Source organism: Vigna angularis, chromosome 3, assembly GCF_016808095.1.
Source record: "Vigna angularis cultivar LongXiaoDou No.4 chromosome 3, ASM1680809v1, whole genome shotgun sequence".
Classification (NCBI taxonomy): domain Eukaryota; kingdom Viridiplantae; phylum Streptophyta; class Magnoliopsida; order Fabales; family Fabaceae; genus Vigna; species Vigna angularis.
This window is the reverse complement of record NC_068972.1, coordinates 40,017,580-40,089,668: the sequence shown is the minus strand read 5'-3', so window position 1 is coordinate 40,089,668 and position 72,089 is coordinate 40,017,580. Positions and strand designations below refer to the sequence as shown.

The 72,089-nt window shown below is 31.7% G+C and overlaps 1 protein-coding gene and 1 non-coding gene across 2 annotated transcripts; one reads left to right on the top strand and one right to left on the bottom strand.

Moving 5' to 3' along the window:
- Window positions 1-26,248: 26,248 nt before the first annotated feature.
- LOC108324403 (probable glutamate carboxypeptidase AMP1) lies at window positions 26,249-42,402 on the top strand. Its single transcript, XM_017557352.2, has 10 exons — window positions 26,249-27,453; window positions 28,331-28,573; window positions 28,895-29,047; window positions 34,183-34,254; window positions 34,450-34,537; window positions 34,655-34,738; window positions 40,652-40,740; window positions 41,581-41,694; window positions 41,808-41,942; window positions 42,056-42,402. The coding sequence occupies exons 1-10, from the start codon at window positions 26,515-26,517 to the stop codon at window positions 42,236-42,238; spliced, it is 2,100 nt and encodes a 699-aa protein (XP_017412841.2). The 5' UTR covers window positions 26,249-26,514; the 3' UTR covers window positions 42,239-42,402.
- Window positions 42,403-44,142: 1,740 nt separating this feature from the next.
- TRNAR-CCU (transfer RNA arginine (anticodon CCU)) lies at window positions 44,143-44,215 on the bottom strand. The gene has a single exon. It is a non-coding gene; the product is annotated as a tRNA-Arg (tRNA).
- Between the last annotated feature and the right edge of the window lie 27,874 nt (window positions 44,216-72,089).

Genomic DNA, 72,089 nt, shown 5'->3' with positions numbered 1-72,089 from the left:
GATACCATTCCTTTAATAGAAGAAAATCATAAACCTTTCTGTGTATATATTTATTGTACACTAATATCTCAAATAATATATGAAAATTATTCTTTAAACATTTTTTTTATATCATGTAAGCACACGTACCTTCTTGTTGTCATGATTACATTCACCTACTTCACCATGTTTTTCCATTTAAAAAAAAGAAAAGAAAAGACAAAACTATTGAACTACAAAAACCCAATAAAAGAAAGAAACAACTCCATAAACAGATTGAAAATAACAAACCAATGACAGAAGCATCGAACAAGAAACCTTACAATGCACAATCATGAAAAAAAGAAAACAAGCTTATATAAGAATCCAGAACAAAAAAGAGCAAAAACTTAATCTTATGGACAAAAGGTTTTGAAAAATTCAACATAGTGTATAACTCCAACACCGTCCACATTGTGAAAAAGAGATAAAAAACCTAAACCAGAAAATAAAGATGAATACCTACAACAAAGGAACAACAAAACTCGTCATGAACTACGGTGGTTCGACTAATAGAACCAATTACCTTGTAATACATGCAAATGTCAAAATATTATAAAAAAATGTAAATATATCATTTCCCTTTTCCTTATAACTTAAATGGGAATACAAAATGGAGAATATCATGATTACCGTAACTGCGTAGCAAGATTCGAACAGAAAAAGAAAAGTCATAGATAGAAAATTAAAGTTACGGATAAAAGAAAGAAAACACTTTTTTTCCCCATTGTAGACAATTTTTAAAGTTTATTGACGTTAGATTATCAACTTTTTTTAAACAAGATTTTTTACTGTTTAAATACAATTTATTTTTGTAAAGAACTAATATTTTATAGTATATGTTTTATTAATTTTACAAGTTGTTTGTTATTGAAATTTTGTTTTTTGATAAATGAATTTTTACCAACATCTTTTTTCTAGTTATAAACTTATATATTTATTAAATTACTTTATTCAAAATTTATAATTTTTTATAAACTCATGTAAATAATAATTTAAAAAATATATTTAATTTAATATTTATAAATTAAATAGGAATAAAAAATTTGAAGAGTGATTATAATAAATAAGATAATTTAATGATATTGTAATTATGGTAATAAATAAATTATCACAATAAAATATGGCATATAGGGTTTCTTTTTTTGTAAAATTAATTTTGATAAATATTTATTAATTTGGTTAAAATAATTTATTTAACAATTTTGTGTGTAATAAGTTAAAAAAATAAAATTAAACAATAATTTGATTGTAGTTGAAAATATTTGAAAAGAAATTTAATGTAAAGTTAAAAATTAATGATATGAATGTAAAAAAATTGAGTTTATTTATAGAAAAATTAATTAAAGAAAATATTAAAAAATTATAAATTTGTTTAAAAAATATTATTTAGAAAAAATCTATAAATTTAAAATATAGCAAAATATAAAAATTCTTAATAGATTTTATAAAAAATTTAAAATACAAAAAGGTATAAAATTCAAAAACTCGAATTTAAAAATTCAAATTATTCAAAATTTTTATTACATAAATTATTTAAACCAAATAAATATACATTTATAAAAATTAACTTTACAAAAAATAACAATAATTACAATATTTTGTTATGATAATTTTTCTATTACCATAATTACAATATACTTTAACTATCTTATTTATTATAATTATTTTTCAAAATTCTTATTCCTAAATAATTTATAAAAATTAAATTAAGTATATTTTTTAAATTTATATTCACATGAGTGTATTAAATGTTATAAATTTTAATAAAATATTTTATTATAAATAAATATACAAATCGATAAAATTAGAAAAAAATGTTGTTAAGAATTTATTCCTCAAAAATTAGAATTCTAACAACAAATAACATGCAAAAATAGAGAAAAACATTATGATAATTTAATCTTTCTTAACAAAAGATTGTATTTAAACATTAAAAGGATCTAGTTTAAGAAAAAAAATTCAGATAATATACTTATATTAATAAAATTTGAAAATTGTCTATAAAAGGAAAAAGGTACAAGGAAAAGGCAAAAGTTGTAAATAGAAAAAAATATTTATGAAAAGTGTAAAACAAGGATCCATAAGAATGTACAACATTTTATATTTTATAAATGATAAATGTAACTGGGCATTGTTGGAATTTATCTTAATTTTAATAAAATGTATTTATCAAATATATATAATATTTCAGTTCTTAAATTGGATATATATATATATATATATATATATATATATATATATATATATATATATATATATATATATATATATATATATATATATATATATATATATATATATATATATTTCCCAATATTCGTTCAAATACCTATATATGTCATTATATTATTTTCTGCTTAAAAATTAGTAAAATACATTAGATAATTTTTATTTTTATTTTTAAATATTTGAATTTTAATCAAATATTATTTGAAATTTTTATTTTATATTTATATAATTATAATTTTTTTAAATTTAACATTGAGTAAAAAAATGTATTATTTTGATATTATATATCTAATAATATTAGATTTTTCTATTATGATATTTCTTTGAATTTTTAAGACTTAATACTACTGTTGGTTCTTATTTTTGTCAATTTTATTCCATGTGAAACTCATTTTTTTCGAATGTTCAATAGTCTCTAATTTCATAATTTATTTTAATTTGGTCTTTTTTCCGCAACATTTAAATCGTTAACGACAAAATGTCTATAGCACCAACCAGTGAATTACATGGCAGTTATTGGCTGACGTGGTTAGGAACAGAGTTGACTAAGGATGGTCGCACCAATGAGGACTTGACATGTGACAACCCCTTTCTTCACCCAAAATTAGGGTTTCAGATTTGCATTTGCAGATTGGGGAAAAACTTGCTCTAGTGCCGTCATGCAAGAATATGGTTTCTCCTTCACGATGGATATGGTAAATTTCATGATAGTTGGTTTGCTTCTAGGTTTTTCTCCTGTAGGTGATGAGAAGGCGTGGTGGAGACATAAAGAGGCGTTGGTGCGCTAGTTGAAGATGATTGCGTGATTCGGCTTTACGTTTCTGCGATTTGGGTTTTGCTCGCGAGAGGTTGGTGATGATGTTGGTGGCTCTTCACCATTGCGGCACAAATCGTGCTTATGGTTTGAAGGAGATTTCTGGTTCTCTGGTTTTTGATCTTCTATGTTTTCAGGTTGATGGTGGCTAGTAGAGAATGAAGAAGCTTCACGACAACGTTGCTCAAAGGCGCGAGGAACTCACGATTCGGTTTCGTGATCCTTGTGGGGTAGCGTTTGGAATAGCGGCGCGACCAGTGCGTGATATGTTCGCAAAAGGTTTTTAGTTAGGGTTTCGAAATGTCTGATGATGGAGGTGCGAAGATGGTAGTTGTCTGTGAGCGTGGCGGTAGCGACTAGGGTTAGGTGGTGGCTAGGGTTTCTGGGAGAAATTAGGGTTTCTGAAAGTAGGAGTTGATGATGATGACGTGTCAAGGGTGATGTGTCCACGTCAGCCAATAACTGGCATGCAATTCACTGATTGGTGCTGTGGACATTTTGCCGTTAACGATTTTAACGTCATTAGCCAAAATTGAACATAAATTACGATATAAGAGACTACATTGAATATTCGAAAAAAATGAATCCCACATCGAAAAAAGTTGACGAAAATAAAGACGAACAATGACATTAAGCCAATTTTAAATTACTTAATCAAAATTTTAAATAGTAAATGGATGAATACACGAATACTCATTCTTTCATATTACATATGAAAATGTGGATGTAAATGAATTTTTATTTTGGAATGTAGACAAGGATATAGTTTTACTTTGACAATATGAAACAATCAAATTTGCACTCCTAACTTCTGGTCCTTATTAACATAAATCATATATACTAGATACCAAACTTGATTCAAGATGACTCAACTCACCCTGAATTGACTTGGACTCGTGCCGAATCAATTTAATTTGGATTTGGTTAACATAACTTTATATAGATTCAGGTCAACTAGGCTCAACTTGAACTAGGTTGACTCGACTACATCATGGATTGGTTTGGTATGGTATTGATCGAATTAAGACCAACTTGGGCCTAATCCAATTCAACTGAAAGTAGGTTAGCCCTAACTTGGATGAACATTAACACACTTTGACTTGGCTCGATTTGGGTTCAAACTTGGATCGGACAAACTCAACTTAACCTGGGTTTTAGTAGACTCGACTTGGCCCGACTTAAGTTGGTCTAGATTAAGCTTGACCATACGTAGTCTTAATTGGACTATGATCTATTTAGGTCTACCTCAACTCAAATATGAATTCACTTGCTCGAAAATATGTAGGATGCTTCTCCGTACAATATATCTTTATATATTAAAAACTCTAAAACTCCAAACAACAAAATGGAAGAATGGGTGAAGATGAAAGGTATGGTTGGAAGTAAAAAGCATATTCTTAATGAAGAAAGAAAGGAGTAATGGTGTTGTGGGGATCTCCTCCTTTACAGAATAGAGAGAAGGAAAATCAAATCCCTGAAGAATCTCTCCTACTTGTGCAATTCTTGTTTCCTTATTGGTTCTTTTGGTAGCATAGACCTTAGCCTTTAGAACCTAGATTGACACAAACAGAATCCTAATCTTGTCGTACCCACATCATGGGTCAATATCTCCATTCCATTAGTCAACATGTTGATGTGCCTTTCCCTCATACAATGATAGTTCAATTGCCATGCACCACAGGCTTGAACAAGGGTTAGAACTTTGTGTTGTCGCATATACCCCAAGATCCTTTTCCTTTCTTTTTCAATGAATTATCTAGGAAAAGTGAAAAGAACATCTCAGTGTTGATATTGGACCGACAAGGAAGGAGATAACGATGACGATGGAATCCAGTGAATGTTGGTGAGCATGATATTCTCCGAAAAAGGTCAAATTAGTTAGTAGGTGTATCTGAGTAGGAATGTCCAAATCCCCAAAGAATATTCATCTCTATGGGGTGACTAAGGAATGGGGTCACCCATTCATCATTTCCAATAATTTCCATCACTAAATAATAATGAATCATTTTTTTTTCATTCTAATGCTTTGTTTTAGACTATAATCTCATTCTGGTTGGAACTCTGATTAAAACCTCATCAAAGTTTGTTTTCATGGAGGAATGACTTTAAATAGTGTTCAAACATTCCACTTTGATTCAACACATTCAATAATTTTTGTTCATACATGTTCTGAGGCAAAATTTGTATGAACATTTAAGTACAAGAGTGTCTTGTACCAGTTTATCAGAAGAATATATTATAGGTTGTCTTGCAGCAAGTTCATCATACAATTACAGACCACTTTTACCTTTGCACCATTTTAACTTAAATGGTCTGAACGATGAAGATTTTCTAGAACAAATGATGTTGTGCACTACACTTTCACATGCCACAAAAGGTAATTTTCTGACATGTTTTCATTTTTATAGAATGCTTAATTTTCTTATTTATATTCAACCTGGGATTTACAACTCACATTTAAGTTTAACGATAATGAGATCACTTAATCATTTTAGATATGACTTTAAATGTATATTAGAAACAAATCATGGTTAAACCTCCAACAATGATTTGGTGGAATAAAATCTCACTCGAACTTAGTAAATAAAAACAAAAAACTTAGGAAAGAGGCTGAGTTAGATTCTATTATTAGATTTTGTTTCGACTCATGTCTTTTGAGATAGTACTGTTAAGGTAAATAAGTGTGTTTGAGTTGATGTGCCTTTTAGAAAAATAATATCCACTTTTGAGTTTTGTTATACTTTTTCTTTAAAACAAGTGTTATAGTGTTAAATAAAAAGAATGTATTTATATTATCATTAATCTTTAACTTTTATTTTATTATGTGAAACTATAAAAGTTATCGGAATCGGAACGTTTAATTATGAAAAATTGAGATTTAGTTATTGCTAAAGTTGATAAAAACTACTTAATAACGATAAATAATGATAAAAAAAATTATAACCTCAAACTTGTTAGTTTGTTTATTTTCAATTGAGTTCAATACTTTTTACAAAATCTTTATTTTAATTTTTTTTAAAATTTAAAATTTTCTAATTTTATTTGATAAATAACTATTAAAAGGATAAATTAGAGGGATTTATCGTCTCACAGGTTAGCTATGCTTGTTAAGAATATTTAATTACAGAATATGAGCACGTTAAGAAATCTCTAATACAATTTTTTTTATAAATGGAGCAATTTGTAATGTTTTAGGTGATTTTAAGTATCTATAGAAACTCTTGTATACCTTATAATATCTATCCTCATGGTTATACAATTTTACTAACATTGTTTATTTTTATTCGCTTTTGACTATTATCTTTATTCTACTTTCTATATTTTTAATGATTTCTATTTCTGGTATAATCCTTTTTTTAATAATATTTTATTGTTTATAACTCTTGCACCGATTTACTATATATTAAATATGTAATTGTATTAAAATATATTATTAGAAAAGTGTAGTTATAAAAGGTCAAAATGTGACAAGTCAAGCTATATTTGAGGTTAGCAAACTATATTTTTATTATAGCTAAAATTTATACAAATTTTATTAAATAAAAAATCAGGTTTATAATTGTATGATTTTAAATAAATTTTAATTGATAATCAAAGTGTGTTTGAGGTTAATGTATACATTTTTTTAGCACTTCTCACATGGAGAGTCTCAATGACACCTACCATTTTCTGGGTTTGGGCTCTTGGTGGACTGTTATTTAGAGCTATCACTAGTACATTAAGAGGATACTGCACTGGTTACTTTTGCTTTTAGGCACCGGTTCTACAACCGAGTCATATACCGGCGAGGTAAAAAGATTAAACTTTATGCCTCGGTTATAGACCGGGATAAAATGAGACAAGAATATGCCTCGGTTCTTAGATAACCGAGGCAGTAGAGTGTATTTTTTTTTATTTTTCGTACTGACTCTCATTCACGGTTCATTCATTTCTCAGTTCATTCATTTCTCAGTCATTCTCTCATGCCAAACAAATCTAAGAATTCTCCCAAAATTTCTTCCAATTTCAGCTCCCAAAATTTCTTCCAATTTCAGCTCAAAAATTTAAAACAAAGAAGAAAATTGTAACAGGAATCAATCAGTCCATACTCAATCAGCAACACAATGTCATCAATGTCCAAAACCAGAGAAGCAAAATGCGTGTCACAATGCAAAGGGCATACCCAAATCAATGTCCAAAGCCTTCTTCCCTTCCTTTTCCTTTCTCAGTTCTAATCAATCTATTTCCCTCTCCTCTCTCAGATCCCACTCGCAGTCCAACAATCACCCCTGTAATCCACCTGCGCCGCCGCAAGACCCTCCGCATGTTCCTCGCCCGACGCCGATTCCATCCCCCGCCGCAAGATCCCCCGCCCCTCCCCAAGGCCCGCGTCCGCCACAAGCTCAAAGACCTCTTCGTCTCCTCACCTCCGCCACCCCTTAACGAAGACAAAACAATCTTCCATCAGCAACAACAGCAAAGAAAAGAAGAAGAAGAAGAAGAAGAAAACAAAGATCAACCTGTCGAACTCATCCCTAACCGCCCTGAGCCTCCGCCTTCGCACCGGATCTCCCTTCCGGGGCGCTCCGCCGCAGCTCTCCGCCCGGTATCATCCGTCTTCCGCTACCGGTTGCTGAGAAGAGCGTGGCGCCGCAAGATCCCCCGCCCCTCCCCTCGCCGCAGCCACGTCCTTGCCGCAGCCTCGTCCTCGCCGCCGCGCGTCCTCGCTGCGTCCACCGTCGTCGACGTTGTAGGAGAAGAGGAAGAGAAGAAGAGGTGGTCGCAGCAGGAGAAGAGAAGAGGGGAAGAGGAGGAGAATTTTGGGGAAAAGTTTTCATAAATCTCGATTTAAGGCCCGCAGTCGAAGCCAATATGCCTCGGTTCTATTTTCCAACCGAGGCCGTATCTTTGGTATGTGAGGATTAGGCCTCGGTTCATTCTGGAAACCGAATCAGTATCTTTTTTAGACACCGGTTATCTAATAACCGAGGCATATAATGCTTTTAAAATTACCAGAATGCCACCGCGTTTTGATAGACTTCGGTTTCATAAAAACCGAGGCATAATGTCCGAGTTTAAAACGTCATTTTTTACTAGTGTATGGACATAACAATAAGCAACTCTCACATAATCTTTGCTATTCCCACCCTAACAACTTTGATGTAGATACAGCTTGTTCAACATTATGCATAATTATTTTTTTTAGCTGTATATACTTTAAAACAAGAACATGTTTCCCTTGAATGCAAAATAAACACATGACACAATGAAAATGTTATTTTATCAATGAAAATGTTATTTTATAGTTTGCAACACATAATGAAAACATAATTTCATTGAATTATGTGTCATACATAACATAGTAAATGCAGTGAAAATATCATCTAACCATAGCTTTTGAGAGATTGTTTAAGAAAGGTTTGATCTTGATCATCTTTGTAAATGGGAATTAGAAACTCTTCTTATACCTTTATTTATTATTTATACATGTTTTCATTAATATAAAAAAAGCATTTATTAATTCATTAAGGGGTGAACAAGGCACACATTTGAATTAATGTATATGTAATCTTGATTTAGTGAGTGCAATCTCAACCATTCTTCTAACTTTTAATCATCCCCTAACGAGTGAAGAGATTAAGTCTTGGTCTATCTTTTGCTAACTATCATACTTTATAGAATGTAATACAAAATTTCTACATGTAATTTTGGATAACTTGTATTTCCTTTCATTAATTTTTATATTTTGGTTGTTATATTATATAATAGTCACTGGTATTATATAATAATGATTAAAGATATATGTGATTAGTTTAAAAATAAGATAAGTTTATAATATATAAGTTATAATATATAAGTGAAGAGAAACTTTTTTTCTTTTCTTTTTAAATAGTAAAATTGAGTTAAATTTAAATTTTATTATCTTAATATGATATTATATTTATTCATAAAATATTATTAGAATAATTAAAAGTTAATTCTAGGTTGATATTTGGATTTAATGTATCATTTATTTTTAGATCCTAAATCTTGATATTTTTGGGATGAAAAATATCGTAAAAATGTTAATGTCAAATAAAAATAAGATAAACTTATAATATAATTGAGAATATTTTTTCTTAATAAAATTGAATTAGATTTAAATTTTTACTATTTTAGATTTGTTTCACTCAAAAAATATTTATTTTTTATTTTAATATACTTCTAAATATGGAACTTTTGACACCACAAGAAAGAGCCATTGAAAGACCTATTTTACCTTATCCATCGTTGTTTTATGCCTCGACATATCCGAATCCCTACAATAGGATTTCCTCGTACGATTCACACGGATTTAGGAGCTCAAGTAAGTTTAAAGGATTTATCAATTCAATATCTGAACAATTTTCGCGTTTTTTTACTATAAAAAATATTTTTTCCACGGACAAAATCCCCGTATGTAATGTATAAAATTTATAAATAATTAGATATTACATATGTATATAAACTAGACATAAATAAACTTTTATACAGAAAGAATTTTATAAGTAACTTAGATACAAATTTTTTCATACATAACACAATGCATAAAAAATTACCTATAAATTATTTCATATGTAATTTTCAGTGAATTACATATGAAATCATTTGAATATGACTTACATGCGAAATAATCTGCAGGTAATTCACCTAAAATACATACATGTATATTACATACGAAAAAAATATGTAAGTAATGTTGGATGTATTACATACAAAATTATCTATAGGTAATGTTGGATGAATTTCATACAGATTATTCTGTAGGTAAATTTATATGTAATAATATACTTTTCAAAAGTTGTCTAAATAATTACTTTACAGTTTCAAATAGTAGTCTAGTATAGTTCTTAGTTTTAGTACTTTTACCTCATTTTAGTTACTTAGTTTTAGGTCTTAGGAAGTTTTAGGTAAATTTAGCAGGTTGAGTTGTTTCTTAGTTAAATTTTACCATTTTAAACTTTTAGGACAATTGATTTACTTCCTTCTAGGACATTTTAACGCATTTTTATGTTTTTAGGCTAATTTAGTAGATTATTAGTTTTAGGTACTGAATTCTTTAAATTTTCTTAGAAATCAATTTTTGGTTATTCGTAACCATTTCAAACTTGAATAGGTTATTTCAATATGATTTCTTCAATTGTTTTATTACAATCCTTAGCTTTAGCATGATTTAGTAGCTCTTAAGAAGTGAAATTTTGATTATTATTTTTTTGTTATTTTTGAATTGTAACTTGGTTTTTATATTCCTTTAAAAACTTTTTTAGGTAAATACTTTACAGTTTCGAATAGTAGTCTAGTACAAATTTTAGTTTTAACACTTTTAGTCCATTTTAGTTATTAGTTTTTTTTGTCATATTTTATGTTTTAGGTAAATTTAGTAAGCCAAAAAAAAAAGTGGAGGTTTAAGGGGAACTAACATTTATTTATTTAATGACTATCCTGCAGTGAATAAGGTAATATAATGTGATTACACTAAGATTATTAGAAATTAACTCATCATGGAAGCAAGGGAAACTCAGGGAATTCAGCATTAATCAGAATAGTTAGATGGTAGCTTACGGGACATATATACCCAACTACATTACATGGATTTCTGCATTATGGGTCATATATCCAACACAATCATGGATTTCTTAAGACTCCACAATGACGAGCTGAGTGGAAACACACCTCCTAGTTTTGGCTATCTCGTTTCTCTTCAAAGAGTTTCATCATCAAACAACAAATTAAGTTTTAGTGCAAGTTCCTCTAAAAATTTCTTAAATGCTAATATTTAAATGTTTAATAGCATGTGAAATTGGAAGAAAAAAATAAAGTTAGATTTTCATTCAAAGTGTTTCGATTGGTGGGTCGAGGATAGGTCTTCTCACACGGTTTATCTTCTAGTTCCAAGCTTAGGTCTCAGTTTTGTTCTTAGTTTTCCTTACACCATTTGGCCAAATCGAACGTCATCTGCATAAGACACTCTGACACTCAAATCAATATCTGTTTAGTCAACTTTAACAATAAATGTGTAGTAAAACATAACCAACTACATGAATATCAAATCTGTATTTATAAACTTTTAAAATGGGTCTTTGATAGCTAATCTGGTTTAGTTATACCGATAGACTTTCCCAATCGCTTTGGTATTCGACCCATAACTGATCGAATGATCATATAATAAACAAAGTATTAGATTGAATCTCTAAAATTATATCATATTATATTTTATATATATATATATATATACACACGATGGATAATGATTAATCAAAAACCATTAATGTATTATCTGAAGAAAAAGAAAAAGAAAATAATAAAAACTAATAAAAAACGTTAACACCGTGTCGATGTGTATCACATATAATTTATTATATTACTTAGTCAAATCGTCTATGAGTCTATGAGTGAACTTTAGTTTCTGATTAAGTATATCCCTTATCGAACTATTTTTAAGGTGTCTATAGTTAAGAATTCATTGAAAGACTCTTCATATAAATTTTAGTAAAAGTATTTGACCATTGTGAAGAATAGTTTATTCTATATCTCTTATAAAAGTAAATATTTAACTTTTATTGACTAGAAGAGGAGCTTTTCTATAACCCCACTCCCATGTAGACGTATTCACAAAGTTGACATCAAACAAATAATTGCAATCTTTTATATCTATGCATTTCCCACATTCATATGCGTATAGCCACATTTTTGGTACAATTTATTATATAAGTACACCCTCTACAACAATTTGGACACAACCACACTCTTCTAATTAGATTCATACAAACATGTCTCTCACATCTATTTATTATAGTCACAACTTTTGTTGAATCGTTGGTACCATTTTCTATAATAACACATATCTCATATACATATCTTTGTAGTCAAATCTTTTGTATATTTTTTCTACAAGTGCATCCTTTAACACTTCTTCTCACACACATATTTAAGGACAAAGTTTTATGTTAATGCATGTCTTTCAATTTTGTGGATAGAAACTCCACCTCTCTGGTTAAACCTTTTTTGAGTTCTTAAGAAATTGACTACACAATAATCTTCTCTTTATTAAATATGCAAGATATTCAAATTATTTCATATGTGGGTATTTGTCTATATTTGTCACATAAAAAAGCTATAAAAGATGAACTACAAAACCTTATACTCATATAAATGATAAAATGCAGATAAGATAACTAACTTCACATTGATAAGATAAATCACAACTTGAGTTTAAAAAGTAATTGAACTTATTCATTTTGATGCAAATGCTTTTGACCTTGTGTTTCTACTTTTTGATCTTGGTTAAGCAGTGAAAGGTGCGCACTATTTAATGAATTAGACAATACAAAATTTACTCTAAGCTATTGTTGGTTGAGAACTAAAGAGTGTATACGTTTAAATTAATTAGACAATACAAAATTTGCACCAATATCTCTTTTAGTTAAGTATTAAAAAGTGGACACTATTTAATTAATTAGACAATTAAAGGTTTGCATTGAGTTAATGTTGTTGAATACTTTTGTACACCAACCTCTACCAATCTATACACTAACTATTGTTATTAAACATTCCCATAACAATTAACAATCTTTACTTAAAACATAATAGCTCTCAAGTCAAACACCATCTATATTATGCTTTGATTTTTCACTAACTCATTAAAAGACACTTTATGTTCCAGTAATATATATATATATATATATATATATATATATATATATATATACATATATATATTGAAAAAAGAAATTTATTGTTAAAAAATATTTAAAACAGATATTATGTCATATAAATTGTTTTTTAAAAAACATGTTGTTTTACTCTTTTCCCTTTTCTCAAATATTATCACTTAAATTAACTTAATTTCAACTTCAGTTTGAATTAAATTTTAATGAAATATTATACCAAAATGAAGAAATATTATTTTTTTGTCCTTTTAAGAATTAATAATGTGAATTAAGAATTAATAACGTGAATTAAGAATTTGGGATAAACTCAAATAATTACATTTATTCCTAGTTTAAACAAAATAGAATTTTTATTATTAATAACTAGTAAAATAATAACGCACTGCACTATTATGTTTTAATATATAACTATAATAAAAATCAGTTTCTAATATGTTTTTATTACTCAATAACACGTTATTTGAAAAAAAAAATACTAATATATATAGCACATCTTGATTAACTTTATAAAAATAATTTAAAGTATATACACATAAATCCATATTTTATTTGAAAAAATAAAATACTCACTAATGTGTTCATTATTTATGGGATAACACTTCTAAACTCATTCTTACCTTGTAAATATGACAAGTTTGAACATAAAATTGTTCATATAATACATAAAGTTTTTCTTAAGATTGGTTCCACCAATTGGATACAAGAGCTTTATAGATCTTGCACACAACTGAACCAGAAAATGTTCTTTATAACAATTACTCAAGCCTTTTAGTTTTCATGTAGAATCTTAACAAGATTCCATTATGCAAAACTCATACAATCAAAATTTAAAATCATATATTAAGTATATAATATAAACTTGAAACTTAAAAATTTGATATATATATATATATATATATATATATATATATATATATATATATATATATATATATATATATATATATATATATATAAACAAATATGTATTAGAAAGTTACTAAATTTGAAATTAATATACACATTAATATTTAAAATGCTAAACATTACAGTAATAATTAAATTTTAACTCAATAAAAAATATAATATAATATAATAAGTAATCATGTTTATTATCAGTTACACTTCTTAATAATTCTTTGGAAAAATATTGCTCAATTTAGTCTCTATTAACAAAATATAAAATACACTTATTCCTTCTATCAGTTTTAGCAACATATAATACTTTTTTTTTACTGTACTTCTTTTTAATACTAGCATGAAATATTAATTATTCTACTTATATATATATATATATATATATATATATATATATATATATATATATATATATATATATATATATATATATATATATATATATATATATATATATATATATATATATATATATATATATATATATAACAGGGAAAGTAAACCTAAGATATCTGTGTCAGCAGAATTGGGTGTATGATAAAAATTTAGTAATTGAGGATCACTACAAATTTTGGCCATAAAGAGTACATGATTGTGGTCCATTGGCCACAGCAAAAACAGTGAATTGAATGAACCTGCAATATTTTGATATGGGGTTGTCGTGGATGATAGTGTTTTCATTCGACCATGAAAACGTTGGTTCTGTCTGGTATAGATGCATGCTTGTGGAAGAGGTAGAGACACGTGGCGCACAACCATGGTTGCATGTCACTTCCAACAATCTCATCTAGCTAGGACCTAACACGAGTTTGCTTAAGAAAAAAGTTTTTTAACTAATCTTTTACAATCGCCTACTTAATAATTTAATAATTTGTGATTGATATGTTTAAAATGTATGGACAATAAAATAATAACATATAATTTATTATCAAAAAATTATTAAGAAAAGTTGTTAAAATATCGTATTACTTTGCTCAATCAACATTGTTCACTCATTTTCTTTTACTGTTTTGTTATTATGCACTCTACCTTCAGTTCCATCATTAGATATGGTAAAAAATATTTATAACTAGATCGGCATAAAGATAAACCCTAGTTAAAGTATACCTAAGAAGAAGAAAAGAAGATAAGTGGTGATTTAAAGGAGAAAAAGTGAGGGATATACACTTGGAAATGCAGAGTTTGGTGTTTGAGAATGATCGGAAAGAGAAGAGGTCACGCCATGGTCCATGAAAAGCACGTTACAATGATTGCATGGCTACTAGCACACATCTTTTGGAAAAAAAAGACATATTGGATGCTGTATCTTAATGCTCTCCCCACTGATTTTTGGCATGAATCACCCATCACTGCTGCAGCGTGGCAATCAAACAGAAATGTGAGAAAAGACACTATCGATCCTCGTTCATTCTCCATCATCTCTTGCGCTGCTGTGTTGCATGCATGGTGCCAGATAGAGGTGGAAAAACATGAGGCCGTAAACAGACAAAGGTTTTCACGCTTGAGTTTCTGTATGATGCCTGATCAGGGTCACTTTTGAGACAATTTATGGGCCACAAATTTGGCTATTCTTGGAAGCACTGAGTAGAAGACCAAGATATTCATGTGAGTTGTGGCAGACTTTGCTGGTTTTGATTAAACTGGATTCTTCTGTAAATAGTTTCTTATTATTTGGGTATTATAGTATTCATGACATGAAAAATAATAGATGTTGAGTGCATACTTATATGTATTTTCTAGTCCCTTGAACAAAGTTTCTATTTTAATAATCAAAAGGGGAGACACAGGATAGATTTTCCAATAAAGATTAGGTATCTATAAAGTTAATTGATATTAGTTATTTTGAATTTATATAGACATTTTTTATTAAATTTATTACAAATATTTTAATAATATTTTTAGAATCCAAGTTTGATATAGATGTCATTTACTCACTTTTCAATGACATTTTTTTTCTCAAAGGGTAATAATTGAAAATGTTAATTTGTTGATTGAGAGTTTCTGCAAGTAGTTTGAAAAATGTTATTCTAGTTAAAAAAAATGCGCCTTAATTAGAACGGAGCAAATTTGGACCTACATTCACTAGTAAAAAATTGGGTTTTTACAGCGCACATTATGCCACGGTTCATCGGAAACCGCAGCATAATGGTGCGCGGTGGCAGTTTTGTAAATAAATCGAACACATATGCCGCGGTTCAGATCAGAACCGCGGCATATACGCCAGACAACCATCCCATTTGACGCCACGTGTGAATAAAAAATTAAATAACAGCGTATATGCCGCGGTTGTCCAGAGAACCGCGGCATATACCCTTGCCAATTTATTGCAGGGGCTGACTGGGTCAGAGAATTTCAAAAGTTACAAGGGTATATGCCGCGGTTGTCCATAGAACCGCGGCATATACCGCAGTAACTTCTCAACTTCTCTGCCAGTCAGAGAATTTCAGAAGTTACAGGGGTATATGCCGCGGTTGCTCTGCGAAACCGCGGCATATACCCCTATCATCTACTGAAATTCCCCAAAAGGCAGTTGGGGAGACAGTCGTCTTCAGCACGTTACAGGGGTATAGGCCGCGGTTCTTCGAGCAACCGCGACCTATTCTCCTACCTGAAATAAATTTAAAATAATTTTAAATATTTTCGAGGAATATACCGCGGGTGCCCGCTGAACCGCTGCATATAGTTTGAAAATAATTTCAAAAATGCCATTTAGGTTAATTTTTTTAATCAGTATAGGCCGCGGTTGCTTGTGAAACCGCGGCATATAGCCCTTTTATACCGCGGTTAAGTAGGGAACCGCGGTAGATGCCCCCGTTCAGAGTTAAAAAACAAAACTTGGAACAGTGATCGTCTTCTTCGCGTTGCTCACTGTTTTCGCGTTTTCTTCTCCCTCCGAACCACCCAACATCTCAGATACCTCGTTTTTCACCGTTTAAACTCAAAATCGTTCGGTCATTTCTCATTTGTGACGATAAAAAACAGTTTTAGCCGATCAAAATCGTTTGAAACGCGTCATTCCCTCTCCGCTGCGATTTCGTTTTTTTTGCACCAAGCGTTTTCGCCGTTCCTCTTCCAGGTATTTATGCCCTTTTGCATTCTTAACATGATTTCTTCATTAGTTTTTGCATAATGCTATAGTTTTGGTAATGTATGAAGTTTCTATAGTTTTGGTAATGTATGGTATAGTTTTTGCTTTAATTTTGGTAATGCATGAAATTGCTATAGTTTTGGTAATGTATGGTATGATTTTTGCTATAGTTTTGGTAATGTGGCATGTAGTTCTTGTATGAAATTGCAAGTTTGATTTTTAGTAGCTTATCTTTTTATGTAATATTTAGGAATATGGATCGAAATTGGATTAATTTATCACGTATTAGTGCTGAGTACGAGAGAGGTGTAGAGGAATTTATACAATTTGCGCAACGTAATGAGGGGAGAAGTGATGATGAAGTGAAGTTTAGATGTCCTTGTGTGAACTGTTTGAATGGGAGAAAGTTGAACGCAACTCAAATTAGAGAACATCTTATATGTGATGGTTTTCTAAGATGCTATACAACATGGATATGGCACGACGAAGAAATGCATTTTCCCACTGACTCTCAAAGTGTAAATGTTACTGATTCCACCATCGAAGAAGATCGACCGGATGAAGACAAATTGGAGGACATGATCCGCGATGTTGGAGCAGAAAATTTTGCCAAAGCTCATGTGTATGAGACGATGTCGACTGATGCGGAAACACCTTTGTATGTCGGTTCAACTAAGTTCACACGTTTGTCAGCGGTGTTAAGGCTCATGAATTTGAAGGCGAGCAATGGATGGACTGATAAGAGTTTTACAGAACTGTTGACGTTGTTGAATGAAATGTTGCCAGATGGAAATACACTGCCCACTCGTAATTATGATGCGAAGAAAATTCTTTGTCCAATGGGTATGGAGTATAAAAGGATACATGCTTGTCCCAATGACTGCATTTTGTATAGGAAAGAGTTTGAATTTTTGACAAAGTCAACTTTGCCTTATATATCCGGGTAAGTCAACTTTGTTAACATAATAATGTTCCATATGTGATTTTAATATTTAATAGTTACGTTATTATGAATTTCAGGCGCCATTGGCAACTTCTTGTTATGTCTATGCAAGACAACTATGCTTTGTGGTTCTGCTCATTGCACAGGCCTCCTCCCACACAACTCAAACAAGCAATTGATTGGTAAGAACCTCAATGTTTGGACTTTCTTTGTTATATAACTGAATGCTAAAACCTTTTTTTATATACAGTTCTATTCCAGCAAGTATGATGATGGGTGGGAGATCAATTGTTAACAGTAGAAAGATTGCTTGGATTTCTCTCAAGGTTTGACATATGCTAAAGTCATACTTTGTTATAATTGTTTTATAACAAATGTTATTCACTAACTATTATCAACTGTGATGATATATTGTAGTGTAACAGACAAAATGGGTCATATGAGTGTGGATACTATGTAATGTATTGGATGACCCATATTGTTCGTTCTCACATCACAAGTCGCTGGGAAACAGTAATATTTAACTTTAACAAATTTTGATTTTTTAACAAATGTTGAATTCATATACACTAAATAAAATGAATTGTCTTTTGCAGAGATTCAAGACTACTACACCAGTTCCTGAGAAGTCACTATTATTCATTAGGAACGCTGCTGCGAAGTATATAGTTAGATTATACAATAGCTCTTAAATTTAAACAATGCATTTGATTAGATAGAATTTTCTTAGACTTTGTACTTTATTTGATGTTGAAATACATTTGAACATGTGTTTGTTATGTTCAAATTGAATTTGTGTACATGTTTTTATATGCAGGTCTGTTTTTGTGGTAGTGGATATCACAAAAACAGACCTGCAATTTTAAAAAACTGCAGGGGAATATGCCGCGGTTCTAACCACAACCGCGGCATATAGTGTTTCGTTTTTTTTAAACTAGACATATGGCCGCGGTTTTAACACTAACCGCGGCATATGCTTCTGTCTTTTGCCGCGGTTGAACCGCGGCATATAGTGGATTTTTTTTTTTTAAAAAAAAAAATGGATTTAGGCAGCGGTTCCCTCGACAACCGCGGCATATTCCGCAACGCATATACCGCGGTTATAACCGCGGCCTAAAGTGTCTGACTTACTACCGCGGCTGAATATGCCGCGGTTCTTAAACCGTGACGTATAGTGAAAATGAACCGCGGTAAAAGCCCCTCGCTGCACTAGTGATTACACTTCTGCAAAATTTTAAAACAAAAGTGTGACTGCAAGACCTTATTTGGTGCTTAAATATACGTAGACACGACAAATAATTTTGGGAGAAGGTTAAGGAGATTAAACCATAAATAATTTTGGAAGGTAGTAGAGAGAACAAAGACACAAGAATGAGTTATTATACAATATGTCCTTATAGTATGTGTATCGTATGAGTGTCCTCAGTCACATACTACACGGTCAATCATTAGTCAAACACTTTCACAAATTATCTTTGAGATTGTGCGGCTAGGAAACGAGACCGAAATATCAGTAGAATGAGAGATTAGCTTTAATGCTGAGTCATTAAAATAAAAGTACGATTACTATCAATTGGAACGTAATTTGGCCAGTACTAAATAAAAGGCACACTATAAAATCTATAAATATAGGTTTGGGGTAAAAAGATAAGTGATTGCATTTACTATACATTTAATATTTGAACTTTCGAAACTCAAACTAACTTTTGACATCAAAACATCTTCTATAAGTACCCTCTGAACGGTATTAGACGAACGACTACAACAAATTTGAAGTGAATGACTATGTTTAGATCCTTTGGATAATTACATAGACTTTGGACGTTGACCTCGTCCCTACACTCTGAAACAATATGTTTAACCTTTTATTATAACTTAATATTTGTCATAGTTTTGTTTCAACATAATAATATAAACTTTATTTTCAAGATAAATATAAGCAACATCGCAAAGAAGCCTAAAAACATAACATAAAATTAAAATGCATGACACTGTTCGAAAGTTAAACATTGAACTCTTGACAAAGAGTGAGGAGAAGACACTTGAAGAAAAGATTGAGCAATTGATGAAAAATCATGAGCAATAGAGTGAACTCACAATGGTTAAAATAATCCTATGACAAAGGATTATCCCTTGATCTTATAGAAGAAGAACTTGAGAAAGAACCATTACATTTCAAAGGACCTGTGACAAGGTTAAGGATCAAAAAGTTGGAAGAATAAATCTCGTCGAGGCTCGTGATGCTCCATGAAAATTGGAATTAAAGGGACATAAAGATCATGGCTTGGAGTATAATTATATAATAGTTTAGGGAATTAAAAATATTTGTAATTTTTTTTTAATTGCAAACAATTTGTTGCTGTTTTTTTTTTAATTTTCAAGTTATTTTTGGACCTAATGTCTTTGGGCTTTCTTTTAGGGTTTCTTAGGTATCTTAAACATTTGTGCTTATATATAGGGGCACCAAATATATATAGACACTTTTGAGTCATATTATATGTATTTGCATTCTTGAGAGAAGATTTTCTTGGTTCTTGAATTAGAACTCTAATTCTTATCAAAGATTAACATCTTTGTGGTGAATCTTCACTTGACTTATCAATCTATTAGATTGTGACGTCTTCATCTCTGTTTTATTTCAAATTTTTCTATGATTTATTTTTGTTGTGTCTTTTGAGGATTCAAATTAAGAAAAGATCGTACTTTTTCCTGGACAATATCATATTCCATTGACAATTTTCAGACTTTCGTGGATGTGTCATTGCTAAAAGTTTAACAAAAATGATAATGATTAAAATAATCATCACTAAAGATTTGACAAAAAAGATAACATTTGTTTTTGAACCGTTGTTAAAAGTCCAACAAAAAAGACAATGATAAACTTTAAAACAGTCATTAAAAGTTATTAGAAAAAAGAAAAAGAAAATAAAGTGTTGCACATTACAGTGAAATTAACAATACCAAAGTAAAGTCGAAAAACATGTCCATTTGAGGTGTTAAAAGACTTGTAAGTTTTTACGAGTTAACTATTTGCTTACTTATGAAGTCGTAAAGATAAATAAAAAATAAATAAGAAAATCATTGGATAAATCTAAAGTAACAATTATTTGCTTCTTGATGCAGAGAGTTTCATGGATGAGCTTTGCAATGTGGTGTAGAGAATTTGGTGAAAGAGTCTTCCAGTGTCGATTTTACAACACCATGTGATGGAAACTTATGATGTGTGATGATATTGATAATGCTTTACATTTAACGGAGGTTTGCGCAGAAGAATTTGCGACTAGCAGATACTCAGAAAGCTTCACCAATAATGGTAGTGACAATTATGAGAGGCAAAAGAAAGAGAGAATGAAAGTGTATGAGAAGAGAAAATAAAAGTGTAAGGAAAGAGAATGTCTTTTCTTACATAAGTACTTCCATGGCAAAAATTGGTTTTATTGTTTCATGAATATTATTAGCCACCAAATATTTTTGTGACATGTAAATTATAATTTAGCAACAATAGAATATCAATTGGTGGTATCACATAATTTAGCGACAATAGAATATCAATTGGTGGTAATTTGATATACCGCATTAGTGATAAAAAAAGTATTTAAATTTTAATAATAAATTGAACCATTATCAGGGTGAATTTATTATTTGGAGTGATGAAAACTTGTTACTCTTTTCGTTGTTAAATTGATTTCTTATATTTGGAGTGATCAAAATGTTACTGATGACATGGAGATAGATTTTACAGGAAAAAGAAAAAATTGATCATTAATTATTATAATGTATATTTTTTTGTGATATTCTATTAACCTTTTATTGTTAAAAAGAAAAGTTTAAGTTTAATTTAATTTTATAAAATTAATTTATAAAATAAAATTTGCGTTCATTTGTATATTTTAAATTAATTTTATTTATAGTAGTAAAATTTTCAATATAATTTTTTGTTAAGATATAACATTTAAATATGAGACTTAAAAAGTATTTGTTAAGATATAACATTTAAATATGAGACTTGAAAAGTAGACTTTAAATTGAATTTAATTGTAAGATAAAATTTATATTTATTTATATAATTTAAATTTATCTCTAATTAATATGAGATTTTTAGCATTCTTTATTAATTAATATTGGGTTATTTTCAATTGAGAACATATATAATCTTTTAACCATTGGACTTTGTAAGAATTATATCAATTTTGAGTCTAATTAGAAATATTCATTCAACCATAAAAAAACATATTTTAAAATACAACATCATTACCAAATTGTACATTAGGCATAAGGTAAATGCATATCTAATTTGTTTTAATAATATTATATGCATGATATAAATAATCATTAAACCGATGCAATTAAAACATGTGATTTGAACTTTATATTATACAATTCAATATCATATTATAAATCCTGTAACGATAATTAAGTACCCACAATAATTAATATTAATAATATGAGAATACTATGTATAAATAACAAAAGGAATTATAGCTGAAAAATATGAGAATATTATGTATAAATATGAGAAGAGTTGTTATACAAAGATGAAAAAGATATAAAAAGAATAACGAATCATAGAAAGAAAGGGTTATAAATAGAAGAAAGATATAAGAGTCAAAAAGGCAAGAACATACAACTTTAAATTATTCAACTTTGAGCATAACTTATTTTGACACCTTTTTTTACCATTTATATACTCTCCTAATTTTTATCTAAAAATTTATTTAGGAGTTAGGTTTGAACAGGAATCGAAAGGACATTTTTTATGTAAAATAAATATTTTCTATTTTGGTAGGCTTTTAAATAAAATAAAAATAATAATAATAATATATTAACATAAACTTATCTTAATCTCTTTATTCCCTTTACCAAAAATACCCAATGCTAACCTAATCTTATCTTGTTTATCACAATAAAATCTTTTTAAGTAGAATAAATATATATATATATATATATATATATATATATATATATATATATATATATATATATATATTAATGCAATATTTTGTAAATTTAGTATAAAAATACAAATTATAAACATCAAGGGAAATTTAATCGAATCTCATTGTGTATTTATAATTTACATAAATGGTTATTTCATTTCTGATTATTACTCACATGAAATAAATCTTCTTTTATTTGCCCATTATATGAATGGCCTACGGAAGTCTTCCAAAATTGAATTTAATAAAATGTTATCCCAATAATATTACATGTATAAAATACGTAAAAAGTAAATATATTATTTATTTTTCATGAGGTGTGATTTGTATTTTCTTTCCATCTGAATAATAGATATAAACAAAATAAAGATACATAAAAATATAGTAATGAGAAAAAAATTAAAAATTATTTAGAATAACTCTACAAATATTGGAAGGTCATAGCAAAAATTTGCTTCAAGTGTTTTAAAGATCAAATATTTGTTTCAAATACTCAAAGAATTCTAATAATTATTTAAATATTTGTTTCAATACTCGTAATCAAATTTGTTACAATAAATATATATTTGAAATTTATAAAAGAAAAAAGGACATCAACACAATGACAACAAGTATTAGTAAAATCATTCAAGTAATTATATGATCATGTAATGAAGTTAGAATTGTAGTAAAGAGTGATTGATTGTTTATCCTCTTTGACCGGAGTTGCTCCAATAGTTTTTTTTTATTATTATTATCTTTATTTATTTATTTTTTTTAACGTATTGTTTCTAATAAAGAGTGAGAATTAAAAAATAACTGTGAAAGTTAGAAACAACTTTATGTCAAACAATATTTAGTATTATTGATGTTAGGAGAGTTTATCACGAGTGACATTATGCACTAATTATATTTGACAATGTTCATAAAAAAACCCACTCATTCACCAGAGACATTTGATATGTAAAATCCTTTTCCATATCAATTTCTCCAATTGATTTCTAAGATCATTTTCAATAATATCTTAGAAAAGTAGATATATAATTTATGTTTTACTATTTTGTGTCTTAGAAGATATATAATTTTGTAACTGAAATATTTATAAATAGAAAAGTAAAACCAAGGTTTAAGGACTTGGAATCTTTATTAATGATGTCAATTAGGGAAAAGTTGTTCATATACACTATAAAACTATAAATATAGTTAAAATTAAAAAAAAGTTATGAGTTATGTAATGTGATAAGAAGAAAAATAGAATATATATATATATATATATATATATATATATATATATATATATATATATATATATATATTATAAAATTAGAATAATTAATATTTTATGCTACTTTAATAAGCTGTGTATTAAAAAGAAGTACAGTAAAAAAGAGTATTATATGTGTTGCTAAAACTGATAGAAGGAATAAGTGTATTTTATATTGGGCTTGTTTGTTAATAGAGACTAAATTCACTGCTATTTTTCCAAAGAATTATTAAGCAGCCATGATTACTTATTATATTATATTACATTTTTTTTATTATGTTAAAAATTAATTATTACAGTAATGTTTATCATGTTAAATATTAATTTCAAATTTAGTAACTTTTTAATACATATTTGTTTATATAGAATTTTTTTTTGTTATTTTATTTAAATTAAAAATATTATTTAGGAAATCTAAATTTTAAAATCAACATAAATTGAATTCATTGAAAATAAGAAAAAAATACGGAAGAGAGTGAAGAACTTAAAAATCACCACAAAACAACTAAATAATATATATATATATATATATATATTAAAAATATATTAAACAATAAACACATAAACAAATAATCACCTTTATATAATATACCTAACATTACTAATTACTTTTTATCACTTTCTGTTTATTAAATTATACATATAATTTATTTACTCGAAAGGAACCCTTTCTTCTAAAAAAAAAAATAGAAAATTGCTTAAATTGGAAATAGACAATTCCATTCAAGTACGATTTTTTCTATTTCCATACAGATAACTGAATCTAGATCATGTAAGCCTTCATCATACGAAATTCATTTACTTCAACTTCCAACCTCACAAAACAAACTTCACTTAATAATAATAATAATAATCTATATCATTATATAAAATATATTCGGTTTTCTAACTATTTTAATTTCATTTTAAATAATTTCAATGACTTAAAATCACGTTTGATTTAATAAAACACGTAAATATACAGTTTCTCTACACAAGTTCTTCACTTAAGAATAACCAACCGCCTTACAGTCTATAAGAAACTATTCTTTCAAATACACAACAAATTATTTTTTATAACTATAATAATATACATATTTTGTAGGTTACAATAACTATTTAGTGTTATTTTTCTCTCACAATCTCAATCTTTTTTACACTTTCTAAAACATACCACGTCACAGATTATAAAGCACTATATACGCTTCGGTTTTAAAGAAACTGAAACATATAAAAGAGCGATGAGTTTCGTAGTTTAAATTAACATATATGTCTCGGTTGCCCCGAAACTGATGCTTAAAGGGTGCTACTGCCTCGGTTCTAGGCAAAACCGAGGCATAAAACTCTGTTCCAGGATTGCTCCAATTCCAGAGAAGTCACTTCAACTTGTGAGGAAAACACTGGCTAAATATGTAATTCATTTATATAATAGTATGTAGTAGATATTAGGATATAATAAGTTCTAAGTTTATGTTTCTAAGTTGTTTTATGCCTTTCTACATTATTATTAGTTTAACTTTGTATATTGCATTGATTTATGCTTCAAACATGATTTTTCTAAGAAGTTGATTTATGATTCCATTGAATATATTTATGTTTTAATATAATTTTCATTCAAAATATACGTTTCTGGATTATTCTGGACTGTTCTGGTTATAAAAATATATGCAAGTCTGTTTCTGTAGTTGAGAATGTTGCAGAAACAAACCTCATTTTAAGAAAAAAAATAGGGGTATATGCCTCGGTTGAGGTCATAACCAAGGTAGTAAAGCCCCTTATGGCCTCAGTTATGGCCACACCCGAAGCAAAAAGGCTCGCGGATGAGAGAAAAAAAAAGGGCTCTACTGCCTCGGTTCAAGCTACAACTGGAGGGGGACATACCGCCTCGGTTCAGGAGGAACCGAGGCATAAAGTCCTACGAAAAATTTTTTCAAAAAATCAAAAACTCTACTACTTTGGTTAACGTTGAATCGAGGCAGTAAAGGGGGATATTATGCCTCGGTTCGCGCCCGAGAAAAAAAGTGGTAGACTTTTTGCTTCGCTTGGATATACCTCGATTCTGGAACGCTGTCTATGGGTAAAAATAATCGTTGTCGTTTCCCCTTATACTAGTGTCACATTACAAATTATCCACTATTTATTATATAACCATCATTATTCTTTTAATATGGAAATAAAAAAATATATTTTTCAATAATAATATATAGTAATAATATTTTATATTATTACATATATAAGGATGATTTATTTTCTTAACCTAGGTTGAACCATTTTATTTATTTTGTTTTATCTACATATTTTCTTTCATGTCTCAAGTTTCATTTATATTTTATAATGACTTCAAAGTTTTATATTCTCTTACATCTCATTTTTCTTTTCTTTCTTTAACGGATCACTTTTTTAAATTAGAAAACAACATAAAATAAATAAATAAATATTAGATTAAAAAATATAAATTATTACAACAGCTAAATATGAACCCGATAAAAGAAAAGAAAATAAAGTAAAAGACATGATAAAACCAAAACTAATAGTAATAGTATATTATTTGAACTATCATGTTTCATTACAGAAAAACTAAAAACGAACACCAATAACCATCGAACTCCATTATTAAACTAACACAAACTCTCCGTTCCACCGTCATAACAGAGTCTCCTACTCCGTTCGCAACCACTTCATTCACCAACAAAGAATGCTTCAGTTTCGGTTAAAACCAGTAACGGCATTCGCGGCGAAGCCGTCACCGTTGGTGGCTTTCGTCACGGTAATCGTCATTGGAGTGGTGGGGTTTTATTCCCTACATTTCCCTTTCCGTTCCGCGACTTCCCTCGACGCTTCGCGCTTCGGCCACGTGTTCCTCTCGTCCTCCTCCAACGCAACGATCTCCAACTACCTTCGCGGGCTCACCGTGCACCCTCACCTCGCGGGAACAAAACCCGCTTCCCTAACCGCGCGCTACGTGCTCAACCACTTCACCGGCCTCGGGCTCCGAACCAGGACCGCTAAGCACCGCGTGCTATTGTCCTACCCGCTGCGCTCCTCTCTCTCGGCTCATTTTGGTGACGGTTCGAGTTTGGAGTTTCAGTTGGGGGAGGGAGAGGGGGACGGGGAGGTGGTGGCGCCGTACCACGCGTACTCGCCGTCGGGGTCGGCGTGGGCTGCGGCGGTGTTCGTGAACTACGGGCGGGAGGAGGACTTCCGGTTGCTGGCGGCGGCGGGGGTGAGGGTGGCGGGGTGCGTTGCGGTGGCGAGGAGCGGCGGGGGAGTGGGGCGTGGGGCGGTGGTGGAGGCGGCCGAGAGGCATGGTGCGGCGGCGGCGGTGGTGTTCAGGGAGGGGGACACGTGGCCCCGAGGTTTTGAGAGGGGACACGTGATGAGAGGGGGGATTGGGGACCCGCTGAGTCCTGGGTGGGGTGGGGTGGATGGCGGCGAGAGTTTGGGTTTGGATGATAGTGAGGTTTTGAGAAGATTTCCTAAAATTCCATCCATGCCTTTGTCTTCTGAGGCTGCTGAGAGGATCTTGGTCTCGCTTGGTGGAGCTCCTCTGCCCTCGGATTGGACGGGTACCCTAAAGTCCTCCAAGGTTACGAATGTTGGTCCTGGCCCCACCATCCTCAACTTCACTTATCAGGTAATTTTCTTTTGCTTCTTCATATTTTAGTCCATGCATGCATGTAAAATTTTAGATTAGTTCAAGTTTTGTGCCATTAATTTTCTGGAGAAGAAATTTAGAATTTTTACACTGTCTAAGTATGTTCGTTTCTACATTTATACCTACTATGAATTCTGATTGATTAACAGTGTAAAATTCTCGTGTATCCATGATGCACCGAGAGTGAAAAAAATTTACTAGTCAGTTATTTTAGGTACGAACTTTAAAGTAATAATTATTATAAAAATAAAGAAATTTATTATATATTGATAGTTGTAACTTGTATGTTATATTTTTTCTGAAAGTCTTTTATAGTCAACTAACTAATATCACTCTAAATATAATTTTTAAGACAACTATGACAAAAGTGAACTCCTTTATCATACGCAACCACTTTTGATTAGATGTGTATTCTAACTAAATTCTCGTTTGCATTATTAAGAAGAAGAGATCAACTTAGATATATTGTCAACTTAAATTTTTTTTCTTTAATATTTAACAGAAAACACATAATATTTATGTGGTAGAATAGTCAAATTCACTAATTATTTGTCTAAAACAAATTGACCTTGTACTTAAATTAAAATACGATAGAGAAAATATATAGAGAAATGTTGAGTTATTTTTTGAAGTTCAGGTTTTTGGCCAAGTCTAATGTGTGTCTAGGTAAACGTTAACCAAAAGCTTGTAACATGAAAGTCTTTCTAAACATCCTGGATATGGTATACAGTTTATTGTTCGTGTTTGTTGTTGTATGTTTTTGATTATGACAGCATATCGATGTTCATCTTAACAACTACTAGCAAGCTGTATGTTTTCTGTGCATGTTTTCAGTCTGGCTTATTTGGTTTTTCAGGGAGAAATGAAAGTGGCTACCATTGAAAACGTTTTTGCCATTATCAAGGGACGGGAAGAATCTGATCGCTATGTTCTGCTTGGGAACCATAGAGATGCATGGACATATGGTGCTGTTGACCCCAACAGTGGGTCAGCTGCCCTACTTGACATTGCTCGTAGATATGCTATTCTATTGCGTTTGGGGTGGACTCCACGGAGGACCATCATTCTATGCAGTTGGGATGCAGAGGAATTTGGAATGGTAGGTAGCTCCACTAATCTTGCGTTCATCATGGTTAACCACTTTCATTATGTGGCCACTCGATTTTCATAAATGATAAGTCAATGAATCTGGACACATGTGGTGAAAGTGAAACTCTACTTACATTTGTCTTATTTACCTAAATTTGTTGCCACTATCTTGAGTTAGTCTCTTTCACACGCGTTAGAGTCTTTGATAAGATTTTTGCTTTAAAAGTAAATGTATAGTTTGTGCTTTTTATGTTGATCAATTTTCTTTATTTCAATGATGGTGTCACTTCCAGTAATGTGCTCTCTAAATCAAATTTATCTGTTTCCGTAGATAGGATCCACAGAGTGGGTTGAACAAAACCTTGTTAATCTTCGTTCCAAAGCTGTAGCATACCTTAATGTAGACTGTGCTGTTCAAGGGCCTGGTTTTTTTGCTGGCTCAACTCCTCAGCTAGATGATCTCCTTCTCGATATCATCAAAAAGGTATTTGAAGTAATTATACATGCATATGCAAATCTGCATGGGGGTAGTGTTTTAAACATAGTTGATCATGGTATTTGATTAATGCTTTATGTTAGTATTTTGAGGTTGTGAAAGGAATAGTTGATGGGATAGAGAAAATGTAGAGATAATTGAATGTAGAGATAATTGAATGTAGAGATAATTGAATGTAGAGTAGTAGTTAGAAGAAGTGTTGTAGTTGTCTTTAGTTGTAGTAGATATTTGCTTCATTCAAATGGTAGATGTTGTCTACACTCGAATGGTAGATGTTGTCTACATCTTGCATCAAATGGTAGAGTTCATGGGTATTTATAGACCCATAGATTATTCTAGAACATGCTAGCTACAACTTATGTGGAATGTTTTAGACTTTTACCTATGTAGAATATTCTTGATTTTTCTTCCTATCACTAGACTTTTCTACAATATTCTAGAACTTGTGTTACATTTCTTTTCTTCTATCTTAGGAGTTTCTACATTCTTCTAGAATTTGCATTACACTTTAATACTCCTCCTTAATGAAAATTCGGTAACTCCAAGCATTATGCATAGTAGTTCAAATCTTGGTTTTGGTAATGCCTTCGTAAATATATCTGTAATTTGGTCTTCTGTTGGGCAGTACTCAAGTCGAATTTGTTTAGTTGTCTCTTCATCTCAAATGAAGTGATATTTAATGGCTATGTGTTTTGTTCTTTGATGATGGACTGGATTTTTTGCTATTGCTATTGTCGATTTGTTGTTGCAATTGATAATAGTCGGTCCATCTTGTGGTTCACCCATTTCTTCAAGTATTCTTCGTAGCCATATTGCTTGACTCGTGGTTTCAGCAACTGCTACATACTCTGCTTCTACTGTTGATTGTGCCACGGTTGCTTGCTTCTTTGATGCCCAAGATAAAATACCCGATCCTAGTGAGAAAGCATATCTTGACGTACTTTTCATGTCGTCCATTGATCCTACCCAATCACTATCTGTGTAGCCAATCATCCTTGAGTTAGTCATGGTTTTGTACCATATATTAAACTCCTTTGTGCCTTGTAGATATCTTAAATTCTTTTTCCTACTCCATAATGAATCTGACTTGGCTTTTGCATGAATCTTGATAGAAGACTTGTAGCATACATAATGTATGGTCGTGTGGTTGTGAGATAGAGAAGACTTCCAATTAAGCTTTTGTAGCATGATGCATCCGCTTCTTGTGCTGTATCATCTTTCTGTAGCTTCTCGTTTACCACCAGCGGAGTAGTGACAGGTTTACAACCATTCATCTTGAACTTCTTTAATAAAGCTTCAATATATTTCTTTTGAGAGATAAATATACTTTCCTTTTCTTGTTTCACCTATATACCGAGGAAATAGTTCATCAAGCCAAGGTCGGTCATTTCAAATGTCTTCATCATGTCTTCTTTAAATTCTTTCATCATCTCTATATTATTTCCTAAATATATAAAATCATCGATATATATATAGAGACAATGAGATGATATTGACCTTGTGCCTTAATATATAGTGGTTGCTCACTCTTGCTCCTCCTGAATCCTTGATCGATGAAGTATTTATCAATCTTGCTATATCATGCTTGAGGAGCTTACTTCAGGCCATATAATGCTTTTCTAAGTCTTAGTACTTTGCCTTCATTGCCTTCGTTGATGAAGCCCTGTGGTTTTTCAACATAAATCTCTTCTTCGAGCAACCCATTTAGAAAGGCTGATTTGACATCCAGTTGATAGATGTTCCATCCTTTTTGTGCTGCAAGAGCTATTAAAACTCTAATTGTATCTAAGCGAGCAACTGGAGCAAATGTCTCATTGTAGTCTATTCCTGGTTGCTCTGAGTAGCCTTTGGCAACCAATCTTGCTTTATGCTTTTGTATAGTTCCATCAGGATTGAGCTTTGTTTTATATATCCATTTAACTCCAATGATGTCTTTTCCATGAGGGCAATTTACGAGTTCCCAAGTGTTATTCTTCTCAATCATTTTAATCTCTTCTTCCATAGCCTTGACCCATACTTCTTGCTTTGATGCTTCTTCATAATAGTTAGGCTCAATCATGGCCATATTGCAAGTTTCATATATGTCTACCAAAGATCTTTCTCTTCTTGGACTAGATTCAGGTGAAGAATCTTGTTATGGAGGTAGAGAAAGCGTACCTGAATTTTCTGCCTCTTCTTGAGTTTCTTCTTGAGATTGTTGCACTGGAAGTAGAATGTTGCTTTTAACAACTTTTTCTTCTTCCCAATTCCAAGAAGCATTTTCATCAACTTTAACATCTCGACTGATGATGAGCTTTTTTGTTTGTAGGTTGTAAACTCGATAGCCTTTTGACTGTGTGCTATATCCCAAAAATATTTCTTGTATAGTCTTGTCTTCAAGCTTGTGCCTCTTTTGATCAGGAACATATATGTAACAGATAAATCCAAATACTCGTAGGTGTTTAGGTGATGGCTTTCTTCTACTCCAAGCTTCAATAGGAGTCTTGTCTTGGACTACTTTAGTTGGACATCTGTTTAGAATGTAAACTTCAGTGTAGACTGCTTCAACCCAAAAAGTGTTAGGCATACTTTTCTCTTTCAGCATTGATCTTGCCATCTCCATAACTATGAGATTCTTTTTCTCTGACACGCCATTTTGTTGTGGAGTATATGCGACTATAAGTTGTCGCTCTATACCTTCATCTTCATAGAATTTGTCAAACTCGCGAGATGTGTACTCCTTGCCACGATCACTTCTAAGTACTTTTATCTGTTTTCCACTTTACTTCTCAACAAGGGCCTTGAATTTCTTGAACACTCCAAAAACTTCTAACTTTGCCTTTAAGAAATAGACCCATATCATTCTAAAGAAGTCGTCAATGAAGAGGATGAAATACCTGTTGTTATGATGTGAAGGTGTTCTCATCGGTCCGCAAACATCGGTATGAATAAACTCTAATAAGTCTTTTGCTCTCCATGCTTTGTCTGTCGAGAATGGTAATCGGTGTTGTTTTCCGAGGAGACATCCTTTGCATGATTCAATATTCTCCTTAAAGCATGGAAGATCTCTCATCATGTTTTTCTTATATAGAAGTTTTAAGGCATGTGTGTTGAAGTGGCCAAATCTCCTATGCCAAAGCCATGAGTCATCAACTTCTACCTTCATGGCAATATTAGTTCCAAGTTTGAAGCTTATAGGAAAGCTTCTATTTACTTGGCCAATTTTTATCATTTTACTTTCATAAATTTTGCATGTATCTTTCTCAAAATGAAGAGAATATCCATTCTTCATCATTTGGCCAATACTTCAAAGATTCTCTTTAAGATTGGGAACTAATAAAACATCCTTGACGAATTTCGTACCTTTCTTTGTCTCCACCATGATAGTTTCTTTGCCTCGAGACTCCACTATGGTGTCATTTCCTAGCCGAACTTTGACATTGATAGATTTATCAATGTCTTTGAAGATGCTTTGATCTTTCGCCATGTGATTGTTGCATCCACTATCCAAGTACCAACTTCCTTCTCTACTAGGAGATTCTTGATTAACGTAGAATAAGAGTTTCTCCTGATTATCTTCTTCTGCAAAGTTTGCTTGATGCTTATTTTATTACGACAATACCTTTCTACTATCCAAGTACCAACTTCCTTCTCTACTAGGAGATTCTTGATTAACGTAGAATAAGAGTTTCTCCTGATTATCTTCTTCTGCAAAGTTTGCTTGATGCTTATTTTTATTACGACAATACCTTTCTACGTGACCAAATTTCTTACAATAGTGGCATTGAGGTTTTCCATGATGCCAACAATCTTTTTCCAAATGACTTGTCCTTTTACAGATGCCACATGGAGGATATTTTCCTTGAAGAGTCATAGAGAAGCTTCTAGGATTTTCTTTATTTCTAGAAATTTCTTCTCTACTTTTATTTCCTTCATATTCTTTATTTTGAGACCGTAATTTTAGTTTTGATCGAAAAACATTTTCAACCGAGTCTTCTTCATGCCTTTTCAATCTTTGTTCATAAGCTTCAAGAGAGCCTATTAGTTGTGTTACTAACAATGTAGCCAAATCTTTTGTTTGTTCAATCGCGGTTGCGATTGCATGAAATTTTTGGGGAATAAAAATTAAAATTTTCTCAACGATCTTTTTGTCAAGAATATTTTTCCCACAGGCTCTCATCTGACTAACTATTTCTTTTATTCTAGAATAGTAGTCTTTAATGGTCTCAGATTCTTTCATTCTTAATAATTCAAACTCTCGTCTTAGAGAATGAAGTTTAACATTGCGTACCTTGTCACTTCCTTGAAACTCCTCTTATATTGTGTTCCAAGCTTGTTTTGCACTTGTGGCACCAATTATCCTTGGAAAAATTGTGTCATCAACTGCTTGTTGAAGAACAAATAAAGCCCTTGAATCCTTCTGCTTATTTTCCTTCAACTCCTTCTTTTGAGCCACAGTAAGAGTGGAGGTGTCTTCTGGAATAATGAATCCTTCTTCTATGATGTCCCATAAATCTTGAGAACGGAAGAATGTCTTCATTTTGATACTCCAGAAATCATAATTTTCTCCTATGAAAATAGGTACTGGAGTTGATGATGTTTGATTGGTAGTATCCATGAGTTGAGAAAATATTTTGGAGGTAGTACAGGATGGAGTTATAGTTTTATTTAAGGTAGTTGAAGATTTTTATCTACGCCCAATAGATGACCGAACGTAGCTCTGGTACCATTGTTAGTATTTTGAGGTTGTGAAAGGAATAGTTGATGGGATAGAGAAAATGTAGAGATAGTTGAATGTAGATTAGTAGTTGGAAGAAGTGTTGTAGTTGTCTTTAGTTGTAGTAGATATTGGCTTCATTCAAATGGTAGATGTTGTCTACATCTTGCATCAAATGGTAGAGTTCATGGATATTTATAGACCCATAGATTATTCTAGAACATGCTAGCTACAACTTATGTGGAATGTTCTAGATTTTTACCTATGTAGAATATTCTTGATTTTTCTTTCTATCATTAGATTTTTCTACAATATTCTAGAACTTGTGTTACATTTCTTTTCTTCTATCTTAGGAGTTTCTACATTCTTCTAGAATTTGCATTACACTTTAATACTTTACATCAAGTTCCATGTCTGTTTATTTCAGGTCAAGGATCCTGACACTGATGAGGGTACAACAATATATCAGAATTGGGCAGCTGGTGGTGGAAAATCTAATGTAGGACTAACTTCTTGGTTGTCTAGATGCCTTTTGAGTTTTGATAGATTCATATGTATTGTTTTCCCTTTTTGCTAGTTATGTTTTTATTTAGGAATCTAATTTAAAATTGAAAAAAAAATCTTTCAGCATTAATTGATGGTGATAAAAAACCATATATTTGTTGCTCAGCAGTTTTATCTTGGTTGATTGCAGATTCAAAGGCTGGGTAGAGTTGATTCTGATTTTGCTCCATTTGTGCAACATGCAGGGGTTCCATCTATTGATATATATTATGGAAAAGGTACGCACCTCATTGATATGAACTGAATGGGTTCCATATGATTTGAGAAAAAGTCGTGTCAAAATGTATCACATACTCGTGCTTTATGTGTTGACTAATGTTATGTCTTTTCTCTAGATTATCCTGTTTATCATACTGCTTTCGACTCCTACAACTGGATGACAGAGTTTGGAGATCCATTCTTTCAGCGCCATGTAGCTGGTTTGATTTCTTGTTTAATACTCCTTTTACCAAAAACTTTAAAGGCTTAATATCCTATTTTGTCCCAGTTTCGCTCGCAAATGTTAAATTAGTCCATTCTTTAAAAAACGCGTCAATTACGTCCTCACTTAATAAAATTTGCATCAATTAAAGCCCTTCCGTTAAATCTGTACAAACGGCGTTAATTATCTTGATGCAAAATAATTAACGCCGTTTGTACGGATTTAATGGAAGGGATTTAATTGATGCAAATTTTATTAAGTGAGGACGTAATTGACGCATTTTTTAAAGGATGGACTAATTTGACATTTGCGAGCGAAACTGGAGACAAAATAGGGTATTAAGCCAACTTTAAAATTATAATTTTATTGGCAAATCCATGTGTGAGTCATGAGATGATATATTTTTAAGGGACTTAAAGATTAAAGGATTAGGCACAAAGGTAACGTGTTTAAACTATATGTATATTTGTATATTATTCATCTGAATGTAAAGCATAGTATCACCCTTATTTATAAGGGTTAGAACCTCTGACCAGTGTGCACTAGATAAAACAACACCGAAACACAAAAAACAGATAACTATTAAAATGAAACAGCTTTATGCAACATTTTGGCTTAACACCTGTACACTTAAACATATTCTAATGCACCTCCCTTAGCCAAAACTAGATTGTTCTAGCAACCCCAGTCAGCTTCTTAAGGCTTTTAAATCTTTCAAATTTGAGAGCCTTGGTTAGAATGTCAGCAAGTTGCATTTCTGATATGTAATGGCACAACTCCAACGTTTCATCCTTCACCCGCTCACGATATAATGAAACTTTGTTTCAATATGCTTGCTTCTTCCTTGAGAAGTAGGGTGCTTGGCCAAATCTATTGTAGATTTGTTGTCAATGCATAGTTGTATTTTTCCCGTTAATTCTATCTTCAATCCCTCCATCACATATTTTAGCCACATAGCTTGGCATGTTGCCTCACATGCTGCAATATACTCCGCTTCACAAGAGCTTAAAGCCACCACAGGTTCCTTGGTTGAACTCCATGATATTGGTGAGTTTCCATGGAAGAACAAATACCCTCCTGTGCTTTTCCTATCACTTTTATCTCCACACTAGTCTGCATCAGAATAGGCCTTTATTCTCATTACCATACTTTCTCTTCTTCTTGAAATAGAATGTTATAGTTGTGTGTGCCTTGTATGTATCTTAGAATGCGTTTTACAACATTCAAGTGTGATATTCTTGGATTTTGCATGTACCTGCTCACAAGACCAACACTATAACTCACATATGGCCTTGTATTGCACAAGTATCTTAAACTTCCTACCATGCTATGATAAAGAGTAACATCTACAGCCTCCTCTTCTGGATCAATTTCTAGTCTTAAACCCACTTCTGCAGGTGTATTTGCAGCATTGCAATTCTGCATTTCAGCCTTCTCCAACATCTCTTTAGCATAGCGTGATTGATCCATCACTATCCCCTTCTCAGTTTCAACAAATTCTATGCCAAGAAAGTAATTTAGCTTGCCTAAATCACTCATTTCAAACTCATTCAGCCTATGGAGCTTGAAATTCTGAATGACCATTGCTTCCAGTAATTAGCATGTCATCTACATATAGGCATACTATTAGTCTTTCAACTCTCCCTTCTCTTTTGCTGCTCTGCACATAGACACCATGTTCTGAAATACACCTCTCAAAACCAATGTTGTCCATGAATTGATCAATCCTCCGATTCCAAGCTCTAGGGACCTGTTTTAGCCCATACAGGGCTTTCTTTGATTTGTAAACCATTCCCTACTGCACCTCAACTTCAAATCTAGGAAGCTGCATTACATTGACCTCTTTTTCCAACCTTCCATTTAGAAAAGCTGACTTTACATCCAATTGATGCAATGATCAACCAAAATGATTTGCTAAAGCCACCACAAGTCTCACCATTTCCATCCTAGCCACAGGTGCATATACCTCACCATAGTTTATTCCTCCTAGTCTAGCCATAACTCCAATGTAACCTCCTTCTTGCACTCTTATCCTCCCAGATGTTCTTCTTCTACACTTCTTGAAGACTCAAGATACCTCACTTCTTGATGGCCTCAAGATACACACTTTGAAGAATTCTCATACCACTCTGGATACACTTCTTGAAACCTGAAGAACAAACTAGAAAACTAGTTTGTCTCACACTCACACTCACAGGTTTCGAACCTATGCTCTTGATACCATAAAAGATTAGGCATAAGAAAGAAGAAAGGTAACGTGTTTAAATTGTATGTATATTTGTATATTATTCAGCTGAATGTAAAGTAGAGTATCACCCTTATTTATAAGGGTTAGAACCTCTGATCAGTGTGCACCAGATAGAACAACATCGAAACACAAAAAACAGACTACAGTTAAAATGAAACAGCTTTTTACAACATTTTGGCTAAACACTTGTACACTTAAATAGATTCTAATAAAGATGAGATAGAATCTTTAAAACACATGTAGATGTACCTCTAAAAGTCTATACACACCAATAAACATAATATCTCACTAACAAATCTTTTATTTCTAATTAGTTTTGTCTATCTCTAAGTTCTCTAGTTATATTATAATTTTTTTCTTCCTTATTATAAAATGGTTTGGTCAGGTCGTGAAGCTTTAAATAAACATGAACCCTTAAATATCGATTTCATACCCTGATTTCTGTTTAATGAAGATTAATCACCCTGATTTCTGTTTAATGAAGATTAATCACCCTGATTTCTATTTAATGAAGATTAATCACATAGTAGCATTTATTCAACAAAATATCCTTGAACAAAATTATTGCAATTCATGTCAAACAAGTTCAACATAAAAAAATCATATTGGATCATCTAAAGGTTGATAAAGATGAAAAGAAAACATGTCCACCACCTACAAAAAATTATTCAACAAAGAAAATAATCTTGAATCATGGTTTACCATATCCAACATCCAAAATCACATTCTTCAAATCCTTCTTTTGCTTTGACCAAATCTCTTCTTGTTATTTCAAGATTTATCTCTGCTTCAGACATCTTTGTTTTCAAAATCTTTGCTTCCATCTTTAAAATAGTCAGATTGTTCTCCAAAATAATCACATTCTCCTTTAACCTTTTCACAGCAAGAACTTTCTCAACCCGAGTTTTCATGTCTAAGACAGATTCAACATGAGGTTTCAACCATTGTAGATCAAATCCAAAGTTCTGAACTTCTTCCCATATAATTTGGAGATGATGGCAAACATCATCGTCCATGTCTCTAACCCTTTTAGTCCTGAGAAAAAAAAAGAACTTTACCTAGTGCTATAAAAGACATTGAGTAAAACTTTGAGTTTTCCTCTCCTCTAACCCTTCAACAGAGGAATAAAGTCTTCCTACAACTCCAGTTGGTTTATGAAGCCCGAGGTTGAACTCCCACTATAATGAAAATACAAGCTTGAGGATTCTTCAGACATGATCAAGAAGACAACGGAAGAAAAGAATCAGAAAGAAAAGAGAAACGTGTTAAATAAACTTAAATTTAAAAAAGGTTAAAAGTGTAATTTTTGTTTATTGATTTTGTTAGTTTTAGAGGATATCTTTTGTTGGGCGTTATTAGATTCAAGTACGCGTTTTCAGTTGGTTAGTTTTTGTATTTTTATATAGCTACACTATTGAATGTTTTTATTCTGTTTTTGTACGGCTATTTTAATAGCCTTATTCAATTAAGGAAAGGTAGCACACATTTTACACTTAGAAATATACCTTTGTGCTTGAGAGATTTTTAACAAAGTGGTATTAGAGCTTTGGAAGGGAAGAAGTGAGTGCTTGATTTTTTTTGTGAGAGAGATGACAAAGGTTGTCAATAGTATGAGTATGCCACAATTGACAAAAAAAAAGACCAATTATAATAATTGGTGCCTACAGATGAAGGCGTTATTAAGATCTCAAGACATTTGGGATATGGTGGAAGACGAATACGTTGAACTTGATGAAGATGAACATCAGACGGTGGCACAGACAACCCTGTTGAAAAAAAACACATGCAAGAGATGGGTCAACATTGTGTTCTCACTACAATGCAGTAGATGAGTAGGGATTTGAAAAAATAGTGACGAAGCCTGAGAGGTATTGGAGGTTGCGTATAAAGGTGACAACCGCGTCAGACAAGTCCGGATACAAGCTCTACAGGAGAGTTTGAACAGTTGAAGATGGGGTCCAAAGAGTATATAATTGAGTACATAACTCGAGTGGAGAAGTGGCCAACCAACTCGGCAAGAATGGAGATCCCTTACAAAAGATATTTCGAAAGTATTGTGTGGGCCATCAAAGAATAGAAGGACTTGTTCGTTCTCACCGTGGATGAACTTGTTGGGTCATTGGAAGCCCACGAATAAAGGAGGAGTTGAGATGGACGGGTTTAACCTCTCGATCAAGCACTGTAGGCATAGTTTAACTCGAATGAAATTTGGATTACTCAGAGCCAAATTACTCAGAGTCGAGGTCTTGGAAGCCAAGGACGAGGTGGACGTGACCGAGGTAATTTTAAGAATGAGAGTGAAGTGCATACCGTTCAGCAGAATTGACATGACCGAGGACAAAGGAAAGACTAAGGAGATCGGTCATGAGTGGAGTGTTTTAAGTGTAACAAGCATGGCCACTATGCAAACAAATGCAGATCAAGGAAGTGTTATAATTGTGGTAAATCCGATCACATTGCTAAATTTTGTCGAGCTGAGAAGAAAAGTGAGAGAAACCTTCTTACGGAAGAAGAAGATGAAGAAGAGTGTGGATGAAGTGGACATGGAGAGCTCGGTCCCAACAATGGATGAAGTGATTTCGGAAAATGGTGCGACAAATGTGGAGAAGGCAAACGTGAAAAATGAACTCAAGTATGAGAAGCTTGAATATTGAGAAGTCGAACAATCTGATGAGTAAAATTCCAGACAAAGACTAAGAAGTTGGTCAAGATTGTTGAGAAATTGCCTAAGATCATAAACGAGTTGGTCGAAGTTATTGAAAATTCATACATAACAAAATCGGTCAAAACATTAAAGAGGTCTACCAAGACAAAAGATAGGAGGGCTATAAAAAAAAGAAGATATGATTAAAAAAAACAAATCCGGTGTGGAATGATCACATAAAAGGTCACAATAAAGGATGAACAAATTTAAGTTTACGAGAGAATTTTGTTACATAAACTTAAATTTAAAAAAAGGTTAAAAGTGTAATTTAGTTATTGATTTTGTTAGTTCAGGGGATATTTTTTGTTGATAGATTTAAGTAGGCATAGTCAGTTGGTTAGTTTTTATATTTTGTATAGCTACACTATTGACTGTTTTTATTCTGCTTTTGTACTATTATTTTAATAGTCTTATTTAATTAATGAAAGGTATCACACATTTACCGATAGAAATATACAGTGAGAGATCTTTAACAAAATGGAGTCTTGGAGCTAGAGTTGAAACATATGCCCTATGCTATATGTCTGTTTGTATCTATCTAAAACTGATAGAAGGAATAAGTGTATTTTATATTGGGCTTGTTTGTTGATAGAGACGAAATTAACTGCTATTTTTTCAAATAATTATTAAACAGTGTAACTGATGATATACATGATTACTTATTATATTATATTGCATTGTTTTATTCTGTTAAAATTTAACTATTACAGTAATGTTTAGCATTTTAAATATTTTAAATTAAAAATATTATTTAGGAAATCTAAATTTTAAAATAAACATTAATTAAATTCATTGAAAAGAAGAAAAAAATACTGAAGAGAGTAGAGAACTTAAAAATCACCACAAAACAAATAAATAAAATATACCCCTCGTAGCAAAAACTTTAAAATTATAATTTTATTGGCGAATCATGTGTCAGTCATGAGATGATATATCTTATCTGTTCTTTGTTGTATCAGTTACTGGAATTTGGGGGCTTCTAGCCCTTCGCCTTGCTGATGATTCCATTATACCTTTCAATTATGTGTCTTATGCGGATCAGTTACAGGTATGCATTTATCTTCATAAGTATTTTGATTAACTTTTTGTTAAGTACTATCTTTTGATATTAGAATATCAAACAAGGAGGGAGTTTTAGTTAGACGGATAATGGCAAAATTATATTAGTTTTGATAAGTTAGAATCCAATTTACAATATCTTTAGTGTCCACAATAGTTATACTTGGAAAAGAGAGTAAGTTTATTATTTCCATTCAAGATAATTACGTTTTCCTTATCTCTATTTTAGCAATCTAATTTTTCAGAAGAGAAATAGAAAAACAAAATAATCTAAAAAATCATACACATATTTTATCTTAATTAGAAAGATTATATAGATATTTTTTTTAATTAGAAAAATTATATAGATATTTTCTCTAATTACAAAAATTATTATGATACTAAAATACTAGAATTGTTTTTACAACTTGAACCCACGACAACGATCAGCCTAATCTTTTGAGCTAGGCTCACTTGGCCATCAAATCTTAATGGCGGTTAGTGTTAATATTAATTACGTAAGAACTTGAGAAATTACTAAATTTTTAATTTTAAGTCTGTTTTAATCTTTTAAAATCAATAATTTGTAAAATAAAGTTTCTGTTCACTTATATATTATAATTTGATAATTCAAATATTTAGTTTTGATTCTGGCTTTAGTTGAAATGTTTAGTTTTTTCTAAGGAAAGAATAGAATGCTAATATTTGGCTGATAGGCAAAGAGGGTAAGATGTGGGGGTGAATTGAAAGAAGTTTTATGAATTCTAACATTGTACTTCTATGTCTTCCATCAATTGCAAAACCTTCTAGTATCATTATTGATTAGATAACCATCCACCACTTTGGACAGGTGTACAATGACATATTGAGCAACTTGTTAGACAAGCAAATTTCTCTACATCCACTAACTGCGTCGATTCAAGAATTTGCTTCTGCTGCCAAAGAAGCTAATGAGGAATCAAAGGTAAAAGGAAAGTGCAATGGGTTGTAATGTATTAGCATTATTTATGATTTAAATTTGACATAATTACTATTACTATTATCATGCCTTCTTCTACTTGTCTTCATGTACTGCAGAAACTGAGACTGCAAGAAAACTCAGATCATTTTGTGGATATGAAGATACGAGCATTGAATGATAGACTGATGCTTACGGAAAAAGGTTTCTTGGATGTTGACGGGCTTCGAGGAAGACAATGGTTCAAGCATCTTGTGAGTGTGTTTGCCTTCAATGTGCACTTTAAACTCTTCTTGTGCTAGTTGTATGTTAAAAATTTCATATGATAAATTGCTAATTTGTGTCATTACATTACATTACTGCACAGGTTTTTGGGCCTCCCAGAGACCAAGAAAGCAAGTTGGATTTCTTCCCTGGAATAGCTGACTCTATGTCTGAGATGTTTAAAATGAGTGAAAAAGAAAGGCTGGCAGCAATTCAGCATGAGCTTTGGAGGGTGGCCAGGGCTATTCAAAGAGCTGCTTCAGCACTAGGAGGAGATTTGGCCTAAAACTACTGGAAAAGATGGAATTTATCTTAGTTGAACTGTAAATATCAGTTTCTATTTTGTGCTTCATTTTTACCTGTAAATGTTCAACTGTACATTGAGGTTAAATCACTTGCCTTGTTTGTTTATTGTTTCTTTGATGAGAATTCACTTTTCTAGTCGGCTTATATGAACTTCGTTTTTTCTGGTTTGCCTTTCCTTTATCCTGTGTTCACTTCGGAGTGATAGAGAGATGATTTAAAAAGTGTGATTGAATGAATTTAAGGAGATTTGAGGGTAAATTTTTTTTGTGTTTACTTGAGTGGATTTGGAGGTAATTAAGAATGGATTTAAAGATAAAGTTTGTGAGAATTAATATAAAATTTCATTGATGTGACAAATAAAAAAATTGTTTAATAAGTAAAAATTGAATATTACCAAAATGTCTCTAATTATTAAAGTAATATAAAATAATAATTGTTAATGTTATATTTAATTATAAAAATGTTTATAAAAACTAAAAAATTAACATTAATTATTTAATCATTAAAATTTAAATTTAAGAGTCTATTTAATATTATCAAATTGTTTTTTATTTATTTAAAGATTAAATTAGAAGGTTTCTAAGGCAAAATCTTAATTAGTTTTTAAGATAATATTAAATTATGTTAAATATTTATATATTAGAATTTAAATTTAAGAGGCAATTTAATACATAAATGTATGTTATAATAATCTATTACAATATAAGAATAATAATACTGCATTATTGAAGAATAAAAAAAAGATTAAAAAGAAAACATAAAGAAAACTTCTTCTTTGTTCCATATGTCCTTTGGAAAAACAGACTGCACAGTCAATGCTATCCAATGATAAGCAGTTGTTGAGTTTTTGTTTAACTCAGCAAAGAAAAGGGTGTGTTTAGGCCTTTCTCCTGAGCCAATATTTTTTCCAATTTTTGTTTGGGCCTTTATCCTCCCGCAAGCCCAACTTTAGGCTGCTTGGTGAAGCTTCTTCACTTCCTTTTTCTGTCTCACACGAAAAGGTAGCTAGGGTAGCACCTTTCTTCTTCTTCAACTAAGAACTCCAGCAATAGAGTCTTGCAACGCGCACGGGGAAAATTCTTTCCCTTTCTCTTTGGTTCGTGCAATCTCTTTTTCTTCATGGACAAACCCAGCGTTGGGGTCTTTTTGTCGCGTCGCCGATGAGCTATTTCTCTCCTTCTCCGTTCCAGGGAGGTTGCAGGGCAGAAAGCGAGATGCCCTTCTTTTTTCTCTTTCTGTTTTGGACTGCTTGTAGGAGAACCACTTTTCTCCTTCGTCTTTGCTCCAGATCGCGCATGCAACCGAATATGAAGCTCGTTGAGAAGTATGTGAACCGAATATCACCCACTGGGAATCGAATACGGATTCTTCAAAAATTATTCACACTCTTGGAACCGAATACGGGTGGAAGGTAACCGAATACACCTCCAATGTTCTTCCTCTTCTTTAGCTTTAAACTCGTCTTCATCTTCAACCATCATCTTAAAATCGATTATTATGTCAGCTTTAGGAGTTAGAATTATACAATGTGCAAGGGTAAATTAGACATTGGTGATGAAAAGTTCCCCAATCCTGCAAATCAGCATATTTCGGTTAAAGTGAATATGCATTTCATTGCCCTTAAACATGTGTGGACAGTTCTTTTTGATCAAGTGAACACGTGCTTAAAGATTTATCAAAACAATTATGTAATTATGATATGTTTTGATTATATATGGAATTCTTTTTTCAATGATGAAATCAAGTTGATTTATTGTGAAACACTAACTGAACAATATTTGTCAAGAAATTACTTTAGAAAGTTAAACTTGACTTAAAATATTATTCTTATTTCTTAAATTAAAATAATAAACATTAAAAGAAGGAAAGGTAAAAGAAAATTACCGCGCCAGGTAGGGGTCGAACCTACGACTTTCTGCTTAGGAAACAGACGCTCTATCCACTGAGCTACAGGCGCTTACATGTTCAAAGCACTTGATTAGATTTATCTAAATTAAAATAAAGAAACAAAAGAACTAAATTAGTAACTTCAATTTAATTTATTATGGACAAGTTCAATGATCTTAATATTTTTAAAAATTAATTATGATATTTATTTATATTTCCTATTGATAAAGGAAATAGCATGAGATTATCTTACTGTGAATCTTATCACAACTTGTTTACACCAAATTGTAGTAAATATTATCCTTTAGCATAAGACGTATTTACTTACACATTTTCAAGTAGCAAAGACATACCCTGCTTTCTAAGACTTCTTATTTAAACAAAACTACCTATATCAACATATTTTATTCAAAGTTAAATATTTTTAACCGACTTAAAGATCAGACAGAACCTTTCAATTTTACAAACTAAATTATAAAAAGTATTAAAAAAAAAGCAACCCTACACGTTGGAATATAATCAAAGTATGAGAAATATAACATTTTAGCATTAAAGTAACTGATAAAATAATAAAATAAAGAACGTAATGTAAAATATAAGAGCCAATATAAATTGAATACTATATAAATATTTTAAAACCATATCGTTTAAGATAAGAAATTTAAATTATATATAATTATTATAAATAATATTATACTGGATAAATAATAAATCAAGTTATTAGATTTTATTTTTCATATGATAATAATTAATTTATTGATAATAACTTCTTTATAAAGTGTTCTAATGATATTCTATGTTTTAGTATCAAAATTTATATGTAGTAACAAATTTATCAAGAACATTTTAACTCTTACTTTTTTTTCTTTTTTTTTAACTTTTTCAAAATGGGACTCATATGTTCTAATTCACATTATATACCACTACAACTTGAAGAAATAAAATAAAATAAAATAGATGAATATAAATAAAAAATTATAAACAAAAACACCGCAAAAATTGTAAGAATTATATACTATTTACAACAATAATTTGAGATCAATTCTTCACTTCGGAATTACTTTTAAGTCTCAAAAATGATGAAAAAGGAATCACGAATAATTTAAATAAAAAAATGGATTTATAAACGAAAATAAATTAATATCCATTACTTTTTTTTTCTCATCACATAAAACACATTGGTTTAACAATTAACATAATATTAAAAAACATCAATTAATAAATAAATAAAAAGAATTTAGTAAATAATCGATTGAAATGAATAGTTATAGTTTCAGTATAATTCATTATTATTAGTTATAATTTAAACATTATTATAATTTGTGCAGATGTCATTTTTTTAATAGATAGGGAATTATAAGACCTTTGTACGTATATGTATGGTACACTAATATCTGAAATAATAATCAGAATTATTCTTTAAACTTTTTTTATATGGTGTCAAGATCAAAACACTTATATCCTCTGTAACATAGAAATTCGTGTTTCTTTTTTTCATTAAATGTTTGATGGTTTCTTTCGATAAGAATCAATGGGAGAAATATGATTCTGGGATTTTCGCGGCTTCCAAGAGTTATATTTCTACTGCTACCGAATTTGTGACCAAGTTAGGTAAATCTAACTATGTCCTTAATCTTTTTGTTGTTACTAGGGATAGTGATTAGATAATTGATTCAAGTCCTACTGATCATATGACTTGTGATCCTCATAAATTTACTAATTTTTCCCCAATTTGTTCTAAAATTGTTATTATTAATGTCGATGGGGTTAATATGTTTGATATATTTGATATAAAATTATATTGTGAAGATAAATTATCATGTGAGGATCATTATGCAGGAAGTGAGTCAATCCCAAATATGGACACTTCTTTTTTTGGTTAATATAGTGTCTTCTGATCATAATCAATTGGCTCAATCTTCTCCACAAGTTCAGCTTGACTCTTCATAGGTACCTTCTAATCCTATCTCTGATAATACTAATGTAGATGAAACTAATCATAAACTTGCTTCTCTTGATCTACCCTTGATAATACTAATTTAGATGAAACCGATCATGAAATTGATTATTGTCTGCATGAGACCACCAACACACCAAACACAGAGTCTACTACTGTTCAATATAATTCTCCACCCCGTTCTAACCGTGGTCAACCTCCAACTAAATATGATCCAGACCTCCAAGCCAATGTTAAATATCCTATTAGTAAATATGTGTCATCTCACAAGTTATCCAAGTCATATGCATCATTTGTATCTCAATTATCTTCAATTTCTATTCCTAGTAATATATAGGAAACTTTGGCAGATCCTAGATAGACGAAAGCAATGTTGATGAGATGACAACTTTAGAAAGAAACAACACTTGGGATATTGTGTCCTTACCAAGAGGAAATAAAACAGTGGACTGCAAATGGATATTTACAATTAAGCATAAAGCTGATGGAACTATTGAGAGGTATAAAGCACGACTTGTGGCTAAAGGTTACACTCAGTTTTATGGTGTAGATTACCAAGAGATGTTTGCACTGGTAGCCAAGCTCAACACTGTGAGAATACTTTTGTCGCTAGCAGTAAACCAAGATTGACATGTTCTACAATTTGATGTGAAAAATGCTTTCTTACATGAAGAAATTTTAGAAGAAATTTATATGGATTCTCCACCCGGCATGGCAGATTCAATTGGGAAGGTTTGCAAATTAGAGAAGGCTCTATATGGATTAAAACAATCCCCAAAAGCATGGTTTGGAAGGTTTACCAAGTCTATAGGTTTTTGGCTATAGAGTAAGTAACTTTGATCACACCTTATTTTTGAAGAGAGGAAAAGGAAAAATTACAGCTTTGATTATATATGTAGATGACATAATTGTTATAGAAAATGACCAAGATGAGATTTCTAGTTTACAACAATATCTTGCATCTGAATTTGAGATGAAACAACTTGGAAACCTCAAATATTTTTTGGGCATTGAAGTAACTAGATCAAAACATGGTATTTTTCTATGCAAAGAAAATATACTATTGACTTACTGTTGGAAACTAGGCTACTTGGGAGTAAACTAGTTAATACACTAATTGAACAAAATCATAAACTCTTTCAATATTCAAATTCAACTAGCATAGACAGAGAGAGATAACAAAGGCTGGTAGGAAAATTAATTTATTTATCCCATACATGTCCAAATATTACCTATATAGTGAATGTTATTAGTAAATTTATGCATGACCCACGAAAGTTTTATATGGATGATGTTGATTTGATTTTGAGATTTATTCTTCTAGCAATTTAAAAACACATCCAAAAGAGAGTCTTCATATGAAATTATGAAATTGCTAGCAGAAAAAAAGTTTCATTCAACTAAGAAAATAATATCCAAATATCAACATGAGAGATAAGTGTGAAATATACCGTGAATTATATTTCTTGTGACTTATTAATATGTTAGAGTGTGATGTCTCCATCTGTTTTATTCCATATATTTATTCAATTAAAGAATAAAGCTTAAATAATATAACATTAAATTAAGATATTAAACTATTCAATCAAAGAATAAGATAAATTTACGATGGTTGTATAGAAAGTAGTTATCAAAATATATGTATGTTTGAACAAAGCTAAGGGCTTGCGAGTGTCGAAGCTGGTTGACATTGATGCTAAGACTGAATGCTCGTTTGGTTCTTAATGGCCAAAAGGGAATGTTGTTGTTCGTGTAGAATGTCATTGCATTAACCAACAACTTGAGGTGATCATCTAGATCAGTTGATCCATCATATTTATCCAATGCGGGAGGAGTTTTTTCTGGCATTGAAGTTTGCATGATGGTCGCCGTAAAAGGGAGTAAACTGGTAGGCCGAACGATTTGCAGGGGCGTTGGTTCCTTTCTTTCTCGATCGTTCGGGTTGGTGTGATGGGATGGCTGCCAATTACGACTTGCATCATTTTCATTCTCGCGGTTGTGATCCTGGTGGGCTATCGACACCAAGTGCTGAGTAGACTGCTCAGGGCGACCTCGTTTTGCCCTCAATGTCGCCATCTCCTCCTCGTGTTTTTGCTGCATCTCCAACTGTGCGCGTGCCTGAGCCTACATCTGTGCTTGCATCTGTGCTTGCATATATGTGATCAGTTCTCTGGTACTTTGTTGCTCCTCCATATTTCTCGTGGTCACCATTGGGTTTCTTCAGCTTCTCTCGGCCCCACGGTGGGCGCCAAAATGTTTTTGTATGAGTATGTGTACGGTTGAGAGATGTACCTTTCTAATGTAATCTTCCTATCTTCCAATGCTTAAGTCGCCAACTCCGCTTACTTGCACTCTTGACAAGGGGGGAGGGGGGTGGGGAGGTACCTGCAAAAGGCACTCCGACGCTCAAGTTAGGCGTAGTTTAGTGAATTGTTTATCACAATTGAGTATTTGGGATCTAGTCGAACATAACTGGCTTTTGGCCTTGTCATTATATTTATAAGTGTTTCATAGATCAAATAAAAATAAACTTCCCTTTTCTCCAATCAGTTGCTCATAAACAACTTATCAATATCTTTAATCGGATATCATTAACATCGTTAAATAATATCCTTTAATCATTCTGGTATTATTTTATTATTTGTCCGATTATATCATTGGCCCTATCTGTAAGACCCATGAAAAATATTTACCTTAATAGTAACAATTTTATTACTAGTAGTAATAAATTTCTTTGTGAATGGAAAATATAATTAATAAGTTTATGTAAAAATAAATGTGGAAAGCTAAATAAGAAATTTTGGTAGCTTAAATGGTAGAAAATTGTGGTGATTTCAAGAACATGAGTTCAAACTCTTTTCTACCTTTTTTTTAAAAAAATAAAATAAAATAATGATAGTGGATAAGCACTCCACGTTTGAAGTCATTATTGAGGGGTCAGATATGTCAAGTGGTAATTAAAATATTAATATAAAAAAATAATATTAAAATAATAAATAATATTAAAAAATTGTTAAATAGTAAAATTTTTGGACTATAAATAGCCATGAGAGGAGAGGTTATTCTGCACAAAGAGAGGAAGAATCAAGTGAGAAATCTTGAGAAATAAAGAAGAAAGAGTTAGGAAGAAATTTTTAGTTGCAAGAAGAGTAGAGGTTCTGGAGGGTTTTCGGGGAAACAATTTCTGAGCAAGAGATTAAGTCTGGAATAGAGGTAGGGGAGCTAACATTTCTAAGCTTTTATATTATGATTTAGTATTGTTTTATTACTATTCATGTCTTGAAATTTTGTGTGAATAATGTTAATGAAAAACATATATGCTTGTTATATATCTATCTATATTGAATTTTTGTGTTAATATTATATGTTGTTGTTTTGAATCTGTAAATAAGAAATTTGTTAAAACTAGTTGAGGAACACTTTGGCTAAGGAAAGACTTGGTACTTAAGTTTTCCATTGTGACGTACCTCTCTTTCCTGGAAGTCTACTCGACAAGTTTTTAACTTAAATCTTATTGAACAAATTATGTACTGTTAAATTATTGTGCAATATATCTTGTTGGAATGAAAATTTCTGATAAATTCATGTTATTGTGGTGGATATGGAATTATGAATTTGAGCATAGTATGAGTTGATGAATTCATCAAACATTTGATTCTTCTCCGGTGACCATTTATGGTGATATTTTAGTATTGTTAATTTATTTTGTGATATATTCATTTTGTATGATTTCTGTGATGATTGTATTTTATTATATTGGATTTGAATTTATGCATCTGAACATGATATGAGTATTATGGGGAGATTTTGTAATGGTATAATATGAGTTGAGGAATATGGGCATGGTATGAGTCTCGTGGAGAGATTATGTAATGATATGGTATTTGTGTATATGTTGATGTTGAGGGTCTTGTTGTTGGAGGTTATCCTGATACTCTAATAATCATTCAGTCTCAAGTAGAGAAGGATGAATTATGTGGTGAGAGGGGTAGGAGGTCCTGGTCTATGTGCCGGTTTTGGACATAGTGTTGAGGACTAACCTTGTGGATGGTATGGAGTATTTTGGAAGTGTATTTGTAAGAAGAAGTAGAAGTCATCACAAGTACATAACCTCCCGTGACCGCTCATCAACGTATCATCCGAATGAGTGTCTATTGGGTATTGTGGAATGAGTGTATATTGGGTATTATGGAATGAGTGTCTATTGGGTATTGTGGAATGAGTGTCTATTGGGTATTGTGGAATGAGTGTCTATTGGGTATTGTGGAATGAGTGTCTATTGGGTATTGTTGAATGAGTGTCTATTGGCTATTGTGGAATGAGTGTTTATTGTGTATTGTGGGATGAGTGTCTATTAGGAATAGTGGTATGATGGGATGAGTATCTATGGTGCGATTGTTGTATGATGGTATGAGGGTGTCTGACGTAATTATTATATGATGTTTGTTGAGTGTATCAAAGTAATTATGCATGTTTTATAAATGATTTGTTGCATGTTAGCTCACCCTACTTGTTTGTGTTTGTGTATGTGCGATGATCGTATAATTCGTTATACGGGAGCAAATGAAGGAATGTCGTTTGATTCAGTGCCAATGAAGAAAGAGATAGAAGAATAAATTAGAAGTATTCGAGTTATATTTATGAGTTTGTAGTTGAAATTTGAGTTTAAAACATATATATATATATATATATATATATATATATATATATATATCAACTATGAATTATCAAGTGTGAGATTATGGGAGTTACACTATATTGCTGGATTTGGCCCAATAACTCAAGCGTTTATCTTACTGAGGCCCAATGACCATGAACTATGTGTCGGCCCAACATGAATAAGACCATTTACTTTAACCAACGTTCGTTGACTAGAAGAGTATACTAGTCAATTGCAAGACCATTTACTTTAACCGTTCGGTCATTGCGTATACCTTTTAACCTAGTCCTGGGTGTTAACCGTTCGATCTGTACTATATATCATACAATTTTGAATTATTTTTATTGTATTTCTTTAGAATTTAAATTTAGAAAAAAATGTAGTTTTTCATGAACACGATTGTAACATCCCAAATTCTCACACTTGATATTTCATAAATAATATGAAACTGTATCATTTCTACAGTCATTCATTTGGAAATATAAAATATTTCACATTAATTACATATTTTAAACTCAGATTTCAACTTAAAGATAACCCAAGTTTTTCTTTACTATCCTTCCTCCTCCATCTTCACTTTTACTGGATTAGACGACACTCCTTCATCTGCTCCCGCATAACAAATACGTTATACGATCATCGCAAAAATATGATTTTTCCGGTACATGCACAAATAAGTAAGGGTGAGCTACCATGCAACAAACTATTAAAATGAGGCATGATACTACTACTACACCTAACTCATATTTATGAAAATGATTTTTGCTAGACTCAATTATCCGGATCTAACGTTGATGGAAGTCTCGGATGGTCGTGCACTTGTGGTGACCTCCACTCCTCATACTAAAAATCATGGCCAGATACAACTTGTCAACCACAAGGTTAGTTCGTTAACACTATGTCCAAAATTGGGACATAGACAAGGACCTCCTGCCCCTCTCACCACATAACTCATCCTTCTCTACTTGAGATTGGAGAGTTATTAGAGTATCCAGGATGACCTTCCATACAGGACCCTCAACATCAACGTGTACACAATACCATGCCACTACAAAATCTCTCTGCGAGACTCATATCATGTTCATATTTATCAACTCATACCATGCTCAAATTTCATAATTCCATATCCATCACAATAACATGAATTCATCATAAATTTGCATTCCAACAAGATATATTGCACAATAATTTAACAGTACATAATCTGTTCAATAGGATTTAAGTTAAAAACTTGTTGAGTAGATGTCTAGGAAAGAGAGGTGCGTCACAATGGACAACTTAAGTACCTAGTCTTTCCTTAGCCAAAGTGTTCCTCAACTTGTTTTTAACAAATTTCTTATTCACAGATTCAAAATAACAACATAGTTTTATATAACAATCTTAACACATAAATTTAAGCATGAATAGATATATAACTAACACGTAAACATACACAATAATTCAATACATAAATAGTCAAACAATAATTAACATAAGGCCTAGAAAGATTAGCTCCCCTTACCTCTCTTACAGGATCATTCTCTTGACCAGAGGTTGTTCCCAGAAAACTTCCAGAATTTCCACTCTAAAATTTCTTCCTACTCCAAAACTTCCTAATTTCTTCTTTTCTACTAAATTCTCCACTTCTTGGTGCAAAAATTTCATTTCCCAAGCTTGCTATTTATAGTCCAAAATTTGACACTATTTAAGTTTTTTTTTTGTTTTTTTTTTACTATTCAAAAATAACATTTTAATCATCCACCACCAAATCTTCTTATCTGCTTCATCAATGCACCGTAGGAAGCCTTATCTACTGAACACTATTTATTTATTTTTATTATTATATTTTATTATTCACTTTTTACTATTCACTATTTACTATTCATTTTTTTTTTTGAAATCTTCTAAAATAAATTCTCAAAATTTTAATCTCCTTCCTCTGAAATTATTATAATTATCTATCATAAATTTTAATTTTTTTTTCTTGCCATAATTTTATTAATTTTATTTTTATTCGTAAAAATTAAAAATTACTACTATTTATTAAATCTAAATATTTTTCATGGGTGTTACACGATCGTATCACAGTTATTGGTGGAAAGAGTAGAAAATTAATATGCACAACAGGGAAGCTTTTGGCTATAATGGGTTCTTCTGGTTATGGCAAAACCAGAATTCAAATTTGGAGAACGTCTAAAATTTGATGGAACTTTTTTGCTTGAATCATGTAAGAATGTTAATATGTAACAACGATACTGGTTGTTAATATCATGTCATCAAATTGTTTTATAGAATAACTATGCATTTTTTTAAAAACAATTTAAAAAAATTACCGGTAACATATCAAAGTCCCTCATGATAAGTTAATTGGTAGCTCTGTACTTATTATTACATTATTGGCTTGTTATCTAACAGAGGTATACTAAAAGTGATAATGAGAAAAAGATTTAAAGAGTCTCTCAGAGTTAAAATAGATTAAATATATTTTCAGTCTTTATATTTTAATGTCAAATTAAAATTTATTTTGATCCAAAATTTTGATATATATTTATTTCTAAACATTAAAAATGAAAAAAAAAATATAATTTTTTTAACCAATTTACATTAATTTATATTCTTGTTTCAATATTTGTTTCAACACGTGTTTGATATATAATTTTCTTTTAATTTAATTGAATTAAAAAAAATTATATTTTTTATATTTTAAAGTTTGAAAATGAAAATGTATTAAAATTTTAAATAAAAATAAATTTTAATTTTTTTAAAACTAAAAATATATTTAACTAAATTTAAATAAAGATAAAAGACTAAAATAACAAACAAAAAAGAATTTAACTAAAAAGAAATAATCAACTTAATTTAAAATTTGGAAACTTGATTTTACTAAGGTTCTCTTTTTATAATTTGGTTTGAGCGCGAAAATTTCAACATATACCCTTTTAAAAAAATGAACCTGTCTACATAGGATTACAACTGAACTTGTCTGTATAGACATTATTTAAACACAGACCTAATTTTAACAGGATTCCTCACGTTGACATTATAAGCAATGAATATATATAATACAATTATTTTTAAATTGAGTTAATCTATTAAGTATTCATTTTTATATTTATCTTCCCTTTAATTCATAAAACACTTACCATTTATTAGATAGTAAAATATTGACTTTTTTTTTCTGTTATTAATTTCGAAACTTAATTTATATTTTACAATACTGAAAATAGAAAGTGTATATTTTTTAGATTGAATACTAGACAATCTTATAACGTTTTTGTTATAATTTAAAATTTTCTTTATAAAAAATTATCTGATTAATATTCAGAACGGTAAACCCTGGTACGAACGCGAGTACTGCATACTCATTTACTGACAGAGATGTGAATAGAAAAAAAAAATTATCCGTTAAATATAGCTATGAAAAAAAAATTATTATTTAAAAACTAGAAATAAGATGTAAAATCTGTAGTAATTTATGTATATCAAAGGAAATTCATCACTCACCCTCTTACAAATTCATATTAAAAACTCACATGCTGACGTGCATCTAAAAGCCTATACACACCAATAACATAATATCTCCCTTGCGGAACTTTTATATCTAATTATATTTGCTAGCTCTAAGTTCTCTAGTTATATTATAATTTTTCTTCTTCCCTGTTATAAAACGGTCTCACACATAAACGAAAAGTTAAATATCAATTTCATACTCTAATTTTGTTTAATGAGGTTTTTTTCTACGTATATATAGGCAAATTTGAAAAATATTACAGATATAAGTAAAATTTTTAAAAATTATGCATTTAGGCAAGTCTTGGCAGTCCATACGACTTCAAATAAAAAAATCGTGCTTCCCTGCACGACTTCACCCCAAGTCAAACGTGAAGTTGTGTACTCCTAAAAGTGGAGCGTTGCTCCCTCTATCACCACAACATGCACGCTCCCTGTGACAGAGGGCAGAAGATGATCATCAAGGTCTTGGATATTGAAGCAAGTCCCTCACCCCAATATGCAAATAGCACTGCACCAAAGCCACATTCAAAAAGTGGAGTTGTTGAACTTACTCCTATGAGGATCATGACAAAGTCCACAATTTTTATTATGTCAACCTTCTTTCTTCAGATTTATGTTTGATTCTTATGTGTTATTACAGTCCTAGGTTTATGAGTAGTAGTTTCTTTATTGTTTTCGTCATGCGTTAGTGTTGGAAGGATTGGACTTTGTTATTTGTTAATGTTTGTAAAGGTTATAATGTTGACAATTCTGGGGGCTGCTGGAGCTCAAGAAATTGGAACACATCATAATAAGGGAAGGACCTTAAATGTAAAGCAAGTGAGCTATCATGAGTTTGAGAAGTTCGTTAAGGAAGAAAGTTCAAGGCCATTGGCAAACCTTTCAACACCATTTTGTTCAGCACATCAAATGGGGAGTTGTAGGATGGGTTCTAATCCAAAGCAATCAGTGGTGAATGAGACAGGAGAAACATGGGAAATGGAAGGCCTTTATGTGGCTGATACAAGTGTCTTTCCCATAGCTTTGGGATTGAATCCAATGGTTATTGTTCAAGCTATTGCTTACTATGTAGCACAATCTGTCCTAGAAGTTCTCAGAATGAAAAGAAGTAAATGAGGGGAAAAAACGTGTGTTGTTTTTTTAGCTCCAATGTTACTGAATTCTCAGAAAAAACCACGTTCAAATAATTTGGTGAGATAGTTTGTCATTTTGGGCACGCCACACAATCAACTAATCAAGGAGCTTTACAAAAAATGCTCCAACTAATATTTTCCATGGTTAAATGGTTTAGAACAAGTTCAGAACAAATTACAAAAACTAAAAATTAAAGTAAAACAGTGAAAAGAACATGAAAAATAGGAAAAATGAGGAGTGAAGAGACTTACATATAGACTCGAGAGAAGTCGAGCAGCTGTGTTGTCTTCGGTTGTTGCCTCCTCCACGAACCTCACACCACTCTCAACGCACCAGGAAGCCCCTCGTCACCGTTGTCGCCTCCTCCACGAAGCCCTCCTGATGCAGCAACAACAAATTTGTCACGCAGCCCCTGCAACCACAGAATGAACCGCCACTGCAGAATGCTTGCGCGAAGGACAGAGTAGACGTCCGTCAACAAAACCTCGCAAATTTGGGGAATGTTGGTGACGGTTCGATGGCTCGAAGAAAAGGGAAAGCTGGTGAGGGTTTGATGGCTCGAAGAAAGGGGAAATGCTGGTGAGGGTCTCGAAGAAAGAAAGGGAAACTTTTGGCTCGAAAAATGAAAGTTAGCAGAGGGAAACCCAAGTCTGCTGGGGTTAATTACACCACCACCTTACCGAGGGTCATATATCCTTCAATAATTTAATTCACCAAAGCTAATACCGACGGCCCAAAGACCTTCGAAAAAAAACCTTCGGTAATGAGCACATTTCACCATGGCCTTCGGTAATCATCTATCTGACCGTCGGTAACGCACTTTTACCGAAGGTCGAGGCCGTCTGTAAAAACCCTTCGGTAATACGCCAATTTCTTGTAGTGTAAGACATATTGCAGTAGCTTTCTGAGTAAATGCAAGATTGGACATGACATGCTTGTATGCTTTCAAACATACTAACATGTTAACACTAGTACAATAAGGAGAAATGGCATCGGTTAAATTTGCTTATAGGCATCGATTCTACAACCGAGGCATATACGGACGAGGTAAAAAGAAGCAGGGTTTATACCTCGGTTTTGAACCGGGTTAATACGAGAGAGGATTATGCCTCGGTTCTTGATAACCGAGGCAATTGCGTGTTTTTTTTTTGTATGCATTTGGATTATTTTGGTTTTTTGTATGCATTTGGATTATTTTGGTTGCACAGAAGCAAAAGGGTTATTTTTCCTTCCCTTTCACAAAACCAAATCTCATAATATCAACAAGAAGGGTGGTCCAACGTGATTCAATCCCTTTCACAGTCCAGCCTTAACAAAATCACTCCCAAAATAACAAAGAAAAAAAATAACACAGCTTTTGTAAGAATCAACTCTGAGAACGATTTGGGTTTTGATGCAATAAGAACGATTTGGGTTTAGTTGGCGGAGGTTGTCATCACCAACTCTAAGAACGATTTGGGGGAAGAACGGAGGCTCCTGCAAGGCCAAACCAGAACAGAGAAAAGAAAAGATGAAGGTTGATGCCTCCCCTCTTCGTGACTTTGCCAACGCTACAGAAACGCCACCGCTGAATTGCAGAAACGCCACTGCTGCAGGACCGCGACTTCGCCACCACCTCGCCGCCACCTCTTCGTGCCTCGCCAATGCCACTGCTGCCACCGCTGCAGGACGCCCTTGCCGCTACTCGCCACCACCTCATCGCGACCTCACTACGGTCTCGCTGCGGCCTCGCCGCGTTCTCGCTACCTCCTCCGGCCCTCAATGACGCTGCCTCCGCCGTTTCTCCTCCTCCTCTGTCGCGCCGTTCGTCCCCGTCATTCGCTTCCTCCCCCGCCACCTCAATCGATGCTTCCTCCGCCGTTTCTCCTCCGCCGTTTCTCCTCCTCCTCTGTCGCGTTGTTCGTCCCCGCGTCGTTCGCTTCCTCCCCCGCCACCTCAATCGACGCTTCCTCCGATGTTTCTCCTCGTCCTCTGTCGCGTCGTTCATCCTCGCGCCGTTCGCTTCCTCCCCCGCCACCTCAATCGTAGCTTCCTCCGCCGTTTCTCCTCGTCCTTTGTCGCGTCGTTCGTCCCCCCTGTTCGTCATGCGCCGCTCTTCCTTCGCCACCGTCGACTGCAGGGTCTGCCTCTCCAAGTTCCGCGACTAGATTTGGGGTTGGCAGTGGTGTGGTTTAGTTGTGGGAAAGGTAGGTTTTGAGACTAGGGGAAGAAGTGAGCAGGGTTTGAGAGAAAGGTAGGGTTTGAGAGAAAGGTAGGTTTTGAGAGCAGCAGTGTAGGTTAGGTAAAAAAGCTAGGTGTTGTGAAATTTTAGGCCTCGGTCCTGTTTTAACCGAAGTATAAACCTATTTCAACACCACTTCTTTTTAGAACCGAAGCGTATCAGGCCAAAACACATAGTATTAGGCCTCAGTCCTATTTTAACCGAGGCATAAACTTATTTCAACACCAGTTTTTTTAGAACCGGGGTATATAAGTTCGTCTAAATTACAAGTTTTCCACCGCTTATGTATATGTTTCGGTTTTCCTTTAACCGAAGCCTATTAGGCGAGTTAAAAAGCCTATTTTTTACTAGTGTAACCACTCTTTAAATGAAAATTTGAAGACGTAATATATGTCAGAATAATATAGTTAATATATAGTTGTTATGCTATCGTTTGCAGTAGTTAATGGTTGTTTATCAAGACAACTACACTAGTCCAGAATGTCAATTACAAAAGTTAGCTCCAGTTGTAACTTATTAGTATTACAACCATCCAATATGATTGATATATAAATATCATATAATTAGTATAGCCAGAACCACACAATAATATAAGTTCTGATTTTCTAATTTGCTATGTGATAGGCTGTCGTTGAAGCTATCAAATTAATACCACTTTTCAAGGCAACTTCAGTATTGCCAAGTAGTATTTAAGCAAGTAGATAGGGCTAAAGTAACCCTGAGTCGTCTCCCAACGAACACGGAATTGCTTTTGAATATCTGTGACTCTTATGAATGCTATGCAATGCTTATGAATAAAAGTAATGGTTGAAGAGTGTTTAAAGAATAAATAAGAAACTTAAAAACAGTTACGATGAAATAAGCTAATTCCACTGCTTTTCCAAGATAGATTCATCATCGGTTATTCACGGATAATTGTTCAATTGATTATTGTTTAAGTTTCAAATTAATTAAAGTACATTCTTAATTAATTCGAGGGCGATCATGCATTTAACCAAAGTAAATTCTCAATCAAATGCAAAACCTTTCTAGATTATTCACAATAAATTCAACCAAAGTACATTCTCAATCAAATTCTATTGTGTTTAATCATGTCTATTCTTAAATCTCCTAACCAAGTTAAAAGTTAATCAATCAAAGTAAATTCTCAATTAATTATAGTTGAAATTATTACTACCAACCAAAGTACATTCTCAATTGATAGTAAAAACCATTTAATCATATGAAAGTTCCTAAATTAAATCAAAGTAGATTCTCAATTAAACATAGAAACCCTAGAACTCATATAATCAATATGCATGTAGATTCAAACACATTATGATGCAAAAATCTTTACTTTTTAACAAGATAGAGAGATGAAAGACATAGAGAGAGAACAACTTAAATCAATAATCAAAATAAACAATTGCATTAACTGAACGTAACCTCAGAATCCATCATGGAATTACAGTAGAATAGCCCTAGATGCTTAGCTCTCCATGAATGGAGTTGAATACAAGATAAAAGAAAAACGAGAAGAGTATGAGAGAATGAATATCCTGAAATTGCAAGAAAGATTTAGATAATTATAACATTATTTGGAAGATATTTTCGGTTGATATTCCCAAATTAAATTAATTCAACAACTGAATTTTATCTTTAAGCTTTTCTGAATTTCCAAAATTGCATAAATGCCTTGAAATTGTCTCTATCTGCACTTTAGCCCCTTCTGAGTTTCTGAAATTGCAAGAAAGCCCCTCAATTGACCAGACTTTGACCAGAGAAGGTTTATTGACCAGCTTTGACCACAAGAGCACGCGCCCAATGGGAGCTCGCCACGTGGCATTCCCCTTTCTCCCAAATTAGGGTTCAGATTTGGGCAAAGGCTTGCCCCTGCGCCGCGTTTCTCTGTTGGAGAAGAAGCTTTTCTTCTCTTCGGTGCTCGATGGTGATGAAGATGAACTCACTCATGAGGGGGTGCGTCGCGATTCTGGATCTAAGTTTCTTTGCAGGTTCTGGTGCGGTGATGGGTAGATGATGGCTTGGTGGTATCGATGTGGTGCGCGACGGAGGATGACGGCGATTTCTGGGTTCTTGGGTTTCCTTTGGTTTTTCTGAATTTCAGGTTTGATGGCGGACACGGTTGAAGTCTCGCGGTGGCTGGTGCGTGTTTGATGGTGGTGTCGCGGCGCGGATAGGCGACGACAAGGTGGTTTCACTTTTCGCGGCGAGACTTGATGCAGTCGCGACGGCTTATGGAGGAGGCTCTTCGTGATGTTGGTGTCGCGGCCTTGTGATTCTGGCAAGGATGGTATGCGAGGAAGGTGGAGAAGATGACGGCGAGGGAGAAACTGCCATGGTTGAGGCGTTGTGGTGGCCGGATTAGCGGGTTTCGAAAGCAGCGACGATTTCGCGAATGGAAGAGATGAAGATGGTTGTGCGATGGTGGTCGAGATGCGAAACCGTGGAAGAAGGTGGTGTGCGGCATGGTGACCGGCGGCGTTGCGCAGGAGATGGTGGCCTGAAGATTGTCAGGTCACGGAGCGATGGCGCTGAGGTTGGCGGCAGAGCGGCGCGGTGGCAGTTGACGGCTAGTGTTGGGAATTAGGGTTTCTCTCTTAGAAAAGATGATGATGTGGCAAGGGAGGTGATGTGGCGGCATGTGGTTGGCTAAGTCTGTGTGGGTAGGATTTGGACACGTGGCATGATCTGGTGGAGTCTAGCTTAGGAGGGATGTGTATAGGAAACTTAGGGAGGTGTAGTAGAAATGGCTTAGTGTTTGGGCTTGGTCTTTGGCCTGTTTCAGAAATAGGAGTGTATGTAGGGATTTTAGGGGGTGCAAGGATAAAGTCTGCCTTTTTGGCCCATTTGTTTATTATTTTCTAAATAAAACCTGATTTTGGGCCTTGAATTGCTAATTGGACCAATAGAATTTATAATCTCAGCTGCACAAATAAACATTAGAACATCCAAGAATAATTTATGCGTTAAAACTCACTTTTTATGTCTCTTTAATTTCCAAACCCAACAATTCAAATCATCACAAATTCACTTAAAATCAACCATTTAAACACAATTATCCCATCAAAATTCAAACATAAATGTGGATATAAATATGCACTCATCACTATGAATATTTTGTTTCTCTTCCTCTATTTCCTCCCAATCTTCATATTATATTGAGTGATTGATTCTTCAATTATGTTTCTTCTGACAAATTGAAGAGCTTGTTATTAATAATGTTGAGCTAATTGAGACTGGAAAAGGAAATTTCATCTCTGATGTCAGAACTACGTGCTTCTCCAATTTTAGAAAACCACCAGAGAATCGTACTCACCAATTTTAGAAAACAGGTTTGACACATCTGATGCAGCATTCTCAAGCTCTCCTCTTAGTTCAATAGCACGCTCCACAAGTTCTTTCTCGGGAAAAGGCATGCAAAGTTGTCAAAATCAAAAAGATTGGAAGTATGCTCTACACGTGTAGCAATATTCAACCAATGCTCTACACGTGTATCAAAAGATTGGAACTATGACCTAAGGCATGAAACAAGTAGCATTGGAACCGACCCATAAAACGTATCTAATAAAGAACACACAAACGACACAATTACTAACCAGATTTTAGGAGATTTGATATAAAAAATTCCTTTTCCTTAATTGTTGCATTTGCTTGTTTATTCCTCTCCTCAAGATCAAACAGCGACTGCTTAGTGATATCAAAAATCACCAAAAATCACTAACCTCATGCGAGCACAGAGAACCCAAAAATCGCCAAACGAAACTCTCCGTCGCGGCGGAGACGGGGAGGCAAGCGAAGAGCAGGCACTCGAGGGCAACGGTGATGGAAGGGTTTTCGAGCAAGAGCCACTTGAACTGGAGAGAGGACCAGACACCGAGGAGAAAGGTGGTGTGGGCGTAGAGGAAAGAGGCGATGGCAGCCACGGCGTCAGAGGAGTTGGATGCGGCGAGGAGGGAGGAGGAGGCGGATGGAATTAGGGCGATGACGATCCGGTAGTTGTCGGTGAATGATGAGGGGGTTTTGAGGGATCTGGAGGAGGCGTAGGAAGCGAAGGTGGAGGAGACGCCATTGCCGTGGACGTGATGTGACGGCGAAGGGTGGGAGTCGTAAGGTTTGGGGAGGAGGAGAAGGAGGGGGCGTTGTTGGATGAGGACAGGGTTATGTGAAGGCGAAATGCATGGGTTATGGAAAGATTTGGTATATTGCCTCGAGTCCTAGTGGACTGAGGTATTCTCAAGTTGTTAGGCATCGAGTGGGGTTTGAACCGAGTTCATATTATCTATATGTCTCGGTTCTCCCTAAACCGGGTCAAAAAAGTTAACCTAAACTATGAAAATGTCATCGCTTTTTTATAGATTTCGGTTTCGCCTCAATCGAAGCCTATTGTGCGATTTCAAATTCAGTTTTTTTACTAGTGCACAATTAATTAAAAAAAATCATTAACGTCATATATTGACAAAATTCGATTTTTTAAAATTCAACGTTAATTTAACGTCTTCACGTTGTCCGCAAATTCGTTGTTAAAAACCTAAAATATTCGACGTTATTAGCGATTTTTGTACTAATGCACCAAAAGTTAATAAAAATAGTCTGATAACGGTTGAAGTTCATGAACAACACAAGTCTTTAAATTTCTTTACTCATATTTAACCTAAAACAAACTACTAATATTTTAGCATATAAGGATTCAATTAACATAAATAAGATAAGTATTTACATAACAATATTACGAAAACCATTTTGGATATTTCTCATCCTTTGTAATATTGACAATTAATAAAAGCACTACCAACCAAGTGTTAATGAAGATGAGTAGAATAACAGTTGAAGTTCATTAACAACACATAATATAAGATACATAATAAAAGTAAACAACAAAATTAACCCTTAAATACCGATCCAATATAAAAATGTTGTTTTCATAAAGATCCATCTTCGTGTTGGGATAAACTTAAAATTTAAGATTTTCTTAATAATTTTATTTAAATTTTATTTTATTAGTTTTGAATTTAGTAATATTTGATTTGATTTTGATAAAGATAAAATAGATATAGGCAGTTTTGATTTTTTGGTCCAAGTTTTGACTTTTCATTTATTTTTCTGAATCCAAATCATGCAACAGAATGGATGTTTCATCCTACACCTCTAACATCTCATCAACTTTTCTAAAACTTTCATTTTTAACTTTAATAAATATTTTTTCATTTTTTTTCTTATTTAAAACATTCTTCACCACCTTAATAATAATTTAATTTAATTTAAAATTTAAATATTATTTAATGTTTTAATAATTATTAAAATATGATTTATATTATAATAATAATTATATTAAAAACATAAAAATAAAATAATAAAAATAATATTAATAATAATTAAAAATAAATAATAATAATAATAAATTTGATTTAATATATTCAAATATATTAAAATATTAAAATAAATTAAATAATTATTAAATTTTAAATAAAAATCAAAATTTTAAAAACTTGTTTATCAGATATTAAAATCCATAAAATATGTTAACATTTTTGCTTTTTATTTAAAATTTAATAAATATTGAATTTAAATAAAAATTGTAATATTATTTATTATATTTATATTTTAATAATTATTAAAATATGATTTATATTTTTATAATAGTTTTATTAAAAAAATTAAAATAAAATAATTAAAATAAGAGTAATAATAATGAAAATAAAAATAATATTTAAAATCAAATTTAATATATTAAATTATATTAAAATATTAAATTAAAATTAATATATATTTAAGTTTAAAGAAAAACAAATTTATGAAAAATTTGTTAATTGGATATAGACCTCCAATAAGTTATCTTACGGATATAAATAATTGTGTTTAAAAAAAAATTATTTAAATTTTAATAATTATTTAGTTTTATTTAATATTTTAATATAATTAAATGTATTTATTTATTTTATTTAATGTAATTATTTGATATTCGATTGTTTTTAAAATTTTGTTTTTAGTTAAATTTTAATAATTATTTAATTTAATTTAACAATTTAATATATTTAAATATATTATTTAATTAATTTTATTATTATTTTAATTATTTTAACTTTATATTTTTAATATAACTATTATTATAATATAAATATATTTTAATAGTTATTAAAATATAAAATTATATTAAATAATAAATTTTAAATTTAATTATTATTTATGTTTTTAACAAGAATTAGAAAAAAACGAAAAGATATTCATTAATGTTAAAATTGAAATTTTTAAAATAATTGAAGATGCAGATAACGATGAATTGTTACGAGATAAAAAAAATGGAATGGAATTTATGGAGTTTATTGGAGATGTAGGAGTGATAAAAATTGGAAATTTTATGCTCTGTTCACTTTAGGGTGTCATACTGTTTACGAAGATTGAGAGCGAGGAATGGAAGGTAATTACGTGTTCCAATATAAACCCTTTTATCATTCAAATACAACTTTATAGGGTCAATTTTTTATCATGTTTTTTTTTTAAGTTATCAAGTTGTTTGAAGAATGATACTTTTAGGAGCATTTTTGTTTTTAGGTTTAATTGCTTGCATTGTACACAGTTTGGCTGCAACGTGTCAAGTTAGTCCATCTTTTTAAAAAAGTTTCAATTACGTCCAAACTTGGTTTAAAAGTGTCAATTTTGTCCAAACTTATGTAAAATTTGCTTCAATCAAGTCCCTTCCGTTAAATCCACATAAACGAAAGTTAATTTTTTTTTCTCTCTCCTCTGCTCTGCTGCTCTGCTGCTCTGCTGCTCCTTTAGTAAAATGTTTTTCACTTATATTTAATATTTACATAAATTAAATCATGATCATGATGTAACTAAATGATTTTATCTAAATTATTATTCCACTTTTTTTTTACCAATATGCTACATATGATTTATTAATAGAGAATTGTGCATGTTAATTGAAAGAAAAAATTAAAGTTATACAGTATCTATTAATTAAAATATGTGTGTATTTTAAAGTAAAATAATTTTATTAATCTCAAATATAAATATCTATCTTATATTTTATTATCTTAAAACTATTTTAGTAAATAAAATAATTAATAAATTATTTTAAATATATATGATTTATCCTATTATCTTATATATATTTTTAATATACTTTTAATGACGATAAATTATATATATATAATTAACACAAAACGTATAATTCTTTTTTAAAGAAAATGAAAATATGTAGAAACAGTTCAACCAATATTATACCAAAATAAATAATTTTGTAAATACCTTTTTAGTTAAAGAACAGAAAAATGAATTATTTGATTTTTAGATAATATTTTACTACGAATTATAATATTTTAATTATATTTATTGTTATTATTTTAATATAATATTTTACTACGAAAAGCAATTATCGAATGAAGCAGAAAATGGGTGTGAAAAGAATACTTTTTGTTTAGATTTAGTTTTCATGTTTTTGTAAGATAAACTAAAACCAAGTATAAATATATGAGAAATGAGAGTTTCATCCACAATCATTACTCTGTGCAGAAGTTCTGTATAACTTAGTCCACGTATACTGTTTTTTTCATTTAATATATATGCATAATATTTTCAAATTTTCTAATAATTGCTTAATGTATTATTTTATATTTTATATTATCATTATATTATTTTATAATGTCCAGAGGAGCAGAGGAGAGAGAACTAAAAAATTAACGTCCGTTTTGGTGAATTTAACGGAAGGGACTTGATTGAAGCAAATTTTACATACGTTTGGACGAAATTGACACTTTTAAACCAAGTTTGTACGTAATTGAAATTTTTTTTAAAAGATGGACTACTTTGACACGTTGCAGCCAAACTAGGGACAATGCAAGCAATTAAACCTTGTTTTTACTTCGGATCCAAAACTGACTTTTGACATGTGTTAAAATTTGAATGGATTAGAGGATCCTAATTAATGTTCTTGAATGCTGGAGGAAAAAGTTCACCTAAAAAAATTCTCTTATGCTTGAATAAGTAAGAAGAGTTTAGATTGAGTAAAAGAAAATAAATATGAAAAAGTTTATTTCTTCATAAAATACCATGCGTTTTTTTATAAGATATGTGAGTCAATATAAAAATAACATCTTACCATGATAATTATAATAATAATGATGATGATGATAATGATGATGATAATGATGATGATAATGATAATGATAATGATGATGATAATGATAATGATGATGATAATGATGATGATAATTGTTGGAAGTCCCACATCGACCCGAGATAAAGTTAATTTATAATATATAAGTGGGTGCAAACCTTACCTTACAAGCCAGTTTTGTGGGATTGAGTTAGGCTTAAAGTCCACTTTTTAATTAACATAGTATCAGAGCTATGGTTAATGGGATGTTGTAGAGAGTGGGTACTAAGAGAACGAAGAGCATACTATGACCCAGTTTGGGATGTTGTAGAGAGTAGGTACTCTAAGAGAACGAAGAGCATACTATGACCCAGATTGTTGTAGTAAAAAAGACGCAAGTGAAGGATGAATGAAGTTTGTACTAAGTTGTAGACGAGTCTAATTGTGAGAAGATAGCAAAAGTTGTATCTTCAAAAAGCAGCGAGGGAACAACTGTGTTAGGCAAGTATGGTGTGTGCATCGTCGAGGAGTCTAAAGACCTATAAAAGCTCTCAGTTGAAGAGATTGTCGAGTCCTGGAGGTGCATGGGCAACAAGATGTGAGGCACTAGATCAAGCAGTTCAGAAAAAAGTTTAACCTGAAAGGAGGAGCTCGAAACACTCAAGGCCGAAATGATCCTAAAAAAAGAGGTCAAGGCTAAGGTCAAATACAAGACAACAATAAAAAAAAGGTAAAGAACTCAAGCAAACCCGACGTAGAATGACTCTTATGGAAGAGTGAGGATGGAAAAATAAATGATAGAAGGTCCATTTAAGTTTATGGATTAGTTTTTGTTAGAATAAACTTAAACGAACCCATAATGAATATTTTGGTTTGCTCATTTGTAAAGTGGCCAACACTAATACTCCACATGGGAATCTCAATCATGAAGTGCACCTCTCCTAGAGTTAAGTATTATGCACGTAAATGGTGAGTTGTGTTTGGTTGTCCTCAATTTATGATTGTTGATGGGTTTTCAATATAAATAAAGTGAAGAACAAAGAACATAGGTGTGGCACACTGTGTGTGCATTGAGGTGGAAAGCATATATAGAAAAGGAGAAGGGGTAGTGAGAAAAAAAAAAGTGAGAGGGCCTACATGTGTAGTAGTGAAGAAAATAATTGGAAGTGTATGGATTAGAGAAGAACCACCGTGGAGAAGAAAGAAAAGTTTTGTGTATTGTGAGTAAACAAAAAGAGAGTACCCATGATGAAGGACACAAATAGAGGGGCTGTGTTGGTTGTTTTGAGAATTTGTAAGAGTATATTGTTGTTGGTATAAACTCGTTCTTACAGCTATGGGGATCTAAATGGCGAGAATAAATAAACAGTGAATTTTCAATATTGTAATGACATTGATGGCTTAGCAGCACACATTCAACAATGAGGCCATGTCAAAGAGAGCTAAAAAATATAAGATGACAACTATGGTTTTCAGAAATTGAATTGTCCTATAGTAATTCGTACCTGGAGTAGATTCACTGCCCGCTCCAGAGCAAGTTGTCGTGTAATTTTGTTCCAAAACAGAGGCATACATTATCATCGTATTATGTTGATCAATGAATCCCAATGCAAGAAATGATAAAACTGAATTTTTGAGTGAATAACTTTTCCAGTCTCTAATGAAAGTATGATGATCCAGATAGCGGAAAGATGTCCAAGGTCCATCCAACGAATGTTGTCAACCATAGAAACCTGCATGACAGTTTTACAATCCACTAGAGATATTGAAATCTGAAAAAATTTCCAGGTTTAATATAACCAAAACAAACAAACCGCTAATAAATTAATTTGTTTTGTGGTGAGTTTACTAAAAAATTTACATGTAATTGTGCTATTATTAAACTCCCCTAACGACATGATAAGTTAATCCGTAGTTATTATTACATCATCGGTTGACTTTATAATCTAACACCTATACTAAAAGTGGAAATGAGAAAAAATTTATAGTGTCTCAAATTAAAATTAAGATTAAGGATTGAAATTACGAGAAAGAATTGGAGAGAAAAGAGATAATCAACCTAATTTGAAATTTGAAAACTTCTTACTTTTCCTCTTAATTTGGTTTGAGTATAAAAGTGTTGAGATAAACTTAAATTTTAGGGATTCATTAAAATTTTATTAGTTTTGGGTTTAGTAATATTTAGTTTGATTTTGATAAAGATAAAATAGATATAGATAATTTTGATTTTCTTTTTATTTAGGAGAGTATTATTTTATTTTATTGATAAGATAGAAATAGATTAAGTAGATTTTATTTTAAGTTAGTTGATATTCTATTGTTAGTTTTTATTATTTGTACTTGGTTTAAAGCTCTATTTGCACCTATTTAAAGGTTGTCAATGTTCAATGAAAACTAACTTCAGTGAATTGAAGAGTATTATTATTTGTGTGGGTCACGGTTTTTCCAACAAAAAGTTGTAACCATCCTTTGACACAAATAAACATATCAACATAAAATTACAAATGAACTCGTCCCTAAGATGTTTTTGGAACCCAACTCACAAGAATTTTTTTCATTTTGATAATATATAGATATAAATAATATCAAAATTTTTAAATTGAATATAAAGTTTAGAATGAACATGCATATATCTATTTATTTATAGTTCTTATCATCATCTCTCTTTTAAATTCTTAAACCATTTTTAATTTATTAGACAGAAAAACATTGATTTTTCTTATGTTATTAATTTTGTAACTTATGTTACATTACTGAAAATAAAAGGTTTTTATTTTCATATTAAATATTTAATAATATCACAATTTTTATTGTGATTTTAAATTTTTTATATAAAATTATATTATTAATATTTAGAATAATAAAAAGGTAAATACATAAAGTGTAACCCCCCTATAGAAATATGAATTGAAATAAAAAGTTTATATCTGTTAAATACAAACATGAAAATGGGAATAAATTATTATTTTAAAATCGAAAATAAAATAGAAAAATCCCATTTCATCTTATTGTGTTTATGAGGATGGATTTGAGAAAAATATAAATGTTTGCTTCCAGATATTTCAACTGAGATTTGAGAAGATGAATTTGAGAGAGATTCTAAAATTTCCATCCCTCATGAATCATGAATGAAGTGATTAAGAGAGAAAAGAAGGTCATTACATGGATTTTTAAATTTTTTATCATAACTTTTACATAAATATCTCTTCTTTTTTAATTTTACATATGCTTTTAATTATTATTATTATTATTATTATTAAACTTTGTGGATAATTAATAATAATAATAATAATAATAACATTAATAATAATAATAATACTAAAACTAATAATAATATTAATAATAACAATAATTATTATTATTATAATAATTACATTTTGTTTTATATAAATTTTAATCTTAAAAGTAATCTAATAATTATATCTATTATATTTTTTTATCCATTACATTAACATATTCTATTCTCAAATTTCTTCCCTTTTATATTTATATCCTTCAAAGCAAATAATTCCATTTATTCATCTTTATCCTTTCAAATCCATGTATTTACTCTCTTTCAAATTCATTCTTGAAAATAAAAAGATACGTGCTGACCTACCTCTACAACCTTTTGCACACCAATAAACATAGTTATGTAGCTAACTTAGAGTTTTGTCTACCTCTAAGTTCTCTTTATATTACAATATTTTAAGTCTAAAAAAGAGATAAAAGTGATGCAAAAGGCATACCAAAATTTGAAATAAAAAAACGGTAGATTTACAATATAACTGAAATGAATAATTATCCTGTGTAATTCATTATTATATTTAAGTTTTAAAAACTCCTATACTTATTATAAGATTTGGGTTTTAAACGTGAACTTTAAACTTCTCCATTTAAAAGGCAGAAGTATTTTAAATTTCTTTATTCTTTTGTCACCGTAATACAAAGATCTGAGAATTTTTTAGAATTTATGAATTCAAAGAGTCCTTTGTCTTATGTTGTGTTCACTTGAGGGGGTTTGGAGGAGATGATTTAGAAGAGAGTGATTGAATTTATTGAAGATGATTTGAAAGTAAATTTTTTGGTGTTTATTTGAGTAGATTTAGAGGTAATTGAGGTGAATTTGGAAGTAAAGTTTGTGAGAATTAGTATAAGATTTGATTGATGTGACAGATTTAAAAAATTTGTTTAATCGGTAAAAATGAAATATTACCAAAGTGCCCTTAGTTATTAAAGTAATATAAAATGATAATTGTTAAGGTTATATTTAATTATAAAAAAGTTTAGAAATAATGAAAAATTAACATTAATTATTAAAATTAATTTTAAAAATGTAAATTGTAACATCCCAAAATATATAGTATAGACTATATTAAAGAGAAGTTACATACATGATAAAGTAATACAGTTATCTATCTAGAGTATAAAGTGTTACCTTTACAGTCATAAAAAAACAACTATAAATTTAAACTTTATATAAATACAAACCAAAGGAAACTCAAAACTATACACAAGACCACTATTAACTAATCCAAGTACTCAGCAACATCACCTCCATTCAATGCTTGCTCCAGAGAGACCTCTTCTTCCGCTGCTCACATCCAAAGGATGGTCATTACAGAAGAAGAACAACAGAACATACAAAACACAAGTACACAACAGGGTAAGCTAGTTTAAACAAAGATTAATCATACATCAATTCATTTAACTTCATACAAACATATTATTCATTCACATCACTTAAACCCTTTACACATAACACCACATTGACTTTGACTGTCCGGACTTAGGATTGTTGAGCTATGGCGGGTCGTGCACTCGTGGTGGCTTCTATTGCTTTGCAAAGTCGTTGCCAATGGGTTTCACCCTACCACACTCACGAGGTTAGTCTGTTACCACTCGCCTTGGGCCATACTGAAAGCACCCAAGACTAGGACCTCCTGCTACTCCTCATGACATGGATCAATCCTCTCTACTTGAGAATGAAAGACCATTGGAGTTTCAGGATAACCCCCAAGACTAAGCTCCTGCATCCATTCTAAACTTACTTGAATCTCAACTAGAGATTTCACTTTGAATCACAACATAGGGCACCACCGTGTCTCCTCTCCTTGAGGATCATGGAATTACATCCATTAACCACACTTGAACTTTACACTTTTAAATACAACATACATCAATCACCACGGATATTACATGATACAACTTCAACTTACTTCATACAACACTAACTGTTCATTTAAAACAACTTAAGATCACAAGAGAAATGAACTAGAACTGAACCCCTCGCATAGCGCACACCTTCGCACAGTGAAGCCATAAGCTTCTCGCACAGCGACCTAACTCGCCTTGCGAGATCCTTAGACAGAAACCAACTCCTCTTAACTTCTTGCATAACGACTAAACTCGCTATGCGAATAAACTGTGAAATGTATCAGACCCCAACCCCTCACATAGCGTCTTAGCTCGCTATGCGAGAACCTCAGACAGAGACTCAGACTTCCTAAACACTCGCAGAGCGAGACCCACTCGTTGTTCGAATAAAAAGAATAGTGGTTCCAGACCCCAACTAGTCGCATATTGATTTGATTCGCTATGCGGATTGGCAAACAAAGAGCAATCCTCTCAACCCACTCGCACAACGCACCCATCGCTATGCGAGTGCCTTGGCAGAGAGAACCTTGCCAAGGTGACTCGCTATGCGAATCCATTCGTACAACGAGTCTGCATAATCTACAGAACGAAATTCTGCAGAATTATGCAACTCAACCACTCCTTAACAATTCCACTCAACTTTCCCAACTTCTGACACTCCTAATTCGTTGTATATGCTTAATTAGACTTGACGAAGTGTTTCTAGACCTTCCTAACCTCAATATAAAGTGTTTATGCATCAAATACTACTCTAAAACCTCAATTTCATCAACTTAGAGATCCAAATCCTAATTTACCACTTTGAACCTGATTTTAACTAGTTTGATGACTCAAACAAGTCACAAATGACCTATCTAAACTACCCCAGCAGCCTCTAACAGCACTTGACCTCTAATACTCAAATTCACTACCTCACTTCCTTTAAATTGACTCTAAACAAGCTCAAACCACTTCACTTCATACCTCATCACTACCACAACAAATTACTCACATTAACTACCTCCAACTTGCACAATTACATCACTTAGATTCATCCAAAACAATTCATTAACAACACATTACCGTTTCATAATTTCACCGTTTCAACACATTCAATTCACATTACCCTAAAACTAACAATTTAGTCCTAAGCAGTAAAATACTACCACATTCGACATATATACAAGTCATAAAACAATTTAATACAGTAGCTAGCTCCCCTTACCTTAGAGATACCAGTCTCGCTCACAAAATTACACCGATAATT

Bases quoted from the DNA above. Each gene is read 5' to 3' on its own strand.
- LOC108324403 (XM_017557352.2), top strand. From the start codon at position 26,515: ATGCTTCAGTTTCGGTTAAAACCAGTAACGGCATTCGCGGCGAAGCCG. The intron at 27,454-28,330 runs GTAATTTTCTTT...TTGGTTTTTCAG, and splicing joins TCCTCAACTTCACTTATCAG to GGAGAAATGAAAGTGGCTAC. The intron at 41,695-41,807 runs GTAAAAGGAAAG...CATGTACTGCAG, and splicing joins AAGCTAATGAGGAATCAAAG to AAACTGAGACTGCAAGAAAA.